General features: G+C 40.4%; 8 protein-coding genes and 1 non-coding gene across 12 annotated transcripts in view; 4 read left to right on the forward strand and 5 right to left on the reverse strand.

Moving 5' to 3' along the window:
• Positions 1-1,618: 1,618 nt before the first annotated feature.
• LOC121300927 (methionine-R-sulfoxide reductase B1-like) lies at positions 1,619-4,621 on the reverse strand. Its single transcript, XM_041229917.1, has 4 exons — positions 4,468-4,621; positions 3,590-3,732; positions 3,134-3,248; positions 1,619-2,955 (listed from the first exon to the last, which is right to left on the reverse strand). Exons 1-4 carry the CDS (start codon positions 4,520-4,522, stop codon positions 2,924-2,926), a joined length of 345 nt encoding a protein of 114 aa, XP_041085851.1. The 5' UTR covers positions 4,523-4,621; the 3' UTR covers positions 1,619-2,923.
• A 3,210-nt stretch (positions 4,622-7,831) lies between these two features.
• Positions 7,832-28,740, forward strand: LOC121300912 (testis-expressed protein 2-like). Of its 4 annotated transcripts, none has more exons than XM_041229893.1 (13): positions 7,832-7,987; positions 8,473-8,676; positions 16,175-17,585; positions 18,945-19,145; positions 19,249-19,576; positions 19,726-19,943; positions 20,856-21,005; positions 22,074-22,173; positions 22,668-22,800; positions 25,356-25,493; positions 25,788-26,000; positions 26,375-26,495; positions 27,807-28,740. In XM_041229893.1, exons 3-13 carry the CDS (start codon positions 16,206-16,208, stop codon positions 27,969-27,971), a joined length of 3,147 nt encoding a protein of 1,048 aa, XP_041085827.1. In that variant the 5' UTR covers positions 7,832-7,987; positions 8,473-8,676; positions 16,175-16,205; the 3' UTR covers positions 27,972-28,740. The 4 variants fall into 4 exon arrangements, with proteins under 4 accessions (XP_041085827.1, XP_041085830.1, XP_041085828.1 ...); XM_041229896.1 differs by having other exon boundaries at positions 26,362-26,495; positions 27,807-27,891; XM_041229895.1 differs by lacking the exon at positions 7,832-7,987 and adding an exon at positions 8,075-8,149.
• Positions 28,741-28,820: 80 nt separating this feature from the next.
• Positions 28,821-33,344, reverse strand: LOC121300917 (60S ribosomal protein L3-like). The gene is made up of 10 exons (XM_041229906.1): positions 33,238-33,344; positions 32,354-32,546; positions 31,824-31,992; positions 31,611-31,746; positions 30,389-30,575; positions 30,056-30,216; positions 29,582-29,683; positions 29,394-29,489; positions 29,183-29,302; positions 28,821-28,950 (listed from the first exon to the last, which is right to left on the reverse strand). The coding sequence occupies exons 1-10, from the start codon at positions 33,238-33,240 to the stop codon at positions 28,885-28,887; spliced, it is 1,233 nt and encodes a 410-aa protein (XP_041085840.1). The 5' UTR covers positions 33,241-33,344; the 3' UTR covers positions 28,821-28,884.
• Positions 33,345-34,301: 957 nt separating this feature from the next.
• On the forward strand, positions 34,302-36,458 carry ndufb10 (NADH:ubiquinone oxidoreductase subunit B10). Its single transcript, XM_041229914.1, has 4 exons — positions 34,302-34,543; positions 35,198-35,336; positions 35,886-36,025; positions 36,232-36,458. Exons 1-4 carry the CDS (start codon positions 34,396-34,398, stop codon positions 36,330-36,332), a joined length of 528 nt encoding a protein of 175 aa, XP_041085848.1. The 5' UTR covers positions 34,302-34,395; the 3' UTR covers positions 36,333-36,458.
• A 1,902-nt stretch (positions 36,459-38,360) lies between these two features.
• On the reverse strand, positions 38,361-40,413 carry LOC121300920 (40S ribosomal protein S2). Its single transcript, XM_041229910.1, has 7 exons — positions 40,279-40,413; positions 39,938-40,027; positions 39,581-39,688; positions 39,331-39,504; positions 39,068-39,227; positions 38,712-38,803; positions 38,361-38,474 (listed from the first exon to the last, which is right to left on the reverse strand). The coding sequence occupies exons 1-7, from the start codon at positions 40,408-40,410 to the stop codon at positions 38,394-38,396; spliced, it is 837 nt and encodes a 278-aa protein (XP_041085844.1). The 5' UTR covers positions 40,411-40,413; the 3' UTR covers positions 38,361-38,393.
• A 1,401-nt stretch (positions 40,414-41,814) lies between these two features.
• On the forward strand, positions 41,815-41,943 carry LOC121301108. The gene has a single exon (XR_005947593.1). It is a non-coding gene; the product is annotated as a small nucleolar RNA ACA64 (small nucleolar RNA).
• A 2,276-nt stretch (positions 41,944-44,219) lies between these two features.
• Positions 44,220-47,268, reverse strand: LOC121300961 (RING finger protein 151-like). Its single transcript, XM_041229998.1, has 4 exons — positions 46,741-47,268; positions 46,481-46,629; positions 46,129-46,249; positions 44,220-45,846 (listed from the first exon to the last, which is right to left on the reverse strand). The coding sequence occupies exons 1-4, from the start codon at positions 46,762-46,764 to the stop codon at positions 45,394-45,396; spliced, it is 747 nt and encodes a 248-aa protein (XP_041085932.1). The 5' UTR covers positions 46,765-47,268; the 3' UTR covers positions 44,220-45,393.
• Positions 47,269-48,845: 1,577 nt separating this feature from the next.
• Positions 48,846-60,354, forward strand: tbl3 (transducin beta like 3). Its single transcript, XM_041230020.1, has 23 exons — positions 48,846-49,011; positions 49,142-49,193; positions 49,476-49,571; positions 49,756-49,803; positions 50,099-50,240; positions 50,619-50,703; positions 50,833-51,003; positions 51,205-51,280; positions 51,384-51,480; positions 51,780-51,997; positions 52,306-52,447; positions 53,013-53,071; positions 53,270-53,376; positions 53,900-54,035; positions 54,126-54,356; positions 54,989-55,059; positions 55,234-55,390; positions 55,594-55,652; positions 56,424-56,527; positions 57,675-57,746; positions 58,189-58,347; positions 58,800-58,890; positions 59,300-60,354. Exons 1-23 carry the CDS (start codon positions 48,977-48,979, stop codon positions 59,766-59,768), a joined length of 2,877 nt encoding a protein of 958 aa, XP_041085954.1. The 5' UTR covers positions 48,846-48,976; the 3' UTR covers positions 59,769-60,354.
• Positions 60,355-65,053: 4,699 nt separating this feature from the next.
• LOC121300480 (SH3 and PX domain-containing protein 2A-like) overlaps positions 65,054-67,745 on the reverse strand; it is a 7,682-nt gene continuing 4,990 nt past the window's right edge. Inside the window, exons 4-7 of the mRNA XM_041229052.1 lie at positions 67,732-67,745; positions 67,176-67,289; positions 66,933-67,050; positions 65,054-66,837 (exon numbers count right to left, since the gene is read on the reverse strand). The exon at positions 67,732-67,745 is cut by the window's right edge and continues 195 nt beyond it. Of these exons, the coding sequence (XP_041084986.1) occupies positions 66,165-66,837; positions 66,933-67,050; positions 67,176-67,289; positions 67,732-67,745 (919 nt within the window). The 3' untranslated portion in view covers positions 65,054-66,164. The remainder of the gene's footprint in view (positions 66,838-66,932; positions 67,051-67,175; positions 67,290-67,731) is intronic.

The following is a 67,745-nucleotide window of genomic DNA, read 5'->3' on the forward strand; positions in this document are numbered from 1 at the left end:
CAAATCCTCAAAGTCCGGAGCGACTAATCTCAATCCATGCTAGCAGCCTAATAAGCACCAAGTGCCTTATAAGTGGAGCACGGAGCCAAGCACAGAAAATACTTTCCAGCTCAACTGTGGCTTGGACCCACGTGAGACTCCATTTTTAATTCCAAAAATTTCCTGTAGCTTCAAACACAGAGGCTGTCTGACCTGTGCTGATCAGGAAAAACGAGAGAGAGGGGCTAGGATAGTGTCACAGTGCTGTCTATAGAAAGAAGAGGAGGGCTGGGGTGAATTTATTTTACAAGAAACCTGTAGATAATATCTACTACTGTACTCAACCCACTGTAAACTGAATGAACGATCCATAGGTTTGAACTATAAACCAAACACGGTCCAATTGTTTGGTTTGTTTTAATACAGAAATAGCACTTTAGTGCTTTGGCACCACCTCTGCCTGCTTGCCCATTATCCCCAAATGCAAGGTGAATGATGCACTATAGTTATTTAAATGTGTCACAACACAGGCGGCACGTTGAAGCAACACCTATTTTTTCAGATTTCTTTGCATGACAACTATGGAACTGACCAGAGAGCAGCCAAAATCACAAAGGAAAAAAATAATACTAGCCGTTGAAACTTTATGAACTTTCAGAACTTTATCTTAACAATTGGAATGATCTTTATTGTAAAGATGAAAGATAATCGAGTATGTGTCACTTCAGGTGTGTGTGGTCATGTTGTTGCGAAAGTATCTTGTCACCTAATGAAAAATCGCACTGCATCTGGTGTGTAGCGGCCTTTTTTCTTACACCTGACACCCTTATTATTCCACACGTGGGTATCTCTTAAAAGCGTAGTGTACTATAAAAATGTGAAACTCTTCCTGTGATTATGCCCTCAAACAATTAAGTGAACTAATAAAGTGTTCCACCTAATTTCCATTTGGCACTGGTTCAAATTAATACACCAATGAGCCATGAAGCATCTGGAAACAGCAACACTGGTGGTTTTCCATCACCTCATTCAAAACTCTGCCATAAGTGGACTTACTGTCACTGACACGTTTGTTATTGCACTGGAGAGATCCAAGTAATAATGGTAGGTATGAACCTCCCACTGTCTGCAAGCACAGTCACTAAATCCCTAAGTGAAAGAAAATCTATACACAGGGTCAAGCCAGCAACATGCCATACTTAAGGGATAAAATCAGGACAGAATGTGCAATTATATCTGACATTCTAGAAAATGTCATCACTAATTAGAATCAAAGAATTGCTACATGCAAGGTTCAATTCAAACATGTTTTGTATATACTCTGTAAAGTTGTTTTCGTGTGGTACATGGGTTATGAACTACCCTATATTTTAACTCCAACTCATTGATATACTAGAGCCATTTTACAAGCAAAAGACAGACAATCTACCAGTTACTTGGAACTTGACTTGGGGAGAAGACTCGTAACTGCTGATAACACTGCCAACTAATGGACATATAGAGAACTGCAAGAAAGTGACAATTTACCAGAAACTGGAGATTAGCAGGTGCAAACACTATGTTAGGTGTTATACATTTACACACCCAGAGTAAACTACATCCCTACTACAGTGCACAACACATGGACCTACACAAATAGTAAGAACAAAACAGTCACTTGCTTTTATTAGAGGAGTTACATATGATATTGTAGTATTACATTTTTTATTCAAGTATTTCAGAATTAACACAACAGCAAAACTGAAAACAAGCCGGTTTTACATATTTAGTGTTGCATGATTTTCTTGAATACATTTGCTTTTTAGTAATACAAATGCATGGTTATAATGTAAACCTTTGTTCAATTTGCTCAAGTACCACATGGAGAAGATACGCTGTCTCAAGTTACGGTATGTGGATACACGCTCTATTAATACTAGTCTTAACCCATTAGGGCCTACTTGTCCTATGTATCTAACAATGCAACCACAATCTTGCGACTAGAAAAGTCCAAAAATGTGCACTTTCTAATACTATAATGATACGTGAAACATGAATGTGTTTTAAAAGGCATTTTAATTCTGTTACCAAATTGATTTTTTTGTTTTGTTTTGGTATCTAGTATCTAATCTGTATTTCTAACCTTTGCTAGCAGGAGGCACTATAAACCAATTTAAAAAATCTCTAAAAACAGGGACGGAAATAAGAGTCCTATTGCAAAGCTATTTCATACATTCCACGTTTTAATACAAGCTTGATTAGCCACAGTGTAAACTGTAGCTAACACACTCGGTGTATCTTATTGAACTCATAGTAAAACCAGGAATGGATCAAGCTGCTATGCAATCAGAGTCTTATTTCTTATCCCTGGAAAACAGGTTATGCTGTATTTTTCAAATTTGAAGACTGATTTTATATATATTAAAAAGTATGAAAACATGTATTAAATAATAATTTACATTATGCTGCAAGATAGAAATGCTGGCAAAAACACAACCTGTTCAGGACATATGCAGGACACTTCCAGATTTCCTCCCACTAAACTTGTAACAGCATGGTATACTTGTATTGTTACTATAACAGGTCATTGTTTATTAGTATATTTTATTATGCATAGCTACTGTTGCCCATTAGTGCCCATGATTTTAAAAGCCCAGAAAAGCAGTTTCCCAAGTTATTTCCTTATTGAATAGTTAAAAACAGCATGATAAAGGCGAGAACATCTCTACACTTTTCACATGTAGAGACTGTGCATTAAATTCAGGTTGGAAAATAATTGTAAGATCTGCATACCTTAGGTAAAGAACATCTTAAACTCATGGAGTGTAATCAACCCTTCATCCATACCATAGCTGTCCCAAATGGGGTTTACCCAGGGTACTTCATACACTGACTAAACACTTCCAAAGCACAAGACGTTCATGTTTTTATTGATGTTCTTCAAACGTGGGTACTAGCGCTCACCTTACTGTCCCACCAAAGCACCATCGACTTTGTCTAAAGAAGAGAAACAAAACAACCATGAAGGTCTTTCAATAACCCCCACAGTCCAAGAAAACAAAAGAAAAACATCACAATTGTGCTGGCATTACTGCAAGACTGGGCCTGCAAAGCTGACAGATCATTATCGTAATACTTGTGTAACATCTTACAAGTTTTTTTTATTTCTTGTTACCTTTGGGGACAAACTTCAGCGAGTGGCTGAATATTCAGAAACGCGACTGCCCGCGTTGGGGCCCATCATTTAGAAACTCGTGGCCCAGACCATTCCCACACTTTCCACAGGAAACCTGGAGAGCAGGAAAACAGAACAGAACACGTCAACATCACTTTTACAGAATCCCTACAGTCAATCTGTTTAATTGACTGCAGCAACTGGCAGTGGCCATAACATCCAGTGGTTTGTCAAATAGGGTGTTAATGTATAACCAAAGACAAAACGTTTAACATGAACAACACTTCATTAGTGATCGTTAAACTGCCCTTCGATACAGCACTGACTAGCAGCACTGCGTTATTATAACACAATACAGGTCAGCTGCTGTTCCCTGATAAAGTGCTTAAATACTGTGGCATGCTTCTCTATACTCATACAAAACACTGTGTAGAAGAAAAAAGGTTTTCCAGGTACCTTAAGCGCATCCTTTCTTTCTTCATACTTGGACAGGCTGTCTTTGTGGACGGTCTCAGAGAAGGCTGGCCACGGGGAGGAATGCTCGTATTTAGATGTACTGGAAAACAGCTCGTAGCCACATTTGGCACACACGTACATACCTGGAGAAAACAATAATGTATCAAGACATTTAAGTATTTTTAAGGCAAATGTTTATTGTTTTATTTAACAGGATTTGTTTGGCTGTCTGTAACAATAAAGTCTTGTAGTCCTAATCTGGTAAAGGCAGCATTTATACCGCTGACTATATCGTTTTAGTCAAGCACCACCACCAATCGATTACACGTGTTACATAAACTGTGTTTGCAAGTGATTTAATTGGTTGAATCTTCTGTAAAGTAACATTTCGTGCCACCCTCCTTCTGGGGTTATATTGGAAATAACGATGTTTTTACCGAAGGTAAAAAATAACCTTACAAAACAAATCTGCAGGTGATGACTGCTCGGTTACCGTGGAAAAGATTTAGCTGCAACAACATCGAAACAAACACTTCTGACTGACTTTCAACGTCGCTGTTTCACATGCAGGACAATATTTTAACAACCACAACTTAGAAAATATAATTTTAATAAAAAATAAAAAAAAACAGAGATTGACGGTCACTGTAGTCGAGTCACGCAGGAGTCCATTTGAGCAAAGTTTGACCTAATGCTAGAAGACTTGCAAACTAAACTATGTTATTCATTATATTAAATGCCAATATTTTGTTTTATTAGAGAACGAGACTAAAGATGAGAACTGAATGATTACGCCATTAATAAGAGCATTACACCAGACGGCACTGCACCACGACTCAAAATAAACCAAAAATATACACATAAACCCGTCTACTTACCAGGTTTAAAGTGATTTTTAAATACCTCACCTCCTTGAAAGCTACAGAATGACATCTTGTGTTATTAGACTGTAGAAAAAACTCAGGATTTTATCTAATGTTAAGTAAACTTTTTGAACACGTCTCTTTCCTCTGCCCTCCAGTCGACTTTTGAGCAAACAGCAGATCACGTGACAATACCTCTTAGCCGTTGTAATACACAAGTGTCCCGCTGGAGGGCAATAATGTCGCATATTTATTCTTACAGTGTGCAGAGAGTTATCTATTATTATTATTATTTAATTTATTACATTCTTATTTATTGTTTTGTCTTCTTTATATTATTGTTTGCACAGACAGATATATTTGAAACGTTTGTTAAACGTCTTAATCAGTGTGCTTTAAAATGCAATATACAGTAATACAGTTTGCAGATTTAGTTCAAATACAGTACAGTAATTTGTTAGCCAATAAATTCAGGAATTAAAGGATATATGGCCATACCAGTATATTCACAGTTCATGTTTATGTTAAAATCACCAGAGTGACAAGATTAGTTGTGTGCAAAGTGGACATTTTAGCCTCAATCTGGCCCACTGTCTTCCAGGATCTCAGTGTTCTGGAATATTTCAAGCCTCTGCTACAACAGACTTGCATGCACCCTGTAAAACTAAAGCAGCTAGAAGGAAATCCAAATCCAAGTTGCCAACTGTGTTTTCAGTAATCCCTGGCAGGGAATAAAAGTGTGTCAGACAGCAAAGGCCCAGGCAGCTGCTTGAACGCAATGATTTCCGCTGGCACAGGAATGAAACGAGGTTACCAAGATAGATCTTCTAATGATGCTGTCCTCATTAGTCCTGCTTGAGGCTTTGAGAAGCCCCTCAAGGGAAGCTGACAAGCTTTTCCTAAGAAAGATCCAGATAAAAGTGTATGGCAGTGTCTCTAGAAATCATTTCTCCTGATCTGTCTGAGTCGTGTAATATAATGTGTGTGTGTGTGTGTGTATATATATATGAGGTTTTGTTTTATATAAATAGCATGTGGAATGCAATTTCCATTTAAAATATACAGGTGATTCTATTACAAATCGATTCTATTAACCAGTGGCTCAAATTAACAGTAACACACTTCAATGCAAACCCACAGCTTTACACATTTAGGCTTATTAATGTACCAGTTATCTATAATCAGAGATCTATTAAATGCACATTATGGAAGGCCTCAGAGTATGTAAGAGAGCTATTCACACAACAGGCAGAACAGGCCAGACTGCTTCACATGCTGTATCTCAAAGATGAGTCAGAGACAGAAATAGGACTCCATATGCATTGCCACTTGACCAATTTCAGAGTTCATGTTATCTCCTTTAATTCTTGTAACCAGGGGTACAAAAACTCAAAGGCCGATGGAATGTATTTTTGATGGCCCCCTTCTACAATCTAACACTGTAAATGCTATGTCATAAAAAATACAGTCCTTGTGAGAGTAGGTCTGGACAGACTTATTAAAACACTTTTAAATATCTGGTCCGTACCCTTGTAAAATTGTAGGCCTAATTAGTCCCGCTGCGTTACTGTCACATTTTGTCCTGGAATTGTGTTCCTTCTTGCTACGGCAAAACATTTGCATGAGCAAATTTAAATAAAAGTTTCAATTATTAAAATGAATTTGGGAGTCCCTCTGGATCTTCCCTTTCCAGGATTTCAAATAATGTCCGCGAGATAGATCATTCCCACTCTTAATGTGTCTCTCCAAACAATTTGTTCTCACACAGTACAACTTGCCTCCCTATTATAAGGCTGCTGTGTTGTGCAAGGGAACACATTCACTTTGTCCCTTGCTTGCAGCTACCCCTGAGTGACAATTAAACAAAGTGACAAACACCAGAGTTCAAATTCCCCATGGATGTTCTGCGTCAAGTACAACTGAAGGAAAGTTTTAGCGCAATGAATATCATGTTCGCTTCTGACCTGAACAGGGGCTTATTAATTTGGCTGAGACTGGCACCCAGTCTTAGGGAGTATTGACTTGAAAATCTCCTCATGCAGTATCGCTGTATGACCTTCTCTTAACAGGGAGGATGATTTACCTGGATCTTAACAGGAATGTACTCTTTCGAAACTGCGGCGTGCTCAATGGCTTTTGTCTTTGGTGTCTTGGCATGGATTAACCGGTAATTGTATTTCTGTAGAAGTGCTGAGTTTTGCAGAAAATCATTTTTTCTCTGGCCCTTCCTGAGAGAATGTGCTGCCTTGTGTTTCTGACTGTAACATCAAACTGAGCTTGCCTTGTTAATCAATCCTTTCGTCATCTTGCCCATCCTTCTTTGTGGTTGTTTAAAGGAATGGTGCTATGAAATCCTTACCCTCCTAATTATAAATCTGTATTGCTTCCAAATTGAGCCCTGGAGCACATGTCTTTAATTTAACTTGTAGTGTATGAACCAGGATATCGTATGTTTAAATATACATTAAAATAAAATAGAATAAAAGAAGAGGTCTATGAATCTGTAAGCACTATTCTTTTTTGTGCTGTGCTGTTCTTATTGCTTAAAAGGGAGTCCTACATTTCTGCATTTCTCATTAAAGCTTCAAAGGTCACATTAATTGGTTCTTAACTCCTCAATTAAAATCCTGCAGTCCCCGCATATATCTGTGACTTACAAGTCATTATCTAGATGTTACAGTTATAGAGCAGCCCCCATTAACTCCTCAAAGCTTTGTTTCAATAAAAAAAACTTGTGCAGTTTTCTTGCTGGTTAGTGTTATTTTTTTGTTTCATTGGAAAAAAGCCATCTGAAATTACTTTTGTGGATTTGAGTTAGGAAGGCAGAAGACAGTCTTCAGTGATTTTCATCACATGTAAGAACTTGTGAATAAATATTATCAGACATGTCTCTTGCTCAGAAATGCCCATATCAAATGTCACAGCCACACCCAAGTTGCTTTTTCATCAAAGTGCCTGCAATTGTTTTGTTCTGCATGTGATATACGAGTTTAGTTCTTGGTGGAAATGATACAGGGTTGCTGCTTGCTGAGCTGTCTGTTTTGTCTGTGGTTTGATTGATCAGAGGCCCCTGATTATGCTCATGGAGGGAGTCTTAGTCCTGGAAGACAAGTAGCTGTCACTAAAATTGACACACCACCATACTCTAGTTCTTATTTGTTCTTGTATGAAAAAACATAACAAATAGACTGTGTGTCTTTAAGAGACATTAAAGGGATTGGTTTTGAGGGGAGGTGGTGAGTTGGGTTATCATTGTTAATCTGGATTAAGCAGGACGGCAGACTTCAACAGCCATCACAGGCTAGAATAATTAGAGTGGAGTAGAATGCAAGTGCAGCAGCTGCAGAGAGAGAGAGAGAGAGAGAGAGAGAGAGAGAGAGAGAGTGAGAGAGAGAGAGAGAGAGAGAGAGAGAGAGAGAGAGAGAATGCGATCTTCAGTCTCCTCGTTCAATGTTACACAAGTACCACATTCAGAAGGGAAAGAAGCAACGTGCTCTGCAGCTGTGATGAATCACTACAATACCAGCCAGTCTCTGTAAGTAGGAACTGACTCTTCTGATCTTACTCAACTGAATTTGCTGATGATCATTAAAACTAGAGTGAACTACAATGATTGTACAGAAGCAGTTTAACAAGATGGAAACAGACAAGTGCTGCTGCAGCTTCTGCATTTAGGAGTTGAAAGCCTGGAATGCAGGTGCTGTTAAATTGTTGGGGGGGGGGGGGGGGGGGGGGGGGGGGGGGGGGGGGGGGGGGGGGGGGGGGGGGGGTGGGGGGGGGGGGGGGGGGGGGGGGGGGGGGGGGGGGGGGGGGGGGGGGGGGGGGGGGGGGGGGGGGGGGGGGGGGGGGGGGGGGGGGGGGGGGGGGGGGGGGGGGGGGGGGGGGGGGGGGCAGGGGGGGGGGGGGGGCAGGGGGGGGGGAATGGGGGGGTGGGGGGGGGGGGGGGGGGGGCGTGGGGGGGGGGGCGGGGGGATAAACTCAGTTTGCTGCACTGCTTGTTGTTTTTTTTTTGATGAACAGTAGCCCCCAGCTGACTGGAATTAAGACCAGAGCCAGCTGTGCGTTTGTCAGTGGAGCAGGTTACATGGTAGATGGTGTTTGCAGAGAGCCGTTCTCAGTATAGCAGCAGGGATCCAAACAGAGTTCATGCACCTCACCTGTAACTGGGGAATCTACTGCAAAGTAAGGACAGAAGTGCACGCGCGCTGTGATGCTCATGTTCAGGTAAAGTTCACACAATTTATAACTAATTCTGAGCATAGAGTATGTATAACTTGTATTATAGATACACATTCTGTGCACACAGACCTACACATGGCAGATAATGAAAAATTATTTGATCATGTATACGTAGTAAACAATGATTAATTGTGCTTTAAAATCATCTCTCCTACAGGGGGCAGCATTATCTATTCCAGAAGTGTATCATCAAAAGCCCCTTGACCTGTTTCATGTAGTGTGAAGTAGCTGAAGGATGAAGGGGAAAAGGGGGTTCAATGTTTTTGTTTTTTGTTTCATAGGCAGGATGGGAGAGGTGGTTTTCAAGACTAGATACGCAGCGGACAGCATCGCTTAAAATAACACCTTTTTTGGCGTCGCCAGAGATTTGATCACAATACTGTTTTGTAACCTGATATCTCATCATCATCAAACTCAAATTCCAATGGTCCAATCATTGCCTCATTTTGTATTCTGATTTCCATGCGTGCACCTTATCGCTACAGTACAAAATGGCATGTTAACAAACGATGTTTCTCTTGCTACAAATAGTTGGAGACTGTTTTTGCTCCTGAAAAAAACTTGAATCAGACAAGCGTCACTGTGCAATTTTATGTTTCCCATTCTGGTGAATTTTACTCCTATACAGGTATTCATAATTCATCTAGAGCTGCTGCTGCATTTTTTGTGTGGGGGTACTGTGTTAATTTAATTTGACAGTTTATTAACATTAGTTTGTCTGTTACTTTATTATCATAGTTTATTAGCATACACTTGCTTATTGCTTTTTTCTTACTTATTCTGTTCACTTCATATGTTGATGCACATGAATCATGACAAGTAATACATATTTATTTATTTATTGATTCATAATGTGTCTGTGGTCAACTCCGTCTTAAGGAACACTTCAGCTAAGAGAACACTTTGTTTGCTTCCCAAGGGGTGTTCTCTTGGCCTGGAGTACTGTGCCATACTGATCTGTGTCATCATGTTTCTTAAAGCAATTAAATACACCTGCTATTCAGTATGTTTTGGGATTCAGGTTCTGACTTCGGGCATATTCCTAACAGAAGTATTTATTGTAGAAGCTCCAACAGGCTTTTAAATCACATAAGGCACTGATTACATTTTGAAAACCAATAACTTCCTTTAAAACATATCAACTAGCAAATGACTGTAAATACGTGTTTGAGTTTGTATCTTTTAAGTAAATCTCATTTCTTCACGTCGCTGAACTGTTCTACTCCTCTGGGATGTTGTCATTAGCACAGCCATCCCTGCTTATCAGTTATTATAAAGGCTACTTCTGGTAAGTGATTTGCCATTACACAGGGTGGATGTGAGCCACTGGCTTCTCTTTGTAGGAGTATGTCTGTGTGTGGGGGGGGGGGGGCGGGGTGTTTCAGAGGGCACTGAAATGCTCTTGCTTAGATACTGGTTTCTTATACTTCGAAGCCTGGGGCACAAGTAAACCAAGTTTTGGCACTAAAATAGCAGATCTTGTTGCATAACTGCATCTGTCACTGCTTCTATGCATATAATAATAATAATAATAATAATAATAATAATAATAATAATAATAATAATAATATTTGTGTAAAGTCAGGGATCATTAAAATGCAATATTAAAAAGGTATGTTTTAAAAGCATGTCTCCATTCATTTAGATATTGTATTTGAGTACAAGGGCAGCAGCAAATCTGCGGGTTATGTAACGAGCAACGCTCTGTAGAGCAGTCTCCCTGAAAGGCTGATGGTGACACACAGCCTAAGCTGTTTGTTATTATAAGAGATTGAGGCTTCCTGTGGCAAGTGCTTACAAGGACACTGCAAAGGATTTGGCTTCTTGTTTGTTGCTGTGAATGTTTACAATTCTCAGTACCCTGAGACAGCTTGTGCACACACACATATATATATATTTGCATTGCTGTCATTGACCCCAGTTATGCCCTTGGCGTTGGAGCACAGTACCACACCAAGGAACACCAATATTCATTAGGAAGGTCCGGTTTCTGCATCCCTGGGCACTAATCCGAGCGCTTCAGGATTTCAGGAATTAGTGTCCAATCAGGCAGAACATGACAATAAGGGAAAACAGTTGGAGGGGAGAACATCTATAAGGATTAAACAGGACTTAAACCAGAAAACAAGTGCTCTGGGACTTTGCAAACTAAGGCGGTAGAATCAGAGCTTTGGTATGATGATTTGGTATGATTATCACATAATTTTAATGGTTCATCTGGGGACTCCAACTTTCATCTATTTGGGACTGTTGCTGAGTTTGCATTAGTGTGGTTATCTATGTGGAGCAGCTGCAGTACGTGTTCCCTTTTGCATTGTGATTTTAAAATGTGCTTTCAGATAAATAATGTTTATTTATAGCAGTTTATTTTTGTCAATGCAGCATTATTTTGTGAGTTTATGTGTGTTTGGGAAATGTTTGATTAAATAGTGCTATTGATTAGGGAAATAATATGGGTCGTAAAACAAAGTTTGATTTTCAATTCAATCCTGTCACCTTTTCCTTGCTAAAATGGGCAGATTTGTTTATTGTGTTTGAAAGAATGCCATACTGTAACTGCAAATCCTTTGGTGGTGGCTTGACTTTGAATCTTGTCTTTATTTGAAGAGATTTCATTACTGCTGTGGTAGATATTGGTCTAAATTGACTGTGAAGTAAATTGAAAACAAAGCATCAGCAGGAGCTGAGCTGATTATTCCTGTAACAGGCTTGTTGACTCATCTTCATCCTAGCCAGTACATTCGGATCAGAGAGAAATTAGGACTAATCAGTCACTCCCAGCCTGGTCCTTGTGGGAGGCGGGTCCAATGTTATTGGAAGTGCCGGCATAGGGGCATTCAAGTTGGACTATGAGGAAGGCTGTGTGAAAGGCATGTTGTATCACAGCTTTAATATATCCACACAAAAGAGCGCTCGCAGGGATAAAGCAGTTTTATTGTTGATTACAGCAAATCCACTGCTGTTCCAAAAGTGGATTATATAACTGTGGAACCCTAGGAATCAAGCACACGTTGATGCACAAATTGAATGGAAACCTCATGCAGACAGACAGACAGACAGACATGAACATCAAGGCATGCAGTATCTTACACTAAGGTATTGGTTTGATACCATGTGTAATACACATAGGAGGCTGTGTGACCCAGTGGTTTAAAAAACGGGCTCATAACAGGGAGGTCCCTGGTTTAAATCCCAGCTCAGCCATTGACTCATTGTGTGACCCCAATGAAGTCACTTAACCTCCTTGTGCTCCATCTTTTGGGTGAGACGTTCTTGTAAGTGATTCTGCAGCTGATGCATGGTTCACACACCCTGGTCTCGTATCTTGTAAAGTGCTTTGTGATGGTGGTTCATTATGAAAGGCACGATATAAAAATAAGATTATTATTATTATTTATTATTATTATTATTATTATTATTATTATTATTATTATTATTAATATCATCTGATCTCTTAGATAACCCCTGTGTCAGAGTTGCAACAGATGGCAGCAGGCTGCACCAATGCTGTCATTGCAGATCCTTCCCTTTAACCAGAGTTGCAATAGTCACCTCTCTCTGCTTTGGGAAAACTTTGCCAGGTCTACCTTCTTCACGTCGATATAGTTTGTAGGATGCTTTCAGTGTTGGAAATTCAGTATTTCCCAATATGGGCATTAAATTTACAAATGAAAGGGAAATTACAATCCTTACCCATTAGCGGGTGTTGGGGCTAATTAAAGTAGCCAAATTGATAGAGACTGCCCCTTTACTTTAAATGCCTTGTATATTTCTATGCTGGAAAATTCTTATGACTGCTACCATTCCAGCAGTAAATGGTAAATATGATAGATGCAGTTTCTTGACATTTTTATAGGCATGGGAATCAATAGGCAGGCAATTTATTCTTGAGTTCTGAAGGTTCTGACTGCATATTGCCAACATTTATCAACTACCTCCCCTCGCTGATCGTTAACATTGCAACCACTTTTTAGAAATCATTTTTCATTTGTATTTGGCAGAACACCTTCCAAAGAAGAACATAAGCTCTGGACCTGAATGAGCCAAACTTTAAAAACTTTAATTACAGGTATTAGTCGGCAAAAATTGTTCTGAACATATTTGAAGAGGTATGGTTCCTTCTCGGACACAGTAACTGCTCAGCAAACACACTCGAAGCCCCTTTAGAGAGCGCAGGTATAGAGAAGTGCAGTTAAACAACACAAGAAGTCGGATTAGTCAATTAGCACAGCAGACAAAACACACGTGTGAACAAGTATTTAAAGCCAAAAAAAAAATCTCTAATTAAGTCTTACTTCAGTGCTGTAATTTTGTTTGCTATTAAAAAATATTTACATTACGTGTTGTCACACATTTACAGTGTGCTGTACTCCTCGTGTCCCAGGTTAAACTCAAAATCTTCCAGTGGTACCGGAGTTCATTCCAGACTCTCACCGCGGAGGACATCACTTTCTGGGAAAAGATCACTTGGTGATTCTGGTGCACTTTGTGTAAAGGGAACATTTCTTGGGCTTGCAGAGGTGGCTGCTGTGGCTTAGAAGAAGTCAGTGGTACTCTGCTGTTTTGCCTCTTGGACCGATTGTTGGTAGATTTCAATTTGGATAGCTAACAAGCGCTCCCAGCAGGACACCTGCCCTCTTTGCTGGCAACACACCATGGCTGTATGTAGCCCAGCCAGTGCCTCTGAGGTGGGCACACTGTGTACAATTTCATCCTGTCTGTCGTACAATGCATCGTCTGACATGTCTCCTCCTGCTGTCTTTGTAGCAGCGCTGATGACTTCAGCATCAGTGAGTTTGCCAACAGTGGGCTCATCCTGGTCCATGTCTACAAAAATGTTGAAAGCGGCTTTGTCCATACACAGTGGGAGCGGAACATTAACAAGGGCAGAGGCTGGTTGGATTTCTGGATTTGTTACATGTGTATCAACACCAAAAGTAACTCCTGCTTTCCTGTAGCAGTTAACAATTGTTGTGGGCTTCACATCTCCCCATGATTTACTGAGCATGTACAGATCATCTAGGAGATTAGCTTTCCTTGCAATTTCTGCTGCAAGTACACCTATGGGCTGCAAATGGCCCTTCAGATGTACATGGGGTGCAATAGGCTTGTTGTGTTGGGTGGGAAAAATTGTAACCTAATGTAGTTAAGCTTTCTTGCGAGCTCATGTAGATGCACAGTACAGTTATACACCAGCAGCAGAATCCTGCAGCAGCTACATCTAAGATCACTTTTCCATTCTAGCAACCACTCTTGAAAAATGAGAGATGTCATCCAAGCATTACAGGAGCTTGTGTAGGTGAACGGCAGGCAAGAAGGTCTTTTGCTCTTGCCTATAACAAGCATTTTTCTTTTCTCAGTGCTAGATGCATTGGCACAATAGTGAACCTAAATGTAGTCCTTTGCTTTTTTTCCACCAGTGATCTCCTGATCCCTCACAGCATGCCGACGATCAAGGTAGCCCCTATAGACCAGTCTCATCTACATTAAAAATGTTGTTTGCAGTGTAATTACTGATTAGACCTAGAAGGATTTCAGTTAACCAGTTCTGTGCTGCTGCTGAATCAGTATCCTGCTTTTATTCATGATGCTAACACTTAAACACTATCTGGTGTCTTTGCTTCTAGCGAGAAAGACATCCGTCATTGGTTTCAAACTCTGCGCTCCCCATCTGTACAACGATGAAACAAGCTTTTGATTTAAGCATTGGCCCTGATATAAGGCCCTGACATACACGCTCCTTTGATAACAGCCTGCTGAAACCAAATGAAAAATGCATATTCTACATTATATAAACACTTTCAGAAGATAAAAAAGCTTGGAGAGTGTATCTCTTTGATCCTTCAAGTGGGCTTCGGAACTCCAGGGAAAGCACTAGTTGAGTTAACTGTACAGGCTTTTATTTTAATCTGTCAGCACACTGGGCAATAGCCTAGCAGGCTGAATATCATTCCACTGCATCACAGGCACTGAATACTAATGGCCACTGATAAGAAAAGTAGAGCGACAACGTTTTTAAAAAGAATGGGTCACAATTACAAAGTTTTTTTTCATGAACTTGGTTCTGCATAACGTCTTACTTCACTGGTTTCAAGTAAGATAAAGGTTTGACTTCACAGATGTATTTCTCACCTGCAAGGGCTTGAAGGCTCATATTGTAAATAATCCTGGAGCTCTCTCCACACTTCCCAAGTGGTGCTCATCTGTCACAGAATATCAGGTAACTGGTGAATAATAGATATCCTAGTACAAAACATAATAGAGATTCAAACTCTGTTCAGTCTTTCAAAGCAAGCAAAAAAAAATTGAAATTAAAAATGCAAAACTACCACTATTCCCACTCATTTTGGTACTACTTTTCATCTAAGTTTGAAAAAAAACACAAATATTTATCATCACTGACTGCGAAGGAGTATTTAAAGCGTGCTTCATTTCACATGCGCCAATCAAAATGGCACAGATTTGAGGCAAGTGCTTCCATAAAGTCTTGTCTCCTCTTCAGCCCATAACCAGTTTTGACAAATCATTATTCCTCACTCTTGACATTGTATAGGACATGACATTTCTTCTTAAAGTTAGGTGTGTAGTTTTTATTTCCCAATGGAGGTCTGCAATGTATTGATGAAGACATGAACACCATTTCAATTCTTTGAGTTTTAATTGATTCCAGTATATGTAAATTAGGCGGGAACCACTTGATTCCTGACTGTTCTCAATTGAAATCTTCTGGAAAAATAGAAGAAAATAGAAACATGTTCAATCTTGCGCTGCCATCATCTTATTAGCAAGTGCTTGATTCACAATGCAAGGCCAGATGGTCTTGTCCTAGCAATTAGTAAAGACAAATAACTATGCTTTGGAAATTAGAGCATGGCACAAAAAGAACTAGCAATTATAATTAGGGTTTCAAATGCAACATACTGTATTTAGAAACTTTTTTTTTCAACCAATCAAACTGGTTCCTCTTAGCTTTCTCACTGTCCTATTTCATTTTAATTCTCTCCCCTTTGTTCTGCTGGCCTCTTGAGAACTGTGATCAGCTTCTGATCACAGGCATCTGCAGTCAAAATTAAATTAGGATCTGTTTCATTTCCAGGTCGTACCAGTTTGCTCATGCAGAATTCCATCAGTGGTTCTGGCTCATCAGAGTAGTGGCACACCAGGGTTAGCTGGTTTGGTTACTCTTTCTCTAATATAACCAAGTGAATAGAATCAGTTAAATAAAAAAGATTTGCGTGAAACTGGAACATACATGTATGGTTTAATTAATTCCTATTCATCTAAAGCAAAGAGGTGGTGTTAGCCATTTTCCCTCTGTTCCCAATCTTTTAATAATTGATGTACCGGAATATTTAATCTTATGAAAGTCACTTTTTGGGGCTTTAGAGATTATGAGCTTTAAATATAAGTTACAAGTGATTATGGTACTAACAACTGAAGAGCACATCTTACTGTCTCTTTTTTTTTTTTCGCTTTTTTTCAGGAGTAGCCATTGTGAAATGGGAATGTAACCAATGGCCGACTCTGCTGAAGACAAGCAAGTCTTAGGACTTCCCTTTGACAACCAGTCACTGCTCCCCACACTGCAAAAACCACCAGCTACCACCAACCAGGACATTGTCATCCAGCTGACCACAGCTGGCAATGAGGAAGACTGGGACAGCCTGGAGGACAATGAGCTTATCTTCTCACTGGACAAAGACGAGGATGGGGGGGCGGTCATCTTCACCACGGAAAAATCATCTTCAGAAAATGGAAAGAATGCTGAAGATGGCCTGCGCTCCACCTTCCACATGCCAACCTCTCCGCCCTCCCCTTCTGTTTCGGGGTCACTAGTGGACCTTTCCTGCTCCGCTGGCTTCTTTTTTCCACAAACTTCTCCCAGTAACACTGATAGTTCCTTGGTCCCTAAGCCATTCATGAACCTTGTCAAGTCTCTTTCCACAGAAATTGAGCCCAAGGAGGCCACCTCTCTCAAACCCCGGCCTCTGCTCAATCTTGTGAAGTCTATCTCCACAGAAATCTCACGACATGAGCCTGAAGTCACCCAGTCCAAGTCCGACTCCAAACTTAACCTCCACCTCTGGAGGCAGCTAACCCAGCCCAAGGGAAGGAATGGAGATTCAAAGACTGCTCCTCCTTCCCCCAGCATCTCGCCATCCGAGAGCAAAGGAGGATTCTTCAAGGTGCCGGAAGTCGAGGCCAAACTGGAAGACACCAAGAGGAAGTTCTCAGAGGCCATGCAGGAACCCTTCAGCATGCTGAGCAAGATCATTGGTGATGAGAATTCTGGTAGCCCAAAACAGAAGCAAGGTGCTAGCGATTCTCCTGGGCCCAGCAGTCAGACCAATGGGGATTTGGGAGGGGACATAGCTGGGAGCAAAAACTCCAGGAAAGGAGGCGAGTGCGACAGGCTGTCCATCTGTGAGACTCCTGTTAGGCATGCCAAAAGGAGCCCATCAAAGCCATGCTTGTCCCAAGAGCCAAAACGCAAACTGGGTAGCGATGGCAGCAGGTATGAGATTTGCACCTATGGAGACGTCATGCAGGTAGTAGAAATCGAACATAGTATTGAAAGCGCAAGGGTAGAAAGTGGAGAATTGTCTCCCGAATTGAGCAGAGAACTTGGTTCCTTACAGACTTCTCAACCTGTGCCAAGTAAATGTTTGTTCTGCATCGCCACGCTGGCCTACAGTTACTTCGTCCTGCCTTTGCCCTCTTACATATCGGGCCTCTGCCTGGGCCTGGCCTGCGGGGTTATGGTAGGCCTGGTGGTTATCTTGCTTCTTGCTCCTAGGAACTCAATGCACTTTGCCAGAAAGCTGCCATCAGCTCATGATTGTTTGCAGTCAGAGTTTCGTATAAAGGAGCACAAGGAGCCTGATGTACTGAAGGTAAGTTCATAGAACTGAGGGTTATATCAGTTTTAAGTAAGGTTGCCATTACACAATCATCTGTGATATCAATTTGCCATGAAGCATGGAGCATGGGCCCTTTGACTTGTTTATCTGTTAAATGGTTAAACCATTCTCTGTAACTGGTTTCTCCTTCGGATCTCACATGTCATTTCTGTTGATTTATGCCAGTACTAGGGGAAACAGTGTACCACTCTTGTTAGATTATAATTGCTAAAAAAAAAAAGATCCAAGGTCTTTTCCATGACAGACATACACACAGGAATAATGTCATTCAAACTGCTTTTTAGCTGTAATCTAGTAGCATATTTGTACCAGATATCAGCCTATTTCAGGAAGCCAGCTGCTCATTATTCTCTTTAGAAGAACTAGAGACAGGCCCTAATGTAATGCTGGCAGTAGAAGGTGATGATGGCATGCAGAAAATTAAGATAGCTTTTTTGTCAAGAATATTCTCTGTTATCCTGTAGAGTCATTTGATTATTTTTAGGTTTGTTTTTTTTTCACTTCACTTGCAACCCCACTGGAGTTGAAAGCAAGATTATATAGAGTAATGCTGTGCAAATCCAGCCCATTTGCAATTTATAACGTTAAATGATCCTTGTCTGTTATGTAACTGATCTCAGTCAGGATGCTGTGATTCTTTCTCCACAGGCTTTAAAGATTTAAAGCCCTTGTGTTCCCTATAATTATGTCATTTACATTTCAAACTGCCTGGGTCACTGTGCACACTCGTTGGGTGAGAACAGTAATTGGTAACATGTGTTAATATCTTATTTGTAGGCTTGACTCACAACCACTCTATCAATACTAGCAAGTGACCATTTCTCTTATTAAGCTGATAAGAGCTGGTAATTGTTTTCTAAAGGAAATGAGGCTGGATGGAGTCAGAAAAGTGTACCAAGTTAAAGTGCAAGGCAGTGGAGCCATTGTGGCGATAACTTTCTCTACTCTGTAAACCTTGCTTTAGCCTACCCTCAAGTGGTTCAGAAGATCACTTAGCTCAATTAGGGATGCTGCAAAGTCAGCTTGTTTTGTCATAATAAATAAGTTATTTTGACAACAGTACCTTGAATCCCAGCCAAATACACCAGCCTCGGCAGATTGTTGAAAGATGAACTCTCAACTCCAGCAGAATAAGCCAGATTGCAGGAGTGGTTGGGGGTTGGTGGCTAAGATGGCTTCAGAAACTGAATTCTGAGTTTCAAAAAGCAATGTGTGGTGTTTAACATGGGTTAGCCTGGCTCATTTAATGTGAAACTGTTATGTGATTAATGACAATGGGTGCTTTGTAAAAAAAAAATACACCCAAGTCCTCATTAAGACTTTGTGTTCCAGGGATGGATGAATGAGATGTATGTGTATGACCCAGAGACCTACCTACCCTCCCTGACTCACTCCGTCTTCATCACGCTGGAGGGTTCCACTCTCAGACTTTCCTACCCCAAGAACAACATCTCGAGGTGGGCCACCTTTGATGAGCCCCGGCATGACGCTGTGTTTGCCAGCCATCGCACAGTGAAGCTGGCCGAAAGCAAGGTTTGTCATTTACTACATGTCCTGTGCATTCTAGTCTCGTCAACACACTGCTGCATATATTAATCCATTTGTTTGCTTTCATTCTGCAATATACTTTTAACAGGTGTTTCTTGTACCCCCGGCACTGGCCCGCAAGAGAATATGGAACAAGAAGTACCCGATCTGCATTCTGTTGACTGAGCAGGAGGAGTCAAAGACAGGGAGCCAGGGTGAGAAGGAGGCAGAGGAGCAGAGAACCCAGTCTGACACCCCCAAGAGAGCCAGCCCCGAGCCATCTGCCAGACCCTCAACAGCGGAAGCCAGCCGTGGGATGCTCTACCTCTTTGGCCGCACAGGAAGGGACAAGGAGGAGTGGTTCCAACACTTCCAGACTGCCTCCAGATCTGTCTCCAAGGACAAGGAGAACTCCAGTAGATGTGGCTCCAAGTTTGGTAAGGTGCAGGAGGAATTCTTGCATAATATTTGCCTGTAGTTTTCCTCTTAACATTTGTTTTCCTCTCTATATAGAGTCAGATGTTGTTTGTGGTTTAGTCCACTTCTGTGATTCTCATTAATATGCAATACTGTGTGTGTATGTCAGGTGTGTCAGGCCAGGTGTTGTACAGCGGCGGCTCCAGCAGGGGGAGCACTGAGGACATAGCCTCCCTGTTCCGACTCAGGGACCTGGCTGGGAGTGTGCGGCAGAAGATCCTTCTGGACTACAATACCTACATGGCTCACTTCATCCTGTCAGAGAGCTCCAGTCCACTACTCAGCCCCTGTCACAGTGCAGCCAGCAGCCCCAACGTCAAGAGGAAGGTACTAAGCATGTTGTTGTTTTTTATTTTTTATTATGAACTGTTTTTTCAGACTTTTCACTAATGGGTTAGTCACTGTTAGTTTATCATTACCTGTGTTTTATGACACAGGTTGATGTCTACTTACTAGTATATCCTTAAAGTGCTACAATTTGACTTAGAATAAACTCTCAGGCTACTTGAGAAACCATTTTGAAACTCCATTTCGTTCTTTTCTATTTGTTTCTCGTACTTAGTTGAACTTGAAAAACTGAAAAACTGAGATGAAAATGCCGATCTGCATTTAGATTGCAGTATTTATATTTTAAGGATTTGCTTATTTCAATGAACCAGATAGAATTATTAGCAAAACACTGGGGTGATTTTTTTTTTATGATCAAGTATTCAAGGACAGGCTGTTCAGTCACTGCTCGGGAGAGTGGAGATAATTTAATAGTTCAATTTGAATGAAAACCTACAGCAGTCTGGAGTGCTGAATTTCAGCTGAAGATAATTTGCTGTCTGTCACGCTGGGTGGCTGCAGTTGAAGTGTGATAGACTAAAATTTGCTTCAACATCACCAGACTGTTAACTGGAAAACATGTATTGGATAGAATGCCAAAGGCTCCTGTAAAATAAAGTTTGGAGGTGACATCAAAGTTTGCTGAGGTGTTTCTCAGCTCTGACTGCATGTTTTTTGTTTTGTTTTTTTGTATTCAGAAGCAGGTTAACATGTTTTCTGGACAGTCTTTCAACTAAACAGACTTGCTCCTGGTGTTTCTGGCAAAGAGAGGACATGTAAACAATATCAACAACAAATCTGAACCCCTGCTCTTGTTATAGCAGGAGATGCATGTTTTGATTTTAACTACATGAAACTTATTGTACTTGTTCCCTGTAGAACCCTATGTACTCTGTTCATCTTTCCTTACAGTTCCCCAGAGACCAGCTAGGGGGCAGCAGCGAGGCTCAACCAGCTTGGATCAATGCTTTGATTGGACGTATCTTCTGGGACTTCCTGAGGGAGAAGTATTGGGCAGACCAAGTGGCATACAAGATCCAAAAGAAGCTGAGCAAAATTAAGGTGTGATCAGGAGCAGACCTCCCTATGCCTTATCCTCAGGCTTGTATAGGAATAAAATAGCTTCATTTTGTGCTGTAGCATATATTAGAAATATAGGCTGTAGTACTTTAGTACAGTATTCTCAGGAGTCTTTTTTATCATTTGTAAAATATATTTTACTCTTTTTTTTACTATTTCCACTAAAATATACACAGAGCAACAAAAATAAATCTATTGTGGTTGAAACAACTTTGTCTTTGATTTTACTTTTTGCCACACAGTGGCTGAATTGTGTTATTATTTCAGCATTAAAAATATAAAAAGCATTACAAAATACAAATTATTGTTTTTCAGAGTTGGTCTTTAACTAAATAAATCTGTGTTGTACCATGGTGTGACAGGATGGCTGGGTGGACAGAGACTCTGAGACAGTAAAACTGTAGTTAAAGCATTGCTGCGCTGTTTAATAAACAAAAGGCAATCAAAAAGTCAAACAAAACACTGCTCACAGAGCCAAAAATAAAAGATCAAACAAAAACAAAACAAACCCCAAAACACCTCCACCAAACAAACCCATTTTCCCTTTTTTATAGCATGTGGCTGGCGCCTAATTATCAATTATTCAATTATCTCCAGCCACATTCTCACATGTATTTAGAAATGGATAGGAAATTAACCCCATCCCTGCCAACCTACCCAAATCACCACACAACAATATTATTACAGACAAGGCCCTGCCCTGCCACACATGGCAATTCCGAATATCTAGTGCCTGCCTGTCTCATTAGATCAATCAGGCCCAAAACACATCCTTTTGTTTTAGCAGTTTCAGCCTTGTACAACTTGGCTCTCCATAGGCTGTTGTTAGAGAAACTGAACAAGCTGTTAACAGGTTTGCTCTAGGCTGTGATCTGCACTGACAACTTGTGAATGACTTGTAGACAGTGAAAGACACAAACCCAGGGAGTCTGTAGGGATAGTTTGGTCTTGTCAAACTCTGTATCTTATCTTTTTTTGTAAAATATTGTAAGGTATATAGTAATGTCATAATGACCTTGTATACTGTGTTTATTTTTTGTTGCCCTGCAGTTACCTTACTTTATGAATGAGCTGACCCTAACGGAACTGGACATGGGAACCTCTTTGCCTCAGATCCTGAGTACCTCGAAGCCCTCTGTCAACCACAGAGGTAAGGCTAGAAAAAATTTCAAAGAACATATAGAAAAAAAATCTGAGCGACACGGATCCAGCAGCTTTTACATTTTTCTGACATCCGATGAAAACTTATCATGCCAGCATGGCCCTCGTTGGGAGCTGTTTTGTGCTTTTATCTCCAGCCCGCTTCGTGCTTTCTATTCCTGTTCTGCTGTTCAGTGTAGTGTAATCATGTATGGATAACACATCTCAGGTCCTAAAACATTTTTAGTCATGTTTCAGTTTGATTGACTCGAATGTTCTCTATAATTCAATCTGACTTTTCTTCAAAAAGAAAATTTTATCAATATCAAACTGAATTTAGGTCATAAAAACAAGTAAACAGCTCATGAGCTAAATTCAAATGTAAGTTTCCTAAATGCACATACAATGCAGAGGAAGTGCATGCATCCTGTATTATGGTGTGCATATTTATTATTGTATGTTTTCTATTTAGTAATGATCCTAGATGACCTTCTTCTGTTTCAGGTCTGTGGATGAACCTTGAGGTGACCTATAACGGAATGCTGCAGATGACTCTGGAGACCAAGATGAACTTGTGCAAGCTAGGGAAAGAAGCCATGGAGGATGGAGACGGCATGCTGGAGCCTGGGAGGGAGAGGTAGGGATTGGGGCATTTCCATATCACACTACATACAGTATCCATTCCATCTGCAACCTCCATTTGTGAATGACGTCTGTGCTTTCCACACATATTACAGTTGGCCCATCTTTATCGTGACACCTCGGGAGATGTAAAAATATCCCAAATAAGCAGCTGCCCCAATTAAATGAGAGGCATTTGAGATGGCCTTAGTCACAAACTTTTGTTTCTAAATGAAAAGAAAAATATTTAAATCACGTTACATTATGATTAAACGTTAAATATATACTTTAAAAAATGTTTTGTTTTTAATTCCGAAACAAAACAAATCGCTGTTTTTTATTTCTACATGAAATGAAAAAGAATGAAATCACATCTTATCGCAAGGTGAGGCACCTGCGATGTTGACACGCCAACTTTCTTTGCAACAGCAGCCTGAGAAACCACAGGAGACTCCAGAGTTCAACGTGGTTTATGCAATTTACTCAACTCACAGTGTAATCACGTACTCACTGCACTGTGCTACGCGAGCTGTCTTGCTCTGAAAAGCAATCTCTGTTCATCATTTGCAAGTACTGTATCCCAATTAAACAAAGTGACGTTCCAATTAAATGACATACATAGCATTAAGAAAACACGTCTCCCAGAGTTGTATGCAGTTTAAGTCGAAATCCTAATTATCAGTATACCGATAATCAGCGCCGACTGTACCTCTGTGTTATTTACTTTGATATTTATATGGATAAGCCTGCCTCCAGTGCTTTCAGCATTCAAACTGGTTACTGAGATCCTTTTGAAAAAACATCTTGAGTTTAAGTGCAGCAGACGGGCATGGGGAGGCATGCTGCGTGTTCTAGAAATGTCAGCTGACTGTCTGCTTGGGTTAGCTTTGCCCAGAGCTCCCATAGCAGTCAGAACAGGGGCACCGTAGGCCAGTGTGGATCGTGGGTGGAGGCAAAAGCTATGTCAGTGTGCGTTAATCCCTCAGTGAGGTTTACAGACTTTGTTATTCAACAGTATTTAGCCATTGTCATACCATAGCACTTGTCCCCAACTTCGAATAGGTTTATGTAACATTTCTGATGACATGGCAAAAACAACAACAAACAAACATAAGCATTCTGGCACATTAGTTTCAACGTAAGGACCTGTACTTAAGTAGCTGCTTCCCCTTTGTACTGCCAAACTCCCTCCCTGTGATCAGGACGGTGCCACGCTCTATCCAATCGCTGTGTGCCCCACACTGATCACAATATATTTCTTTAGCAGTCTTGCAACCATGCCCTTTCTCCAAGATGGGTGACTTCCAGTTCTGTCCTACCATCGAGTCACCATCTCTGTGAAATTGTACCACCAAGGTTACTTAGCGCCCTTCCTGGTCGGGAAGTAGACTTACAGCTCACATTACCTCTCTCCTCATCACACTTCTATAAATTAGTTATGTGCTTTACAGATGGGGTTACGTGGCTTGCTAATCCTTTAATGCTCTTTACCGTTTGGGGTATTTGATAAGCAGTTTATAAAGCTTACTAATCATCTTATATGATTTATTACTTGAGATGCACTCTTTTGTTTGTAAATGTTTACTGTAGTTCATTACTTTCTATTTATGTTTCGTAGTACAGTATTGATAAATTCCACCCACAGTTCAACAATGGTTCTGTATAGATACAAATTATATAGGAAAATATTATAAATGAGATCAGATAGTACATTTTATTCTTAAATTGTGTTCCCATCAATTTACATGGGAATGGGTCAGATTGTAGTTGTGGTATTTTTTTTATTGTGAATTTCACTCTGTACAAACACCTTTATGTGGATCTTATTCTGTAAATGAGACTGATACACACTGTTTTGTGAATCCTTAATCCTGTCACAGTAATTATATAACATCAATAAATGAATAGACACTGGGGACTAGGTAGAATAAATCCCCCTGCAGTGCCCTGAATATATTAATCTAGCAGGAGCCAGTTTGAGTCCCTGGTACCTGTTTGTTATGCATTCAGGTCAGTTGGACCTTGGGGATGTAAGACTTGGTGTTGTGTGTTATCCAATAGTGCTGTCCTGTTCAGTAACAGTACAGCCAGCTGCTGGCATCACGGCAAACAGACAGGGGTATCATCAGCTGGGCTCCCACATGCTGATATTATTGAACTCTTACAGTCACAGCTGGGAACTTTTACTGTTTCTTCTTCATCGTTTCATAAGAAATTATGTACAACCAACTGCTTATGATAAAGATGTAATTCCATAAAGGGGTTTTCTGGTGACAAACCAAAAAGTTGCATAGCAATGTCACCTGAGCTTTGCCTGAACTCTCAATCGTTAAACCTGAGAAAAAATCCAACCAGACAACACTGTTTCATTAGCTTAACTCCAATTTATATTTCCATTGAAGCCACATAGCAAAGCCAAGCATAGACCACAACTGTGGAAAACTACGGAATCTTACATAAATCTTTGATTTATGTTTACAACAGTCCTTTGTTTCTGAAAAATATGATAGCTGATTTACTTAGGTTATTTTAGATTTTTCTGAGCTGTTCTATTGCGCTGTTGGTTCACAGGTCAAAACCGCGAGTCCTCCTATTGGCGGACAGTGATGAGGAATCTTCAAGCGCTGGCTCTTCTGACGAAGAAGAAGATCCACCCACCGAGCCGCAATGGATTCTAGGAGACAAGGCCACACCCACTGGCACTGAAAGGTAAAGAGTTTTACTAACTTTATAAAAAAAAAATTGCATTAATCAGCCACCAGGAGTTTTAGCAGAGCTTGATTAACCTGTATGCACATTTTATTCTTCCAATCCACATCGCAGTTCAACGAAAATAGAAATTTAGACCCACAAACAATTTCAGTCTGATATACACTGTTAAGGCAGCAGTACTGTCACAGATTTAAAAAAAATCAGTAAAAGCTGAGGATATCTAGAATGATTCAATATATTCTTCTGTGACTGAAATTCCAAACAAAATGTGCCTGTTTGTTCCTGGTTTAGCCACGTAGGCGGTAACAGTACAAGCCGGAAGATCCTCCGCTTTGTGGATAAAATAGCCAAGTCTAAATACTTCCAGAAGGCCACGGAGAACGAATTCATCAAGAAGAAGATCGAGGAGGTGTCCAACACTCCCTTGCTGCTCACCGTGGAGGTGCAGGAGCTGTCGGGGACGCTCGCTGTCAACATCCCACCCCCCCCTACTGACCGGTTATGGTACGTCCCGAAACGTAATCCCATCCCCTTAGCTCACAAGCTTGGGCTCCTGATTTGGGCTGTGCTGTTATGCCATGACCTCCAGCACTATGCAATCTCGATGCTGTTTTTCCAGCATTACAAACTATGTGAAGTAACTAACAGTAGTATACTACGGTTGTACCTGTTTTGGTGATGTTCCTTTTCTGAGTGGTAACACACTGCCAAGGTATGATGAGAGAACCTTATGGCTGGGCAAGTCGAGCTGCTCATTTAAGTCACCCAGTATCTTGTTCATGTCGGAAAAGAATGGTGCCTGTAAATCCTAGAGAGTCTTAACCAGGAAAGGATGGAATAAGGAGACTTTGTAACGAGGCGTTAGCTCTTTTCTCCAGGTACAGTTTCCAGATCCCCCCAAGACTGGACCTGAAGGTGAGGCCCAAGCTGGGCGAGAGGGAAGTGACCTTCTCCCATGTCACAGAGTGGATAGAGAAGAAACTCCAGCATGAATTTCAGGTGAGAATAACAATTACCTGCATGTTTGTTTAAGGCTAAATAAATAATTAACAAAGATATCAAGCAAGCGTGAAAGCACAACAGCACCCTCTGCTGTTATTATTGGATTTTTTTCTAACTCTGATTAAGCAGTAGCAGTATTAAAATAGAAATCGTTGGAGCTTAACTACATCTTTCTAAAAAAAAAGATATAGAAAGTCTCGAGTTATAGTTATAGCATTGGGTTTTATTGTGACACTACTCTAAAGAGCATTGCATTATTAAATAAATAACATGTGTTATACTTTATAAGAGAGATGATTGTCACCTCAGTTAAAGCAACTGTGGTGTGCAATCATTCCTCAAGCTGTTGAGATAAAGGAGTATAAACTACAGGGCTTACATGCCCAAGACCTGTGTTTGGCAGAGCTAGGATTGCCTGGCTGCATTTCTAACTGTGATTAAAGAGAACTCGATTGAAGCCTTTTGTTTAATAGGCACAGTATATAAAAGCTCCTAAAGCAACACTAAATCACTTGACAGCCACACACCTCTGCAAGGTTGGGTACACCCATTTCTCTCTCATGCTGTGTTTTTATTTTCCTAAAACCGGTTCTGGAAACCATTCCTATCTTTTCATAGCTAATGGAATCTGTACCGTCCCTCTCTGTGTACTGTACAGTGTGTTTACTGTATGTCAAGATTTCTTTGTAGCTGAAATGACGTACAGCATAGCACCATCATGGCCCATGAAGTTCCACAGGTGAATTACATGCAGTCCTAATAAAGTCTGGCTAAATATTGCCTTTGAAGAGTGTTTTTAATATGAAAACTCCATTTTAGACATGGTCTGAAAATTAGACATTATGTGTTATAATAAAAAGCAGTGTTTTTTTCAATGATAATCATTTGACTAGAAGTGTTACTTAATGTCTTCAGTTTTGTCAGCGTTACATTGAGGAGGACATTGAGAACCACTTCTTGTCAAAACCGCTGTTAGTGAATTTAATATGTTTGCTTTAGTATTTATAAATTTAGCTCTATTGAGTGTTTTAATAGTTATGGATGATTATTTCCAGAAACGTACTCCAACTAGAGGCCATTCATAAAAAGACCACACAGCGAATACTTCTAGTCTATTTTAATGTACATGTTTGAAGAATTAAATAAACCTCAACACAAGCTTACATTTATCCCACAGATCTAAAGAGAAGAACACATATAAACTCGTAAAACAGCAGGATTTATTTTAAGCAGTAATGTTGGTTTTAATTGTATTCGTTCTAATTGTAATTATTATCTATCTTTTTATCTACAAAAAAACAAAAACAGAAAGTGTTTGTGATGCCAAACATGGATGACCTATACCTTCCCATCATGCACTCTGGCATGGACAATCTGGTGCAGTCCTGGCAATCTCCAGCAGAGCCTTCAAGACAGCCTTCTGAAGAGTCTCTGGAGAAAACAGAACCCCTAGCATCATCTGCTGCTGAATAACATGCATGAGCTACCAAGACTTTTTATATACACAAGGCAGCTGTGGGTGTGGCACAAGAACCTACAAAGCACACTAAGAGTACTGTACAGAACTGAACTTAGCTTCTTGTTTCAGACTGATTTTAAATTCTGAAATACATTTCTGTAAAAAAAGAAAATTAAGAAATGTACGTGCCATAAAAATATATCGGACTGCTTGGATATTTTTACCAACTTGTTATATGCATCTTGTTAAGACTTATAGAATCTCCTTACCTTAGCAATGTACTGTTTCCTTGTAAAGTGCTCTTGCAAACACAATGGTAACCAACCATCTATTGCACAAAGCTATCAAAGGAAATTCCAATAGAAGCTTTTCTTGTACACTACTACCATATGCATCAACCCCACAGATTTCCCCACATGCAAATAAAATAGAGATTAGAGAAAATACAACCTAACTGGAATTATGAAATTGCAAAGCTATAGAAAAACTGGCTCCATTTTCAGAAAAGAATGACTGAGTTCTAGCAGCAGTTTTGGATATCAGTAGATTAGGCCTGTTGAAATCACTCTCCTAAAATAAACTTGTCAGTAGTAGGAATGGCTAGTCATGGACTATATTAAGATTATTTTTGATGTCTTATATAAATTGTGATGTTCCCGAAGACTGCAGCTTGCTGAAAATTGATGGGTAAGTGCATGTTTTTAACACTGACTTTATTCTGTGTTTTGTCTCCCAAATGTTAATAAACAGAACACATATTTGCTGTGCATTTTTTTTCCATCTCTGGTAAGCTGCCATGCTGTTGACTTTACACTCTTAAAACAACTGAGGCAATTATTTTGAAGCAAATGACCGCACAACACTGACGTTTATCATTGGTTTTATTGCCAAGCAATGCAGTAATAGCACAGTGCTGGGCTGCCCCTTCTAGGGACCCCCTGTCTCTTCATGAACCTCTGGGATCTTCTTCAGAAGGTCCTTCTTGAGAGGACCCTAGAAAAGTGGCAATGAACAAAGAGTTAGAAAAAGCATTGCATTCCAAAGGATCTCCATTGCGCATATAAACTTTTGATATGTCCCCCTATTTGTTCCTCTATCCTCATCACTCTCCCACCTGCTGTAACAGACAGCTGGTCCTGATTGGTTGTATCCAAAGTGAGCAAGGCTAACAGATACCTTAATGGTTAGTTGGTGTTTATAGGGAGCTGGTGTGATCTCCACTTACCATGAAGGCTCTCTTCTCCTGCGCTGTCTGGAAGCGCCCGTAGCCGAACTTGGAGGAGGTGTCGATGTACTTCAGCTCAATAGGCTCCAGGTCCTTGCGGCTGGTATGCACGAGGAGGGACTGGAAACAAGAGCAGATGAGGACAGTGAGTAATTCTGTGCACTGGAGGGTGCTGACCATAGGCTCATACCTATTGCAAGAGTCCACTTGCCTTCCGGAGTGTTAGGACACGCTTCTTGGTCCCCACGACGCAGCCCTTCAGCATGAGGAAATCATTGTTGACTTCCCCGTAATGGGGAAAGCCTCCCTGAAACAAAGAAAGAGGAGAAGAGAAGGCTGGGACAACGGCTGCCAGGAAATAGAGAGATATTGAGTCGAAATGAAAGAAGGGCCCCATACCATGGGGGTGATTGTCTTCTCTGTGGTGTCGTAGTTAGTGGAGGCGTTGTTCTTCACCACTTTGCCATCCTGTGTATGAGTACCTTTGCCGATGCGGTAAATCTGATAATCCAGGACAAAGAAAGGGAATGAGAGGGGGGGGGGGGGGGGCCTTAAAAATAATTACCGGTATTAATTTTCATAATTTAAATAGTATTATTATAATCAAATCTACTCTTCTTATTATTAGTTTTAATACTAGTAAGGTAGAGTTGGGTAGAACTGGAGATATGAGGATGAAGTACTGTTCAGGATGATCCTTACGGAATCCCCTGACAGAAACAGTAGGTTGTGAACGTATAGTGTACGCATCTACAGTATCTTGGTACATTGATGATTTGTGTATTCATCAATAGATGTCTGGCGGTGTGCATTCTGCAAAATTTAACACGGAGAATGAACTATAGGACAGTAATAAAGACATCTTCAGAATACCTTCTTGTTCAGCTCAGTGCGGTGGTGGTAGCCCTTCTGGCCAGCACGGGCGATGGTGTATGACACGCGGGCCGGGTGCCAGGCTCCAATGCACGCCACCTTCCTCAAGCCTTTGTGGGTCTTCCGGGGCAGCTTCTTAACGTGCCAGCGACTCGTCACCCCTGGGTGTGCAAGAACAAAGAACGTGAGCCCTTTCTAAACAGTGACGAAAGTATCTGTTGCAAAGAGCACATCTAATTGAAAACGCTTTCAGGTCGGCTGAACAAAAGTAATCAAAGCTGAAACGCTGAAATCTCGCTCTGCTGGTATGAGAGATGTCAATGCCGGGTCTACCTTTCATGCCCCGGCCCTTGGTGACCCCGATAACATCAATCATCTCATCCTGGGTGAAGACAGAGGACACGGGGACCTGCTTCTCCAGATGCTCGTAAGCCCAGTCCACTTTCTCCGCCACTGAGCCCCCATTCAGCTGGATCTCCATCACATGGGCCTTTTTCTGACGAAACGGCAGCAAGTGCATCTACAGCAAGGACAGAGTCAGGTAGCAGCGCGGAAGTTGCTTTCTTGCAACTTCCACCCCTCCCTGAAATGACTGTACAATTGAAACTATTGTTTGGGTTAGGGTTTTCAGTATGCAATGCCCCACAGCCATGTTAAATATTATTTGGGTGATTTGGATCACAATTACTTTTCTTCCATTCCACAATGGCTGGACACACTAGTTTAGAAGATCAACATTCTGCTAGTTTCTTATTTATGTAATCAATACTATGACCATATTAATGAGCTCACTGGTAACTATATCTACTGTATATAACAATGGTTTTGCATTTTGTATGTTTTTTTGTCTTAAGTATTAAACAGTGAGAATTGTTGTAAGCAGTTTTCTTTAACATTAAATGTTAATGTCATTTTTGGTTAACATCAAGAACAAGGGTCCAGGGTACAGGTTATTACATATGCTTCAGTATTTAGTGTACAGTGTACATAAATTATTTAATTAGCATTTCCCTGTTTCTCAGCGCAATGTTTTGCAACCATCACAGCTTTAACTGGATTATTTTTATTTTAACTTAAATTGGACCCAAGGCAGTTTCCGTAATATAACTTGCCAGATCCTCCTGCATATAACCTGTTCCAGTTTATTTTTAAACTGCCATTTGAAACCTCATGCTCATTACAGCTATCAGTTGCTGTCGAGATATTCATGTTTAAGGCAGACATGTTCTCTCAAGTACATTAAAACATTAAAAAAATAATAATAATGTAGTTCTAATACCGACTAGGCTCCCCATTCAATTTTGATCAGGTTTTTAGCCCTCATTTCTTGTAATGATGTTCATAGTGGTAGATCTGGAACATGAAGCAGTTTGCTTCATTTTGCTCTTGGATCATGGATTTTTTACTTTGGTGATGTCAAGGATACTGGAATGACAAGTCTATGTAAGAGTGAGTGAGCCTGTGTGAGACATCCATAACTTTAAAACACTCAACCAAAACTTAGAGGTTAAACTTTTCAGAAAAGAAGACTGAGGGTTCCGATCCAAAGTCTTACCTGGGTGTGAGTAATGACCCGGATCACTGCGCAGAATTTCTTCATGGAATCAAAATCCTTCTCCAGGTGTTTCTTCCCCATTTCATCCTGCCATTTCTTGCAGTACTTGCTAAAGGCCTTCTTCTTGCTCTTGTACCTGAAATACAGTTCAGTTTTAGAGGACTCATACAACACTACAGCATTGTGAAATCTAGTGAGCCCAGCTCTTCGCACCAGTTCCTGTAGAACCGACGCTTGCACTCGTCACTGATGTGCTCCGCGAAAATGGTCTTGAAATTCCGGAGTCCATGAGGAGTCTCAATGTATCCCACAATCCCAACAATCACCAAGGGGGGAGTCTCCAGGATGGTCACTGCTTCCACCGTCTCTCTCTTGGACACCTCTATGAAGCAAACAATAAAAGAGACAAATTCCCACAGAGTCAGGGTAGTCATGTAACTGCTAACGAGAGGTAGTGGGGGTCTATTATTTAGTCAACTTGCCAAAATGTACATTAAATAAAAAAATTAAAAAAAAACATTTAAAAAATGTCTCTCTGAAATAAACGTCTCATTTTAATGCATCTGTACACATGTTATGCTGTTTGCATTAAAACAGCTATTGTACCATTACTATACAATTTAAAACTTTTAAAAGAGAGGATTCAATAACATCGTCAGTCTACTTGATAACATTACATAGTGCAGAAATGTGACATCCTGTTAACAGTGAAACTCATCACATGTTTGGAAACAAACACACACTTAGCCCAGTCCTGTGCACTTCTCGAAGGGTGTGGGTCATCCCAGCCTTGTAGCCCAGGAAGGCAGTGAGGTGGACAGGCTTGCTGGGGTCATCCTTGGGCCAGCTGTGGACCTTGCCTCGGTGCCGACGGCTTCTCTTGTGGGGCAAGAAGCCCATGTGTCCATGACGGGGAGCTGAGAACTTGCGGTGTGACTGTATACGAGAGACAGAGACACAGGGATGGACAGTATTCAATTTATTAGACAAAACAATGGTTGTCTGACACCAGGAAACAAGAAAACAGTGCAATTAATGATCTGATTCAATTTCTCCTTTCAAAATCACCAAGCATAAATGAATATATCTTTAATTTAAAATTAATCCAATCTTTAATTTAAAATTACCCATTATACAATAGTTATAATGAATTTATATGTACATTTTCATTCTTGAAAAACAACGAGTTTACTGCACTGTGTTTATTTTATTTCTATGCAGCTGAAGAAGGGCAAAACAGACTGTGACACTTATTATATATATATATATATATCTATATATATATATATATATATATATATATATATATATATATATATATATATATATATATATATATATGTGATAAATCATCTCTTTAATTAAACTGAATGACTAATATCTATAAATAAATTATTATTATATAAAAAATTTCTTTTGCCGCAATAGCTGGAAAAGACCTTTTCAGTCTCACTCACACAGTAACACGTGTTGTGGATCATCGGCCTCAATCAATGACATATCATACATATTATATATCATACATGTTTGACGACATACAGAGGAACACTGTTGTAATCACATACTAAGACTGCATGAGTAAATAATTAAGGTATTGTTTTAATTAAATATATTAAGGAGTACTAACCATGGGACTTCACTGTGTCGAAGTTGATGGCAGAAAGCGGCAGGAATAAATGCTGATATAAATTCATACTTAAGATGTTGCTCAATCTGGAGACACTAATTTAGTCTCTGGCCTGCTTCTGATAGTATTAGTTACATGCCAGAGGGAATATTGCCCAGGTTTGACAGCACACAGGAGCAGATGGGAAAACGAGGCAGGTGCTCCCAACTAAATCAACGGAACAGGCAGAAACGTTAGCTGATTACAGTGTAATGAGGCACTGCATTGACATTGCTCAATACATGATATACTAGTATATTAGCTGCACAGTTATTAAAATGTGCCTGTTCCCGGAAACTATAATAATGATGTACTTTAGTTAGAGAGGTAGAGCATTGTTATTTATTTCATGGTGCTACATTTGCAGCTGTTAAGCAATATAACAATAAAACTTTTAATATTAACAATAACTAGGTATTATCTCTTACATCTCCTACATGTTGACACATGTAACCAATACAGCCATTTACAGCTGTATGTTTTCCTTTGGACAAATGTATCAATTACCAATATGCAACATCTGTACTGTTGTTTCTCTGGATTTTTAAAAAAAAAAATTATATAGCAAATAGTGCCACTCCCAGACAATGGCTAAAAAATGTAAGTGAAGAAAACATTCAAACACTACATCAAGCCTGAATTTATGGAGAGAGAGAAAAAAGGAATCTGTAACTGAACACACAAATCATGTGTGTGGTACACCTATATATATATATATATATATATATATATATATATATATATATATATATATATATATATATATATATATATATATAAAAATTTCCGCATATAGGTGTATACGCTACTATTATGCCATGTGTTCTTCTCGCTTACGTCAACGATAAACAAATTGGGGAATTTGAAATTGGAGATGCAAAAATTTATACTATGTTAATAATTACTTATCTTTGTTAACTCGCGTAGTACTAGACATTTAGACTTTTTTGTCTTTATGGCTCTATAAAATTTCACTCAAAAATGTATTTATCTTATGCGATCCAAGTGTTGTTTTTCATGACCTTTCTTCCGCCATGTTGTTTGAGTAGCGGGGCCGCTCAGTCTCTGTCTAGCAGGGAGAGAGCTTGAGGTCGAATTGGATTTGATTTCAAAGTTGAAATGCCGGACGGTTTTGATAAAGATGTCTATCCAGAACCACCTCGTCGGACCCCGGCGGTTGAGAAGCAGACTGGTCTCCCAAACCCGGCTGAAATTTTAATAAAACTGTTTCAATACACTGTTGACGTTCCTGTCACGACATTCAGAGGTACGGTATGTCTGTGCAGAAATAATACAATGTTGCACTGATGTCTTGATCATGTATAATTATTTGTTGGACATCATAATTCATAATGAACGAAATGTGCTATTTGTATTAATATTAACATTGTTATTTAACGTTTGAATGTGGAAAATAAATTGCTTAAAAAAAATATCAGTTTGTGTTGGTGTGCAACCATTTTCGGCTGGTGTTAATAAATCGCATCCTTATAAGTTATAAGAAATTAAAGGCATCTAATATTGTGTATTATTTATTATTACATTATTCCATGCGGTACAGATATTTAGCTATGTGTGTACAGATGTGTATCTGTAATTAAACTACCGTATTTGATCCAAAGTATGTTACTACCTCTTTAATTGTGCTCCTTGAGCAATATTTTAAACTGGTTTCCCTTCTTTCCTCCCCCCATTGAAAATCCCTTTACTAAACCTCTTAAGTCAACTGGTAGAAAATTCTGTAATGGATTTGATATACCTGCTGGGTGCCCAGTAAATATTTGCCAGCTCTATAATGGTCACAACAGGTAATAACTCACCTATTTGTGTAAATGTATTACTTTAACACCCTGCAGTCGGTTTTGCTTTCCTGTTAAAAATTCAAGTCACTGGTCTTTAACGTGTCTCTTTTTGATCACAGACTGGGTCGAACGCCAGCATGAGAGAAACAGGTTCTATTATTACCACCAGAAATTCCGCCGTGTCCCTGACTTGACAGAGTGCCAGCTGGGAGACCACCTGTGCAACTATGAAGCAGAGATGCAGTGGAGGAGAGACCAGTATGTATCAACAAGGGTTTCTCATTATTATCATCATTGTCTAGTGCTCAACGTTCACTCGTTGTCATCTTCTGCTGCAGTTCATATCAGTCTAAACCTCATATGCCCTTAACTACAGGTTTTTGTTTTAACAAGTGCCTAAAGTTTTGTTCTTAAATCTGCATTATTTTTGACATACAGCGACTTCTGTCAGTAGCTACAGTGATTGCTGTAGTCTGTGTACCAGACCAATACATTATGACCCAGTTTAAACCTGGAATGTTAGGGTGTTTGAAGGTACCCCAGATCTAGAGCAGATGCAAGGCCGGAACTAAAAATGAATAATCAAGCCCTTTGTTGTGTTAGTAAGCATGCTGTAATTCTGTCATTTTGGTCATATCCACTGTATAGACCGCTTGATCCCAAATCAGGCGGTTTAACTTGTCCATTATTGTAGTAGATTATCAGTGACATATGCCATTCACAGTGCCATTTAAAGTCTCAACCATTTGAAGTACAGCTCATACACCTTGCATGTGAGTTAACACTATTGTGTGTGTCATCCATAAGCAAAGTGGATCAGGAGATTGTGAAGGTGGTCAAGGAGCGGCTGGGGGCCTGTCAGCAGAGGGAGGGGAACAGCTATCTCCAGAACTGTGACAAGGAGATGAACCAGTTCAGACAGGTCTCCAAGGCATACCAGTCCAGATGTAAGTATTGTCTGTGAATGCAGAGGTACTCTCCAGCTAGAAAGCATGCACATTTTTCACAAGTACAATTGCCTTTTTTTGGCATATTGAGTATAAGCTTAAACCTGATGGGCTTTTGAAGCTAGATGATGAGCTCTCCTTGTTACAGTAGTGGAGCTGCTATGCACAACGATGAAATAGAAGTTTGCTTCTATCTTGCTTTTCAGACGGGGATCTCGGAGCTTATGGCAGTGCCCAGAAATGCTTGATGAAACAGAAGCACAGAATGATTGCAGAGAGGAAAGAAGCAACTGCTGCTGAAGCCTAACATGAACCAGCACTTCAAGACTAACAGGTGGATCTACAAGACAGTCCTTCAACATTCTGTTGTTCAAATATGGACAGTCCTGGCAACAGGATGTATTAATGTAAAATAAAAATTACTGGGGAAAAAGGTTCTTGTTTTGTCTTAAATATATTGAGCATCAAAAGAAACTTACCACTTCTATATGCGCATAAAAATAAACTTATCACTTATATTTGGATAAAATTCGCTAGATGTGATCAAAAAATGACATTCTGTTTTAGAGCAGGTGCAGTGACTTTTTATTGTGCTGATTAATAATTGACATCTTGAAGATGTTGCAAAATGATCTGATGATTTTGAGCAGGTATTGTGACTTTTTGGTCTCGCAGTTCTTGGTCTGTCATCGACAGTGTGTTTGGTTATACTGTCTCACCAGGTTTGAAATTGCTGGCTGTGAGCACCCAAGACGGTGAGCCACAGTACGCTGCCCTAGTCCAGCTTCCAACATGCCGATTGCACAAAGGCGCTGCTCTGTTGACTTTTTTGTTTTCCAGTGATTATTGTTTTTATTCAAGCTTGCAATTCAACAGCTGAAATCACTCCATATCCAGTGTCTAATCAACTGTCTTACTAATTAGGTGATTAAGTGCATATGCTTCAGTCACTCAAGCATACCATGGTCAAGGATGAATGACCAATTGATTAAAAAGAAACAAAAAACATTTAGTCAATGTCCATTTATATACCTTATTTTATTTTAAATATATTATAAATAGTAAGAAGTTAATTTTGATGCTCGGTATACTTGCCAATGTTTGAATTGGAGTGATGCAGATTGAAACATTTTAGCTGCCACACAATCTTGATTTAAGTATTAAATTACAAATTTCTTTTGAAGATAGTTTAGATTTTTTTCCCCATATATTAACCCTGGCATACTCAAGTCAAGATTTTGGAATCCCAGTTTATATTTTTACTTGGGCAAATTAAATTGTCAATACTGCATTTGTATGCATATTCTGATCACACACAATTAAAATTTGAGCATATGGGAGTTTAGGTGAGATTTTGATTTTTACAGGATGCCCAAACTAGAATAAGGCACTAGTTTTTAAAGCTAGCTTCTGCCAGTTTCAGTAGCACCAACATGGATGATTGGAGTGAATTCATGCAGCTAACTGCCAAACTAAGTTAAGCAGCAATAGGAGCAAATACATTAAAAAAAAAAATGTTATATATATTTACAAATGACATCCAAGATTGCACATTATAATATATTCTCAATTGATAAATATGCAAGTTGTAGCCATTTAACCTTTTGCGGTCCTATGTCGGACCAGGTCCAACATTATTTTTCCTTTCCAGTCCAATGTCGGACAGGTCTCTAGTCATGTTTTCTCCAGAAAATGCAGAGAAAACCTTTCAATGGCAGAGTGAGATTGATTGGAGCCAGGGAAAAAAAATTAAAAAGCTTATCTAATAGTCCCATGCACCACAGAAATAAGACAAAAGGATAGCGGCTACTGCATCCAGCACTCAAAAAATCACAGACATTTGCAGAGCATTTTGAGATGTTATAGTAATAATGACTTTGATTGCATTGAGGAGTTTGGTGATAAATACTCTCCTGATCACTTGTTTTATCAATATGCAGAGGTATGTGAAATATTGAACAAGGGGTGGGGCTTGGCTGGAGATTCAGTACTCTACTTTTGAGATCAAGTGCCTTTTAATCCTGTTTTACTCAGGGGGGAGGGGGGTGATTTTAAAACTAAAATAAACAGCACATGTGAAAATAAATTGGACCTGACAAGTGCTGAATAAATGGACCGCTACGGGTTAAACATGTAAAAAGATAATCTGTTCACGATTGCTCCAAGGAATGCATATTTATGTTACATATATTTAAGTTACTTGCACACAATTTAATCCAATTGAATGCTTGATGCTCGATGCACCAAATTTAAGTTAACGCTAGTAACATTTACAAATACTCTTATGGGCAAGTTGGAAGGTACAGTACAAAAGTAAATAGACAAGACTACAGTATCCATTGAAAATATTTATTTTCCTCAAATACATTTAAGAGGTTGGTGGAACAGCTTCCTGGGTCCTCTGCACAGAAACCCTGGAGTGGGTCTTGGCCAAGTGATCAGTGAACTCCTGGGGGAGACACACACACACACAAAAAAAAAACATTAGCACTACAGGTATCAAGTCTTGACATTTTACAACAAAAAGGGACTTAACAGATTAAATGGGGACAAACTAGGGGCTAGCTCAAAAAAAAAAAAAAATAAAGGTATATGCATATTAAGTGACATTAAATAGGTGTCTAACTCACCAACATGAACTTATCCCCACCTTTAATAAATAAGCTCATTTAAAAAAAAAACTCACTTGGTAGGGAGACTTGGCAAAGACAGTCTCCTTCCAGAGATCAGGGGTCAGGTAGCTGTAGGTCTTGGAGATGGCATCAAAGGTAGCCTTGGCTGTAGAAGACAGTACTTGGTTAAAGATCTAGCATACAGCATTTACAAAACAAGAAAACAGAGAGAACATGTAGAGCTCCGAAAACGGAACAGGAGAACCAAGAAGCGGTTAACCTGCCGTGCATAAGGATACTCACTTACTTTTGCTCCCGATTAACGACAGTTATACCATTGTAAAAGGTATATCTGAACAGAGCTGAGAGCTTTAAAACATCCATCATTAACAAAGTCAGACACTCTGATCTAAATAAAGCCCAAACTCACCAAAGTTGCCCAGCGTGGCTGTGCAGCCCCTGGCTGAAGTGTAGCAATCATCAATACCAGCCATTGTAAGCAGTTTCTTTGGTACAGGAGCAGATACAATGCCAGTACCACGGGGAGCAGGGATCAGACGCACCAGAACTGAACCGCAGCGACCAGTCACCTGACGGGGAAGATGACAAACAGGTTATTAAAACAGGAAAGGCTGGATCAATGGTCACACTGACAAATGTACTGATCATGTTAGATTAGGAACTGCTTCCTACCTTGCAAGGTACGGTGTGGGGTTTGCCAATCTTGTTACCCCAGTAACCTCTCCTTACAGGGACGATGGACAGCTTAGCCAAGATGATGGCTCCACGGATTGCAGTAGCAACTTCCTTAGAGCACTTGACACCCAGACCAACATGGCCGTTATAGTCCCCAATGGCAACAAAGGCCTAACAGGAAAAAATGTTATATCAAACACAAAAACCAAAAGCTTTCAACAGTATTGATGACAAAAACAGAACATACCTTGAACCTGGTTCGCTGACCGGCTCTGGTCTGTTTCTGGACAGGCATAATCTTAAGGACCTCATCTTTCAAAGAGGACCCCAGGAAAAAGTCAATAATCTCAGACTCCTACAAAGAAATTATAATTTAATCAATCTTTACAAAATTGACAGGTGGATTACAAATCTGCAACTTGTTACAACCACTTGCTACATTTAACATACCCAGGGCTTACCTTGCTTTAATAAAACTTTACAACCACCCATAACTGTCCAGATTTGTCCATTCATAGACACCTAATGTAGTAGTGAACATACCACCTGCTACCTCTGCTGGGTGTCAGTTCTACAACTTGTATAAGTCAAAGACCGCACATACCTTGATGGGAAGGGAGTACAGATAAATCTCCTCCAGAGACTTGATCTTCATGTCCTTGACAAGGCGACCCAGTTTGGTCACTGGCACCCACTGCAGAAAATAAAGTAAATGTAGCCATTAACTGAAATTAACAAAAATAGTTTAACACCTAAATGTGCCCATTCTATCTACAAACCTGCCATTCACCAACGATTAAAAAACTCAAGATCAATTGATTTGACAAGGCATCAAACTGTCAGTCATTCACAGAATTAAAAACACAAAACTGAATGTGGAACACTGAAATAATAAATCACACTTAAACTGAAACGTGCTGCACTGCTTGAACCCCCAGCACTCACCTCCTTGTCGTCGGCCTTGCCACGGGCACCACGGCCTCTCCCGCGACCCCTGCCACGGCCACGGCCGCGCCCCCGGCCCCCACTGCCAAAGCCACCTCGGAAACCTCCTCTAGCACCGGCGTCGTCCGCCATTTGCTACAGGAGACAGGATAATGCCAGGTAAACGCAAGCGCATTAAAGAGGTTTGTCATCGACTCAGTAGAATATTAGGCTTTCCTGGCTTTATCGAATAACTATAGCCGATGAAAGTAATGGTTACATTGCCGTAATTCGTATTTAAAAACACATCTTAAACAGAACACATTACAATTGTGTAGTATTGAGAGCGTTAATGTAACAAGACCAGCCACAAGAAGCTTGCACGGCGAACAGCGGTCAAACAGTATCCAGCTCTGGCGTACGGTACAGCTTCCATTCTCTTCTAAAATACTGATCCCGTCACATTAAAAGTGACAGCTGGAATTAGCGTCACATTTGTTTACTCATTAAAGTTATTACAAAAATTAAAACAGGGCGTAGAACCCGTTTTAATTCATTGTACTTAAAATAAATAAATAAAACACAGTGAGGCCTATATGGGCGTGCTCTCCGCGTAAAGAGGCGTCAATTTATTTATTTTTTTTAACAATTTAAAATATACCATCAGGGAGAACTGTAAACGTAATTACATAAGAACTGCACACACATATTCCTCAAAACAGTAAGGATGTTTGATATTTTTCAGAGGATCCACTTGCTGGAAATAGCAACGCTACTTACGTGATATCTTTAAGAAAGAAGGAGGAGCAGCAGCCGCACAGCGCTTTTAAAGGGCCCGCCAGCTCGCGAGATTTTGCTGAACCCTGTACTCTGAATATCCTATAATGAAACGCGGCCGCTAATAAACTCTCAAACTTTATTCAGATTTGGGGTGGCTAAAGCGTCTCATGAAGAAGGTGCGCACCCCTGACAAAGAATATTACATAACATCTATTGACTACTGTCGTATATTATTACATTAGACCGGTTCAGGGTTAAAGACCAGCGCCCTAGATTGAGTATAAAGACACACATTTACAGACAACACCCCTGAGATTATGTGCTATTCGTGTTTTGGGGACCATCACACAGAGGCTATAAAGTCTTTCTCTCAAATGAGGAAGGTACTTTTGGCAAAGCGTAAGGATGGCGAAGAGAAGTTTGTAGGTAAGTTACTGTCTAACTATACACAAGCAGCGCTTTTGTGTGTTTCGAGTAGATTTATTGATGTGCTGTATTTTATGTATTGCGCAGGTGTTATACATGGATTGTTGATTTGTGTTATATTAAGACAACTATAAAAACGAATTGAAATACGGATAAATATAGTGTTTAGCTCGATTTAGTGCTGTAAACATGTTGATTTTTAAGTCGGAACCAAGGCGACGTGTGGTGTGGTGTAGGGGTAGTTGATACCCTCGTTGCTGAGCACGTGGCTTGCACCTCGAACCGCGTTAGAAAACTCCAATTGCATTAACGTGTAATTTCTATTGTGTTTCTTGCATTACTTTTCTTGGCACATTCTGAAAATTGCCTTGGATGTTTCAGTTGTCCTTGGTAAGATAACGGTGCCTATATGAAAATGGTACATTAAGCTTATTGCCCACTTATATTTTGTGTGGTGATTAAACCCGTGTTCCTACAAGCATTTAACTGGCTTATTTGCAACGGGTAAAAATAAATAAATAAATAAATCAACAAATAAAAAGTACTGATTATATGTTTTTCTATCTGCAGGTGGTATGGACCAGTACTTCAAAATTGAGGATGTTTACTAGCACGTGTGTCTTGAATTTCTAAGGAAGAGCCACCCAGAAATTACACCATGTAACAATTTCTTTTTTTTTTTTTTTTTTTTTTTGTTCCTGGGTAGTAAGTGTTATTTCCTAATGGCTATTATTCCCCACAAACTTTGCTTTTGTGACCAGGACAGTGCTATTTTGAAATTTACCTATTTTCTAGAACATTCCAGATAGATTCAGTGCTGAGTAAACTTGGAGTAACTTCTAGAACTTTCCAGTAATATAAATAGTAGTATAAATACAGGGGCCTTAAGCCCACCAAGAGCAATAGCTGTAGTAAAATGCGCAGCGCACACTAACGCCACTGATTCTGTCTCCCTAGGTAATGCATGAGCTGATGCTGCGGCTAAGGCAGCAGCAACATGACGGTTCTCCCTCTGTTCAGCAATTATTAACCTCCCTTGTTGTAGATCAACCTTTTTCTTTGCAGGACATTCTTGACCTCCAGGCATCTGTGGACGACAGGGAGAAAAGCCAATGGAAAAAGAAACAGGGTGGCAAGACTGAATCTGGTCTGTGGTTGGACCCGAATGGCAAGCCCATCTTGCCCAGAGCCTGTTATCCTTTGATGTGTAAGTGGGCACATGGTCTTGACCATGTGTCCAAAGGAGGGGTGATGGACTATGCTTATCAGTTTTGGTTTTGCAAACGCCCAGATATTATTGTAATTTGTAAATAGTGTGTTGACAAAAGTATGGAGACATGTTGGCTCATTGATTGGGTTTGAGCGACTAACCAAAGCGAGGACATGTTTACACGAATATGCACAGTACTAGTAGATGGAAACCACGTGTTTCAAACAGGGCCCTTTAATTGTTTAAAGGTTCCAGAACCAGTTAGGTCACAGTTGGTGTGAATACAGCAATTGGTAGAAACATTAAGAAGGTACTTTGTTAGTTTTATTACTCAAATGAAATTTCATTGCTTGCTTATTAAGGAAGTTTCATAACTTGTAGCTTGAAAGGTAGGAATGCATACATATAGACACACACACACACCAGTCAAAAGTTTGAGTACACCTGCTTGAAACCAGGTTTTTCATGATTATCTATGCTTTTAACTGTATAAACACTTCATATATTGTGCATTATATGACACGTGTACTTATATACGCTGGTAATCATAAGTAAATTGCATTCAAAAATTAAATTTTTAAATGAAAATGTAAATCTTGTCAATTTCAATTAAATGGTCACCCAAAACAAGGGGATTTTAGTCAGTTAAAAGTCTGAAATGTGTATAACACGGTGTTAGAACACTGGCCTAAGTATAAGTATCTTTGCTAGATGTTCTCTGAGTTAACTAGCATGTTACCTAATTATTGTTAACAGGTAAGAGTCCATGATTACTATAAATACAGGTAGCATAGTGTGGCAAAGTGGCTAGTGGAGTGGAACAGGTGTAGCGGTGATGCGATGCAGGAGTGACAGGCAGACAATAGTTTCCAGTGAAAAAGGTGCTTTTATTTATAATCCAGGTCTGGTGACCGTTAAATTCAGAAGATTCATCACCAGAACTCATCTTTCCGTCACACATAGGTACAAGTTTGTCATTCCTGAATGTAAGGGAGCAGAAAATGGCAAAATACGCTCAGTTAAGCAAAGAAAAGACTGTCTGTAATAACTTAAAGATTGACCTTCATTTCTTAAAGACAAATTGCAAGAACTTTGCAAGTGTCTGTAACTGTGGTGGCCAAGACCATTAAACGATTTGATGAAACTGGCACTCTTGAGGACCAAACAAGGTCAGGCAGGCCAAGGGTGACCTCAGAATCAGAGAACAAGTTCATTCGAGTCACAAGTCTGCAAAACCGGCGAATAACTGCCCCTGAAATACAAGAGCAGCTAAATGCTACTAGAAGTACAGATGTTTCAACATCAGCTGTTCAGATGAGATTGTGTGAAGCTGGCCTGACCATTGTTAAGAGTGCAGAATAAGAGGAAGAGACTTACCTGGGCCAAAAAACACAGAAACTGGATGTTTGAGGAGTGGAAGTCGGTCTTATGGACCGATGAGTCAAAATTTGAAATATTTGGGTCCAACGGCAGAGTATTTGTAAGACGCAGAGAGGGTGAGCGCATGAGTTCTGCATGTGTGGTTCCCACTGTCAAGCATGGAAGAGACTGTCATGGTCTGGGGTTGCTTTGCTGGTGACAGAGTTGGTGATCTTTACCAAGTCCATGGCAAGCTCAACCGGCATGGCTATCGTAGCATACTTCAGAGTCATGCCATTCCATCAGGATTACGGCTAGTTGGGCAGTCCTTCATTCTTCAGGAAGATATATATGGGGGAGCCTCCAATGTCTTCCTCTCAAGTTGGTGGTTGTTACCTTCATAAGGAAACTTAATTTCAAATATAAAGGTGATTTTCATAACCTACTAAGTGCAGTCACAAGTCTGTGTTGAGGGTTAGAATATGCATGACAAATACCCATACCCTGACTTGCCAATTTTGTAAATTAATATATTTGTGAATTGATAACTTATCCATTTTGCAATTGTTTTGATCTTGTTGTGTATGGTGCAGGCTTATTTTTAATAAAATAAAAAACTTTTTTAAATGTGTTTTTTTTTTTTTTTTTTTTTTTGTCATATATACATAAGCTTGTTCAGTCCTCCTGCCTGTTTATCCAAGGGGCTAGAGTTAAGGGTTTTGCTTTGCATATGTAGCTTGGATTATTTAGGTATTGCAGTTACAATACTGAGGTAAGACCACAGACCTGCAACAGGCAGAACATGCCCTACACAAGTGCAAATTAATTACATTTGTGGACAGATGTGCATTCTACATTCACATGAAACTTGTGTGTAGCATACCAATATCCAAACAACTTTATTTTGAATGAAACCTGTTGAAGGAAACTTAGTGAAATATTGTAAAGTTATGGAACTTTAATAAACCCGTGTGACAGTATTATGATAAAGAAAATGTGTACACCTTTTGATAGTTTCAAAAATAAATATGTATAATAGCATTTCAATACACAGTTAATGCTTAATCTTCTCATCAACACACAGAAAAAAAAAATCATTTTCCAACTTTGGGGGTGATTCTAGTAGTGGTTACACTTATCAGTAGTTTAGAGATGTATTTGTAGCTCTGTATGAACAAACATTTCATATTTACTTATTCCTACCAAACCCTTTGATTTTTCTCATCACTGCTTATAAAAGGAAGACTAAGCTAATATTGTTTTGATTATGTGAATATTTTAATACAAGCTAATGGACTACAAATTTGTTAGAACCCTACAATTTCAGGGACACAGAGAAGCAGGTTATTTTACAGGGTCACTCAGACATCGGCAGAGGACTCTGCATTGCTGCTGCCAGCATGTTCATCTTCCTCCTCATCGTCTTCATCATCCATTACCTCCAGACTGTCACAGATCAGACTGACCTGCCTCCTCATCTGCAACATGGTGCTCTGCATCTTGGACAGCTTCTTCTTGAGCTTTACAGCAATGGCTTTGTGGGTACTCTGCTGAGCCTCAAACTCCCTCTTCAGCTCCCTGTAGCAGTTGTGCTGCGCGTGGGTCTGATGTGTCAGCACAGTCCCGCATCCCATCATGCACGGCTCCCTCCAGAAGTCGCAGCTTTGCAGATGCCTCGCCAGCTCCTTCCTCAGAACCTCCACCTTGCAGCCTTCATTAGGACAGCTGATCACTTTGAAGTCACACGCTGTGGAGTGACTGTACTGATCCGAGAGGGGGAAGGTGGCACAGCAGCCGTGTATTTCATTCTTACACTGGAAAGGAAAAATAGTTCTGTTACCCTAGCTGTTCTGGTCATCCAAAAATGCCCCTGGGAAATGCTTGCTTTGTAGATTGCAAAGAAAGGGTTTACCACCTGAAAATGTATATGCCAAAGCTGTACACTGTCCTAGTTATAGAGTATTTCAATACATTTGCAAAAACGGGGGGGGGGCGGTTAGCTTTGACACATTTAATCTACAACCAGATATCAATAAATGGGATTAATGAGCTAGGATCACACACTGTCATTTAAAAGCTTGCCATAGTTTCCTTACCTTTATCTTTAAACGGCTGATGGATTTGCTGAGTTTGTACACCACAAACATCAACTGCCGATGCACCACCTTTCTGCAGCAGGGACACGTTTCCTGCCTGGAGGGAGAAAGGTGTTTCACACTTATCCCAGTAGATGTCGCTATAACCCCAGCAATGTAAACTTAAATGCATTAATAGAACAATACTGCAGGCCCACTATATTTTGAAACAGCATCACATACAAAAAAAATTATATATATATATATATATATATATATATATATATATATATATATATATATATATATATATATATATATTAGAAACAGGGTATGACTAGGGCATCCATTGTATTGCACGTTCTAACAGCACGAAATATGGCTGCATTTTACGATTGGAGATGTCTTAACATTATGGCTGCATGCGATTCTGACCGGGCATCTCAGAACCCCATGGCAGATGCTGCAGACAAGATCTTGGTCTGGCACCTCAACAAACTGCTCAAGATCATAACCACCGCTCTGTTAAAGAACAAGTCATATAATTACACATAGGTTCATATGGGTGCTTAGCCCATTCCAATGTGTTTAAAACAAGCCAGTGGGTTTTTGTTTTGACAAGGATATACCTACCGTTGAGGGATCATTTACTGTCATTTAAACCAAGTTGAAAGGCTCAGTCCAGGGCTCAATTAAATAAGATTACATGTAGGTTATTATAGTGCCAGTTACAACTCAGAACACATGAGTTATGCACTAAACGCAAGCTGAATGAGACACGGAGCGAGGTTTGTCATGTGAACGATTCCCATTACTTCTGGAACAATAAAAAGCTACCATATGACAACAAAACACTCGCTTTTCAAACGTTACGTTTCTAAGGTAGGCCATCCGGGTCAAAAACGCATACCTTGTACACGTTTTCATTTGAACCATACCAATCAGACTGCATAAAGTAGTAGGCGTTTTAAAGAAATGTAAATTAAATCCGCATTCTCCAGGTTGAAGCTGGACATTTTACAGTAACACCAAGTGATGCGGACGTATTTATAGCGTAATTACAAGAGTAGCCAATCACATTCGGGATAACTGCAAAAAGGACCTGCAAAATACCACGGCGAGAGATTGTCTTCTAACGGGCAAATACAGATTTGCTAAGTGCTGTCCATTTAATATTACACGTCTCCGGAAAAATGGGATTTCAGCTCAGATTCCCCCCCCCCGGTTGGAAACATGCAATAGTAAAATGTTCCCCGTTTTGCAATTGTACTCTTTTTTTTATACCGTACAAAAATAGCAGTGCGATTGCCATTCAAAAATAAAATAAACAATTTTATGTGTTTCACAATCTGTTTAATTTCCTGGACCATGTCCTTTGTTTGACAATAAAAAGAAAACAATGGCTATGTGCCATAATTACACCCGATGTTTAGCTTTTAACTAAAGATTAGGTACACTTATTTTGACTGCTTCGCCCATGTCATAGAATTGAAAAGAAAAAAAGTCCAAATTTTTCAACCTGGAAATCTGTTAACTCAATGCCGACTTCTTGAGACTGACAATGTTGACTGTGACACGATTCAGTTTATATTACCAAGAAGTGTTTTTTTTTTTTTGGACTTGTTTTTCAATTTCAAATGTAAGGCGACTTTTAATTGGCCAATTTATTACACATACTATTTTCTTTAAATTCACCGGCTCTAATTTAATTTTCATGGATCTGATTGGCCAAATTAGTACGTGTAATTAGAATTACAACACGTACTAATTAAACCCAGAAGTGATGCTGTTACATTGCAAGTAAAACCCGTTTCGATAAATAACTCACCATCTTTCCAAAACCACGGGCATCTGGATACTAGCACTGCTATCATTCCTAAAGCATTTGATGTGTTTGTTTATGGTGGGCTTTTTAGCAGCTCTGTTCTCATGAGCGCATCCTTCCAGCAAAACAACGGATCATGCGTAACCCTGTCCAACAATGGCGTGAATACAACGAGGCTGTTTGTTAGATTATGCTTGCAAAGTGTTCGATGCATGCATGCAACAGTTTCAACCCTTTGTTTAGGTTCTAGTCGTGGTTACCACAGACCAATTGATTGATTTACCTGGAAAAGCCTCCTCTAATGAGATGCACCATAACTAAAATGAAAAATACCATGAAACGAGTATACTGATTTGTAGAGGGCAAATTGAGAGTTTATTCTATATGTAATTGACTTACATGACTATTTACATGTGTTTCGCTTGATTAATTATAGAGTAAATATGTAATATGTTACAGGAACCAATACGTAAACAAACGCGCATTTAATGAAATGTAGTAGCAGAACATGTTGCAACCGTGTTTTATTTATAATATATATATATATATTATATATATATATATATATATATATATAATTTATATTATATAATATATTATTCGATATATATGATATAGATATATTAATATATTACTATATATATATCTATATATATATGCATATAATATTATATATATATATAATATATATATATATATATATATATATATATATATATATATATATATATATATATATATGATGAACTTATGTAATCCATGCTTTCTTCAGTTATCCAAATGGAGATTTACAAATGGAAAAGTATATTAAAACACAGAACAGTTAATTCCCTAATAAGCAAAACCACTATCAATTAGAAAACTGCAAGTTCCCTAACCACGTGCCAGTTTGGCATGTGATGACGTACAATGCGTGCGCAGGCCAAGGAACTGTTGCTGGAAACACATGGCAGATAGCGAGCTTGGCTTGGTTTTGCTGGTCCAGAATTAATTAGAAGCATTTTAATATCTCATAGACTGCTGAGGACCACGGGAAATACAACCATGGCAAGCAAAAACACCCTGCAGTTCAAAACAAAGTAAGTGGGTCAAGATAGTGAGGTGTCTGTGATTGTAGTAAAGAAGCAGCACACATGCTGTTCTCACTAAATATGAAAGCGTGATGGAAAACACTATCCTGATGTTAAATTGTGCCTTTTTCTGTTTTAGCTACGCTGTTTCCGGCAAAATCGAACCATTTTACAAAGGAGGGAAGGTTCAGGTAAGAATCACAATAAAAACGCGGGGTTATATTCTGCTGCGGAATAGTAAACCTATACCCTAGTGTTAATGTTGCACATGTACATATGCCTGTTAAGTTTACTGAAGCAGCACGAGTAAGTCGCTGTTAACAGCTGTATACTACGTATCTAAATAGTACACAATTCCAAAATGTTCTTGCCATAATATGGTAATGCATTTAATATAATTATGCAGGTTTTATTAAGAGATGTTACCAACCCACCTATCTATACAAATGCAATTTTGTTCTCTTATGCTTTAGATCAGTAAAGATGGAAAATACATTTTCTGTACCTGTGGTACAAAAGTCAATGTCCTGGATATCGCAACAGGACGAGTCTCTCACAGAGTTGAACAGGTAGGGGTGCTATTCATTCATCTAGTTTAAGGTTGATGGCAGATTACTTTATTATTAAAGTTAAATCCTTTTTTTCTAATAGCCTTTTTTTTAATCAATTCTGTTGCTATTTACACATGTCCCGTAACCCAAAATTACAACCCCTCTTCACCTCTCCCAGTAATCCTAATGTATGTATTCACAGGATGATCAAGAAGACATTACGTCATTTACTGTCAGCCCAGATGACGAGGTAAGCTACGAAAGCAATTGAAGCAATAGTTAAATTCAATACGACATAGAACAAAGCAGAGATAAAATGACGAAAATGTGAATCATCTAAAAATATTTATCCAGTAAGGCACTGTCGTGTGGTGTTCAGAGTGAGTCGTGATCAGGAGTTTGCTGGTTCAAATCCTGGTCATGCCAAGTTTAGGGCCTTGGCTGCATTGGCTTGTGTGCTCCCATGAACTCCACAGTTATTGACCCAGTTGTACATACTGTACTTGCGATGTTTTGTTAAAAGCCATGTCCTTTACCTGCTTCAGATCCTGGTGACCAGTAGCCGTGCCCTGCTGCTGAAGCAGTGGGACTGGAGAGAGAACAAGTGCACTCGCACCTGGAAAGCTATCCACATAGCACCAGTTGCAAGCATGACCTTTGACCCCACCTCTACTCTCTTGGCTACAGGTACTGTTTTTAATTTAATTTTTTTTTTAAGTTCTTAGTGTCTTGTGCTGAAGCAGTAGTGAGTATTCTGGAAAAAGGCTCAATGTACATAGCTCCCTTTATAAGCCCATATAGAAAATTGTGTTTCTGTAACAAAAAAAAGTGTAGAATGTGTTTTCTATTCCTCCTAACTTCCTATGCTGTCAGTGCAAGTAGTTTATGCTTATTTGTTAGGTTTAAAAGTGGGCAAATAAAACCTAAACAGGTTGCTTGTGATAAAGTGTGCACAGTCAAGGCTACACTGTGCAAGAATATAGTGAATATGTTTGTGTAATGATGCTTGCAGGTTGTTGTCCAATGTCCCACCTTGTAACTGTTGAATTTGCGGTGTGTTTGTAGGAGGCTGTGACAGCACCATCAAGGTCTGGGATGTGGTGAAACAGTACTGCACTCACAACCTCAAAGGATCCTCTGGAGTCGTTCAGTAAGACATTTATATTCAATGCCTGGAACTTTTGTATGTGTTTTACTAGCCTATGTGCAATGTATATGAACGTTCAGACCAGGGTTGTGAATGACCATCTGTAATGAAATCCTTTTGAAACCTCCCCAGTGTTGTGGAATTCCACCCCAGTATCTCCCAGCTGCAGCTCTTCTCCTCCTCGATGGATTGTAAGATCCGTATCTGGGACCTGAAGTCCAGCAAGTGTGTGTCTGTCCTGGAGAGCCACTACAGTGCTGTGACCTCGCTGTCGTTCACTCCTGACGGCAACACGCTTGTCAGGTACTGCTCTTCTGTCTGATTGGTTACAGTTGCGTGTGTGCACTTCCGAAAAGAAAGGGTGATTGTCAGCTGTTTGACCTTGTGTTCTAGCCAAAATAAAATATGCCAGATCTGTCAAGGTCTGGACTCCGTAGGGCAATTATTACTGAATATCACTAGCTTTCTTTGGTAGTATTATTTAACATTTGAATCTATTTCCAGTTCCGGACGGGATAAAATCTGCACAGTTTGGGATCTGAAAACAAAGACACCTACGAGGACTGTACCTGTTTTTGAGGTAAGGAGGATGCTGTATAGACCATAGTCCGCACAATGGAAACACACTCTGTTTATCTGTACCTGTGTTTTCAAATTTCATTTCTCCCGACCCCCCCTCCCAGACTGTGGAAGCTGTCGTTCTACTGCCTAAGGAAGGGGACTTCTCTAAATTGGGAGTGAAGAGTGAAGCGCTCCACTTCATCACTGCCGGCAGCAAGGGTGAGTGCAGTCACTGAACCATTCAGGTTTTAGTTTTGCACTGTGGAAGAAGGGAGAAAGAACAAAACGCGTATTTGACCTTTGTCTCAATATCAAAATCTTTATATCTTGCATGGTACAATCAGCCATAAGGAGCCCAAATGTCTTGTTTTCAGCAAGAACCCTAATAGGAGAGTCAAGCATCCTCTCAATACTTTAATCTAGATAGACCTGCAAGTATAGAAGTTAAGATTTTATTTGTAGCTTCCAGGATGTAAATGTTGTTTTAATACTGTGATTCTGCCTCCTCCCCCCCCCAGGTGTGCTGCGGGTGTGGGAGGCTAGCTCTGCTCGCTGTGTCTTCACCCAGACTGTGCCTGCCAGGCCCCAGCCAGTAGAGGTGGGAAGCGGGGAGGAGCCAGATGAGCACAGCCTCACCCACTGCTTGCTGTTGCCCGCTACCAATCGGATTGCCACGGTGACCGCCGAGCACAACTTCCTGCTGTCCGACCTGCACACGCTCGTTCTGGAGCAGCAGGTGAGGAGCACTGATTGATGCTGCTGTCATAGATTTAGGGATATAGGGCTGTCTTCTGCCTTTTCAAGCTAGTGTACTAGGTCAAAATTCATTTATAATCGCTGTATGTTTTAATTAAAGGTATGAATGTTTAACAAGGAATACAATGGGGGGGTTGTAGTTTTTATTTTATTATTCCTATTTAGCGTGACTGTTGAATGCTGAAAAATTGAATGTCATTGCGGGGTGCTGCGGCTCTGTCTCTGTAAAGTGTACAGCTCTGGACAAGAATAAATGGTAATGCTGTTGTCTGATGACGTCTTTACCAGTTTGTGGGCTACAATGATGAGGTTTTGGATGTGAAGTTCCTGGGCCCAGCTGACTCTCATATTGTCGTGGCGACGAACAGCTCTCAGCTGAAGGTCTTTGACTTGGCCACGTCAAATTGTCAGATCCTGCACGGGCATTCTGGTAAGAATTCTTCCAGGGCAGTTGGTAAATGAAACATGTAGGAACGTATATGATTCATATTGAAGCAGATTTTAGTACCGAAGACTTTTGGGGACATTTGCCAAAGGTGATTTGATGTATGTGCAACCAGGAATCACTGTGGAGAAACAATCTGGCACTGTCTGAACACTAGGTGGCACAAGTGATCAGAGTTTTAAGTGTATGTTTGGTTTGAGAACTTGGTCATCTCTTCACCTTTTGCCCAGTCACGTTTAATGTTAAGACATTCGTTTTCGAATATTATTAAAACGATGGTGGTGGGGGGTAAGCTGTACATTTTATCAGAAGCATTTTAATGTAAAAAACATTCTCTCCTAGCAACATCATGTAAATGATCTAAAACCGCACACGTGATGTCTGAAACCATTTAAATGAATCAATTTATATCAGAACTCCTTCAAAACCTTTTAATTCTTTTGTAATGGGCACTACCACACAACCTGAAATATCACATTAGAGTGTCCTGTAGAAGGTACATTGCTTGCTTTTGTTCACAGAACTACTAATTTATTATAATTCTTTGCAGAGACTGTTCTGGCATTGGATGTGTTCAGAACTGGTTCCATGTTTGCAAGCTGTGCAAAGGTAACGTATCAAAACGTATGCTAGTCCTGCTCCATAGCGCTGACTCGGAGTCCGTTTCACAAGATGACACTAGTTTAAAAGCAAACCCTCTGAAAATATTCTCAGCAAATCAATTAACAAATACACTTTTACAAATTGCTTACATAGGATTTTACCTTTTGCAATTAAAAAACAATTTGTAATCTTTTATTTATCCAGGACAAGACCATCCGTGTGTGGCAGATGAATACAGAAACGGGGGTGGTGTGCTGTGTGGCACAGGGATCTGGTCATGCAAATGCCATTGGAAGTATTTCCTGCTCCAGGTGTGGTCTGTCTCTTGGTACAGTTATGTACTCCTAGCTCCCTACATGACACTTATATTATCCATTAAGGGATGAGTATCCTTGGTAACAGGGACAATCTGTATGCACAGATTCATACAGTATATTCATATTTCTTGGGAATTGCTCTATTTGGGATGAAACTTAGTTGGGTTATCAGAAGTTTATGGTGACCTACTCTTGCATTAATTTATGTATAGTCTGTGGTTTCAAAATAAATAAGTAAGGAAGTTTTTAGATCTGACGGTAAAGGCCAGAGCTGTCTTAACCAAATTTGAGTAATTGGTAATTTGCCATCCTCTCAATGTTGCCTTTATCCAACACTACGTTCAATAGGTGTGTAACACACCTGTGCTACATACACAGTCTTCAGGCTTTCTGTATGGGTTCCATTGCATTGCATGTACACACATTCATGGAACAGTTCAAATTGACAGTTTTATTCCTTGAGATGCTAATATATAGGGCTCAAGCAGAAACTCTTGTTCGGTTTTGGTCTTCTCAGAATAAAGCAGAGCTTCGTGGTGAGTGGCAGTCAGGACTGCACAATTAAGGTCTGGGATCTCCCAGCATCCCTGGCAACAACAGGAGGCAGCCTTGAAGTCCTGCATGCACGTGTCACTGAGAAAGGGCACGACAAAGTAAGACAACAGTTGGTTACCTTTTATAACAAAGCTTTTTTTAAAGTGTTCCATTCTCATCCTTTCTTTGCTTTCTCTCATTCTCTCCAGGACATCAATAGCATTGCAATTTCACCCAATGACAAGCTGCTGGCAACGGGTTCCCAGGACCGGACAGCGAAGCTCTGGTCCTCTTCTGACCTCTCCCTTCTGGGGGTGTTCAAGGGGCACAAGCGGGGGATATGGTGCCTGCAGTTCTCTCCCATGGACCAGATCCTGGCCTCTTCCTCTGCCGACGGCACTGTCAAGCTGTGGGGGCTGCAGGACTTCAGCTGCCTCAAGGTAGACTTTCTTTAACAATGCAGTATGTTCAGATCCAGTGTAGGTGTAATTTGCACCTGGAATAATAATGACTGCTTGAATAAGAAATCCTCGTGGAAATGAATTTATTAATTTTGAACCAGGAATGCCCCATATTGGAACGAACATAATTACTAATAAACAACCAGTTACTGAGTACGTCAGAATCGCGATTACACCCTTTGCATTGTGTTATCTGCATTTGTGCAATCCTAATTGTATTAACAAAATATGTGCAGTAGAGTTTAGCTACAAGGATTAAATCCTTAATGTAATGTACAACCACAAATGCAACTTTGAAAAATATGGTTTACCCTAATTTTTATAAAAAGTTTAGACTGCCTGTAGGCAAACTGTTCTTAATTTCAATCCAGTAATTGTAAAAAGGCACCCTGTGCAGAATAACAAGATTTCTCTGCAAGGTCATCCTTTGTTCGGTGAGAGCTGCTAACAGTTCCTGTACATGGGAGAGCATTGTCAGTAAGACTATGCATGCTATTTATTTGTGTTGTACAGTTGTGAATTGTTTTTGGGGGTGGGGGGTTGCAGTGTAGAATTATTGCATAGAATCATGGAGGTGTCTTTCTGATGATGATGATTATCTTCTGTTGTAGACTTTTGAAGGTCACGATGCCTCTGTGCTGAAGGTTATTTTTGTGAGCAGTGGAACACAGTTGTTGACAAGGTAACCTTTTTTTTTTTTTTTTTGTGGTACTAAAACTGGAGCTCTCTTGTAAATGTCTCACAGGTAACATATGTCTGCTAACGGAATGTAAAAAACAATCGCATAAAATAGTGTCAAGCTCGCTCTCTCTCTCTCTCTCTCTCTCTCTCTCTCTCTCTGTTTCGCTTTGATCAGCGGGTCTGATGGGCTCTTGAAGCTGTGGACAATCAAGACAAACGAGTGTGTGAAGACGGTTGACGCACACGAAGACAAAATCTGGGGGCTCCACAGCAACAAGAAGGATGAGCTGGTGGCTACTGGCTCGGCTGACTCCTGCATCACTCTGTGGAAGGTTAGAGCTGCATTGCAGGAGGACCCTGCTAATTCTGGAACAGTGGGGCATGGATAGGGTTTGGGTTACCTCCCTATGCACCTTTTTTTTGGGGGGGGGGGGGGGGGTGGTTTTGTTTGCACAGCCACAATGTCTGTTTTGTATTATACTGTGTACTTTCAAGTAGATCTTAAAGATGAAATTTCTTCTTTTCTTTTACAAAGGATGTCACTGAAATTGAACTTGCAGAGGAACAAGCCAAGCAGGAAGACCAGGTCATGAAGTAAGCATCTGGATACTGCAGATCATGAAAATTAACTTTCTTTTGAGACTTGCACTGCCGGCTAACTTTCTGCAAAACTATCCTATAGCACTGCTCTAACATGCTTTTTGAAGTTGTGCTTTTTTTTTTTCTTGCAGAACTCTATCAAAACATATCTTGCTGACATACACTCCTTATCTGCCCTTTCTCTTTCTCATTATTTATTTTTTGAGAAACACAGCTGCTTTTGTCTCAAACAAAGGAGCACTCGGATAAGAAAAGTCTTCAGATGTTGCTGCCAGAACTCTTGTGTCAAGTTTATGATTTAACCATTTACACATGCAGTGATCTGGATAGACAAACACAACTGTCACGTATACAGTAATTTGCACATTACATTTGAACACCCAGTGCTTCTGTTTTGATTTGTTGTGCATATAAAAATTAAAACACTAACTGAAAAGTTTGAATAAAGGCAAATTAGTGATTATGTAATTTTATTGATGATCTTAATAGCACACACAAGCAAGCAATTTAAAATAGTAAGAGAAAAGGAACACAGCCGCAGTTAATGTATACTTTTTATAAGTTCTCTTACAGCCACAGTACAGTACTTTTAAATGTATAATATTTGTGATTGTTGTGTAATTGAAATTTTTTTTTTGGTGTTGTAACTTCAATAAATACTGACGGCATGCTTTAGGCACCTCATAACAAAAGTTACTGATCAGATGACTTTTTTGCTGGCCCCTTGAAATTTGAATTAATAAGTATTTTTTATTTTTATTTCAGACAGCAAGAGCTCTCCAACCTCTTGCATGAAAAAAAGTATTTAAAGGCTATGGGCTTGGCAATCTCCTTAAATCAACCTCACACCGTGCTCATGGTCATCAAAGGTATGCTTTGAACTTGGGTCCGATAGTATCTTTCATTCTGAAAGCAAGAAACAACAAAGCAATAATACAAAATACACTCCTCGGAAATATAGCAGACAGAAATGTACCCCCCAGAGGATACCTAACTATCTGGTGTGTCTGTAACATTGAACTTGAACTCTGCTTTCACAAAGCCAGATTAAAAAAAAAAAAAAAAAAAAAAAACCTCCATTGCAGCACAAACATTACAGTAATCCGTCACATATCTGCCCACAGTTTGTCCCCCATGATCAACCTGTTCAGCAACAACAGTTTATTATTGAAAAGAGAAGATTAGTTCAGAGATTGTAGATCCTATCAAAGTTTTCATGCACCTTGTTGTATGTGCTCCTTGCGCTGCCCTTGCTGGAAGTGTCACACGAGCTGTTCAGTGTGTTGACTTGGCATGTAAATAAATCCTGTTCGTCTGCGGGATGTATCAACTCCACCTCCATCTCGCTCTACTGCCTGTCACTCTGCAGCAAATGCACACACGGCAGACGGCTACTCTGTCACAAGCATTAACACCCTGTATCTTTCTAAACAAGGGATTTAAAGGAGCTACCTAATAAAAACTGAATCTCAAAAAAATAATTGTGTGGATATAATAATTGTACAACTATATATAGTGGTATTTAAAACAGGATCCATTCATCCGATCTTTTACGTACCCGCCCTTACTCTGGTCCCACCGCAGTCAGATATGCGACGGACTACTATATAGAAACTGAAATGATTGTTTTGCAAAACAGATCACAGACATGCTTTTAGTGATTCATTGCCAAAGTTGAAAATGGCAAACAATGCATGCTGCAGGAATGCTAGTAGTCTTCAAGTATTTATAATGTGAAAAAATAGGCATCATTAGCGTCTAGTGTTTTCTTTGACTTGGCAAGCTTCTATGGGGATATAAATGAGCCAAGATTTGAAGATGCCTTCCATGAATGATGACTTTGTCAGTTGTGAGCAAGAGGTTATTAGATGTAAAAACTGCACATTATGCCAAGTAAACAGATTAAATGCATCTTGCCATTCGACCTTGTTAAGCTTGTCTGTCTACTATTAATCTCTTTATGGTTTTAACAAGGTTTTGTCTTATATTTTTTTATATGTATTTATTTGTTTGCAGGAATTCTTACAAATGACGATGGTGCAGAGCAGCTTGAAAAAACGATTTTAAAATTACGACGGGATCAAAAAGGTCTGTACACCTTTTTATTTCTTATCTGTATCTGTTACTGTGGGTAGTTATGTTTTGGTTGTGCTTTTTGTGCCAGTATATTAATGTTATGCCTAGCAGGTGCAGCTCAAATCCCTTCCTCCTGAAGCACAGGAGTTTTATTGTGTTCTGCTGCTTTTCAGAGATGTTATGCTACAAAACAGCCTGAACCATCACTTGCATTGCAAAAAGTCTCACTCCTTGTTCTACAAAAAAAAAAGTCCATCTTTTTTTATTTATACTTTTATTTAATATTGTATTTAAATAATTCTGTGCTATTAAACCCTCCTCAGTACCGAATCTGTGCGCTAAGCCAAGGTTTAGTATGTGCACTGGTTTGGGTGCAGCAGGGAGACCGGTGTATGAGAGAAGGGAGAATGGAGAATGGCCACGTAATCCCCAATGTTGTGTTTCTGGGTTGCAGAGGCTGTGCTGCGGTTCTGTGGGGTGTGGAACACCAACGCCAGGAACTGCCAGGAGGCCCAGGCGGTGGTGCAGGTCCTACTTCAGCACGAGAGCCCAGAGGAGCTGTTGCAGTACAGCGGGGTCAGGGCAGCACTGGAGGGGCTCATTCCATACACCGGTGAGCAATCGGGCTGTTAGTCATGTCAACCACTCGGCAATCAGTAACAGAACTATGTAGTTAAGTGTAAAAGGTTGTGAAACGATTATAAAGTTGATACATATAAGGAACCTGGGTCTGATTTACTTATCTATTGTTTTTTATTGTATTAAACGTTTGTTCAGCCTTGCTCAGTTGGGAAGGAAAGGGTTAATAGTGTGATCCGCATGAATTCAATGCTAACAGTACCATAACTTCAGACACTCACTCATAGATTCTGGGTTAAAAGTAATTGAATCAAGGTGATTACTGGGCTGCTGTTATTGGTTAGAAGCCACAAGAAGCACTGCATTAGCCTTGGTGGTCCGGTAGGTTAGGGAGGAAAATCAACTCCAGGATAGTTCACTTCATCAAGCAGAATAAAGTTTAATCTAATACTTTGTAATTTTTAATTCTTCATTTGCCATCTGCAGAGCGACACTTCCAAAGGATCAGCAGGCTGCTTCAAGCCTCAATGTTTGTAGATTACATGTGGGAGAACATGAGGCTTACCGGCAATGCCAGGTAAGCTCAAGGGAATACATTTTCAGATGAATAACAATTGATTAAACATGCCAGGCATTTGTTTGCATTATGTGATAGCTATGTACACGATAGGCACTTGACTATACTTGATGCAATTAAGAACAAATGCCTGTAATCTTCAAAACTAACTTGGCACGTATATGTAGTGTGTGAGCATGGGTGGGCGTGTGTGCATGCAAAATTGATTTAAAAGAAATGCATAATGCCTCATGAAGGAAGTAAAGCATTTTCAGAAAGTAACCCTGACTCATTGCACATTGATTACAGACCTGCCATATTGTCTTGTTCATAAATTACAGTCAAATGCTTGACATCCCTAACAACTATTTCTGTTTCTTTATTGTGTAAATACAAATGCGTCTTCTCATCTGGTCCTGTGTATTTTCAGCTGTAGGGAAAACCAGGATGAGGAAATGGAGTCCTGTTCTTCTCTGGGTGGACTGGCACCATTGTTCACGATCGATCCAAATCCTAGCAAGGGCCTTGATTCAGAGGGTGAGGACTCTACAAGACTAGAGGAACCTGAGAGACTGGGGCGAGGCAAGGTAGAGGAGGAGGAGGAGGAGGACGATGAGAGCTCTCAACCAGAAGAGAGTGATGATGATGTAGGCGCTGCCAACAAAGGTGTGAAGAGCAGGCAGACTGGGTCGCCAGAGGAGGGTAAAGAGAACATCGAGCCGGAGTCCGGCAGCGAGGGGGATTCGGATTGTGAAGAACAGATGGAATGGAGGGAGAACGAGGAACAGCAACTTCTTAGAAGAGAAATGGAAGAAAGGCCGGGGACGATGACCACCAGGAGCCAAGCAGAAATGCAACCGGCAACCCCCCGCACCAGGGCAATGAGACTGAGAAGGTGATGGACCAAGGAAAGGACTGACTGACTGGAGACCTGGTTTGAGCTTGTCATTCATTGCCACATTAGAGCAAACCAAAATGTACTAAACTGGTGAACAGCAGCACATCGTTTGAGATGGTGTCACGAGGTAGGAGGTCCGTTGTAGTCTGAAATGACTGAATATTGTACTGTAAGATCAACCCCCACCCCACCAGTGCTTTAATATTAGCATAAGTCTGACACCTCTCTCTCCCACAGATATCCATCGCAAAACTCCTCCACTGTTTTTAGTTTTTTACAGTGGCTAATGATCCTTGGAACCATAGAACTTACTACACTCGTATCACACAATATTGTATATTTCATGGATATACAAGACTGTTCCTGCTGACTGTCTAGTTGAATTACTTTTGATGGCAAATATTTTGTAATCAGTACATTTCCTTAATGTATTATTTTTAGTTTATCAAGTTTATACATCTCAAGTTTGCACACTGAGTCATCTATGAATCTGTAATTATTGTATGAACAGTGCATGTTTTAATAAACTTTTGGAACCAGTTTGAACAATAAAAACGTTTTGCTCCTCTCTACTAGTGTGTGTAATATGTAGCTTTTGTTTGCCCTAAGGTTTTGGTTTTGGTTTGTTGGATATCAAAAGACTTGTCAGGTTATGTCATTGCCTACTGTGACCGGGGGTTCCTAGGGGGCTGCTCACAATTGGCAGAGTGCTGCCTGAGTAGAGAGGGCTTAGGTTGGCAGGGTAATTGATCCTGTGGCTGATAGGGCGCCAGGGCGTGGAGCCATTCAGATTTGTGTTGTCCTCCGGAACTGTGGCTCTGGTAGTTTCGCTGTGGATCCACAGTGCGAAAAATGACAGATTGGCAGGAACACATTTCAGAGGACGTGCGTTTCAGCCTCTGTTCCCTGAGTTGCCGGGGGGTTGCAGTGGTGAACCGGGATAAAAATAATAATTGGGCATTCCAAATTGGGGAGAAAACCACGGTAAAAAACATTTGCGACGACTAAATAAAAAAGAAAAAAAAAGATAATTGCCAACAAAAAAAGAAACAAGGCAGAAATACTAGTTAGGAATATCATTTTTGCAAACCGGTTTGGGGGAAAATCTATAAGGAAACGTTATAGTTTAGCTATGGGAATATCAAAAATAAGAGTTTTATCAGTTATATGCAGTCATACGTGGTTAACTCATACAACGAGTAAAACTGACTAAAATCGCAAAGCAGTAATAAAACATGACTGGTTGATGGCTTCTTCACAATGTGAGGGGTAACGTGTTTTGGTATATTGCTGTGTACAAGTGAAGGTCATATCTGCTGTAGTGAATAAACAAGCTGTTGACTGTACAGCACATGGTTTTAAACTCCTTTTAGCAGGAGGTGTGTGCTGTAACTAGGAGAAAATGCTTGTGAGTGCTTCAAAGTACAGTGCTACATGTGTTGCTGGGCACAAGACAAAGCTGAGTGGTTTAATCACATACAGTAGCTACGTGGTTACTTGACCACAACGCACACCTTAAAGTGTCTTATTATGATTATAACATCGAGTCTTGAGTTTTAGAACTAAATATATTATTTAAATAAGTAGGAGCCCAGAGTTTAAGCAACCTCATCCTGTTAAATTAATTGTATTTCCCTTAGCTGCTGTTCGAAGCATCCAACAGTAAAACGATAGGTTACGCATGTTAACCCCGGTTCCCTGAAAAAAGAAGATGACCGCCAAAACAATGTGTTTGGGATATGCCTGCTTTGTCAGGTATTTGCTGAGCGTTTGATATCAAACCTGCCGATAGGCCCCTCCATGGAGTGATGTCCTCGGTCCCGCTTCCTGAGGTAATAAAAAGTCACGGCACGGAGACTCAAGTCTCTTTTGCATTGAACCCACGAATGCAAGTGATGCGACCTCGTAAGGTTGGCAGTAATCTCTTTCAGGGAACTGGGGTTACATCTGTAACCTATCGTTCCCTTTCAATTCGAAGGTGACAGCCAAAATAATACTTTTGGGAAAGTATATCAAAGCCGTCGCGAGGGAGAATGAGCAGACAGCATATGAGGGACATCACGCTACAGCCTTCTAGTGTTGGTGGTATAAGCATGCAACCTCAAGGACCCTGGTGCCTATTGAAGGCATAGAGGCATCTTATACATTAAGTTGGTAGAACCTGGTAAATGTATGCTGGGTAGTCTAGCTAGCTGCAGTTCAAATATCGGTCAACGGGGCACCTCTAAAGAGGGCCCATGACTTAACCACATCTCTAGTAGAGTGCGCAGCCAGCCTTACAGCTGGGGGTAGGCCGGCATTAGTATACACAGTCGAAACCGTGTCCACAGTCCAATGGGACAGTCGCTGCTTAGAGAGAGCTTGACCTCGGGTCCTTTCACCATGACAGACGAAGAGCTGGTCAGACTGACGCAGCGTTCTCGTTCTACCCACATAGCATCTCAATGCCAGAACCGGGCTGAGGGAATTTAATCTCCTATCGGACTCTTCTGCAAAGGGAGGGGGATGGAAAGCCTCTAGTTCCAATGACTGATTCAGTTGAAAAGCTGTAATCACCTAAGGGAGGAAAGCAGGGTTCGTGCGCAACGACAGCCTGTTACCATTGTCCCAAACACGCATACAAGAACTGTGCACGGTCAGTGCCTGTAGCTCACTGACCCGCTTAGCGGAGGTAATAGCTAATAGAAAGAGGACGTAACTGCCGAACACCCTTTAGAAAACAGGTTGCCAGTATATGAGCGCCTGGGGATACTGAGTCAATGGGAACATGACATGCAGATATGGCTGCTAGGTACGCTTTCAATGTAGAGGGGGATTTACCCACCTCTAACAGATCTTACAAAAACTGTTAAATAATCACTATAGGGAAATAAATGGGATCGTGGCCTCCGACCATGCACCAATTTTGAAAATAGTTCCACTTGTAAGAGTACAACACTCTTGTGGAAGAAGCCATAGCGTTCTGCAGCGCACCAATTACTGCATCTGAGAGCCCTAAGCCACAGATGGTCCCTTTCAGGGGTCAGACCCACAGCTGGAGTCTGCCCTGTTCTGGGTGCCAGAGGGTGCCTTTTGCCTGGCTTGGGGCCACCAGGAGAACTGTCGCCTCGTCTCTCCTGGCCTTCTCCAGGAAGGGAAAGCATATAAAAGCATTTTGGGCCATTTGTGTATTGGGGAGTCGATGCCTAGTGGACCGACACAACTATTGACACATTGTCCGTGCGGACAAGGACATGTTTGTTTTTGAGCACCGGGAGGAAATGTTGCAGCGAGAGGTGAACCGCTTTCAGCTCTAGCGTGCTTATGTGCAGGGATGTTCAGCAACCCGAACAGGATCTGCGGACTCCTCTGCCTGCTCAGACTGCCCCTCAACCGGAGTTGGATGCGCCCTTCATCACCATTTGGCAATTGAAAATCACTCCCATTCTTACACCTTCGCTCAGGCAAGGGGCTTGTCTCCACCAGTGTAGCGCTTCCCAACATAGGTGAGACACTGTCAGCCGACGGTGTCTGTCGTGCTTGGGGTGTAGTCGAAAGGCATTGAGCTACGCTTGAAGTGGGCGCATGTGAAGCAACCCCAGTTGGATGGCTGATGAAGCTATGGCCATCAGACACAGTAATTTATGGCACAACACCAATTGCACTGCGGACCCTAGTTGAAACAGGGCCAGAAAGTTGCGAATGGCAGCTACTCAGTCATCCGACAGGTAGGCTTGCATCATAAGAAATCCAGCTGGTGACCCAACTAGACAGTACTCTACACCGGTATTAATTGGCTTTTCGCTTCGTTGAGGGTGAGACCCAGCCTCAACAGATGCTCCATCACAATCACTGTGTGGGTCACTGCCCCCTCCTGGGACTGGGAACATATCAACCAGTTGTCCAGGTAGTTTATCACCCTGATCCTTCACAGCCGCAAGGGAGCTAGGATGGCATCCATGCACTTTTAAAATGTGCAAAGGGCTAAGTAGAGGCCGAGATCTGCATAATGCAATGTCCCTTGCCTGATCCGCATTCCTCACTCTCTTTCTACCGCTCTAGGGGGATCTAGAGCGGTTGTGGGACGAAAGGGCTGGAGCCTGAGCGCAAGGTATACTGTACGCCAGGCTCGAAGGCTGGCGGAGAGGGAAGGCCAGGGGTTCCGAGGCCGAAGACGGCTCTCCCGGGCAAGGGTGCCTGTGAACTATGCCATTCTGTTTTACAAGGTTTTCTCCTTGGACCTGGTGCAAATAGTGCAGGACATCTTGTCTGCCAAGGTAGCAGAGGCGTGATCTATGCCCAGGCACTTGACACACAGGGTGTGTTTGTCCTGCGGGGGTAGATTTGGCCTGCAGAACATGTACGGGTGAAAATTTGACATGGCTTGGACTGAGGGTGTTGATGCACCGAGGCATTGAGGCCCTGGGGCATCGAGGGTGACGAAGCACCGAGGCTCCAGGGTACTGGGGTTGAGGGTGCTAAAACCCACTAAAGACACTGTTGCAGGGAGCTGTGGAGCGCTCCAGGCATCAAGCATCGAGGCGAGGAGTCCTCAAGGCACCGAGGGTGTTAACGAAACACAGTTTGTCGAGGATGTCACTCCACAGAGGGGCCTATTGGTAGCTTTGTTATAAAATGCTCAGCAAATACCTGACAAACAGGCAAATCACAAAAGTATTGTTTTGGTGGTCCTCTTCGAATTGAAAGGGAACTGTAAAGACACAGATGAGTCTCTTGCTCTCATAAGTGTGACCATTTTAGGAAGGATCTGATGTTATCTAGATAACAGTAATCCGGATTTTGTGATCGAGATTAGTTTTATATGCATCGTTTTGATTATTTTTTTTTTAAAATAGGACATTATTTATGATAATAAATAATGGCCTATTAAATAATGATGATCCTCCATTGACTATTTAAATTAAAGACAGGTCATTTTCAGCAGATCTTTATTTCTACACAGCACACACACATGTAAAAAATCACACACACCTAAAATGTGTTGGACATAGTGTAAATACAGGGTGCAATTTGTCAAATTTCCAAGAGAGGAGGGGGGATTTAAAATAGACCAACAACAAGACCTTATGGCAAGCCTTGATACATCTGTAGTACACAATTAAAGCACAATTAAATACATAATTTAACTGCTTAATCTGCTATGAATATTTCACAGAGAGAGAGAGAGAGAGAGAGAGAGAGAGATACAAGACCGGATCCCAAGATATATAAAGCCACCAAGAAGACCTCCAGGAAGATGACAAGATGAAATTAGGAAACATGCAGAAGCAACGTGGATGAGGGATGCAGCAGACAGAATCTTGGAAGAATTTTTTTTTGGGGGGGCTTCATCCAGCATTGGATTGAAAAAGGCTGAAGAGGACAATGATGGATGACAATGGGGTTGTACATGTTCTCAAATGCATTCTGAGCCATTTTGGACCACTTTCAGAAGAACATTTGAACTTAACTTTGTAGAAAAGGAAATTCACATGAGGATAGTTACAGACATAGTTTTTGAAATGCACGCAACCTGTATTGTTAGCATGTTAAGTAACGTTTAGAAAAATAATTAGCGTTAAATAAATAAATAAAATGTCACATATCATACATATCGACATACATTGTTCATATAAAAGTAAACAAAGTTTTAAAAAAAGTGTTTTTGAAATGAATGAGCTGGACATGTGGTTTTCGTTTCACAACTTTTAACTGCACTTTAATTGTAAGTATACACTTCAAACTAAATAACAAATAGTACGCGTTTCTCACATTGTCTCGCTCTGTCACTCTCTCTCATGTTCAAAACTAATCCATAACCACTTGACAGTTAAGGCATAACCAATCAGACAGGCAGAACTGTTTTGGTCTAGCAAACAGATTACGTTTACAATATGTCGTACTGTGTTTCATTGCCCAGTGGAGCATTCTCAAGAACAGCATTTTGTTCCAAGGGACATTCGTTTGGACACCCGACTGTGGCAACACATGTTGAAAATAGTGCTTGCATTAATCACAGCACAAGCCAATTTACTGCTTTGGAAGTGTGAGTGACGCTGGGAAATCTTAATAGCCTAGCTCCTGTGTCATAAACCAGATGCATGTTGATAGATGGACTTCACTGATCTAAAAATAGTTAAATCAGTGATGAAGCCTTGAATATAGGAGGACTCGCTCAGTGTCGGCACTTTGCACTATACAGATAAAGAATTTTATATTTTAAAAATAAAAATATTTGATATTACCTGTTGAAAAAAAATTCAACTTACAATGCAATGTATTACATTCATTCTCATATTACTGCTAAGAATGAAGTTACTTGGGGTTAAAGCCAAGAAGGATGTCTTGTGTACCTTACAAGTTTAAATATAAAGTAGATACAATTATACTACTTTTACTTACAGTTTGTGCTGCATATTTAAATAAAATTCCCGAAAAGTCTCTCTTCACGACCTTGCGCCACAGCGGGTTTGGAACCCGGACGCATTCTCATTGCTGCCCTCTTGGTAAGTGTCGTGCATCGTGACAGTATTTCCTGGGCATTAGGTCGTGGAGGCATCTTGGGAACAGAAGAGCTCTTGAACAGGTTTGGATTGGAGTTGCTGCTGGGTAACTGTTCCGCTAAACCCAAACCGTGCCTGTGTGTGGTTATTACAGGTATGTTCCTGCTTCTCTGGGGCTGCTCTTCCATGTCTGTTTGACTCACGCTGAGAAAATCACTCTCTGGTGACACTGAGGAATCTCTAGAGGAACTGAATCTGTCTTCAGTCCCCTCGCTGATGCTGTCCATCCTGCTTTGAAGCTTTGCCGAGCTACTTGCATCAATGTCGTTGACGGTGATCACAGGGGGCGAAAGGAAGCTCAGAGACCTTGACTTCTGTCGGTCCAAAGGCTGAAGCTTCCCTTTGACAACTGGGCAAGGCTCGAGTGATGTTTGGGAGCTGTTGAGATGAAGATTTTTAACAGCGAGAAGGTTTCCTGGGGGACTTATAGTACGGTATAGAGTCATAGATTGAATCTGGAATTTCTGGTGAGGGTTTTTGTATGGTTGGAGACACATGGAAGGCACGTATCCAGCTTTCCCATTGTACCTGTGGGAGATAAGACATGGTCAGTTCCCAGCACAGCAGGTATTTATCCTTTATACAATACTTGTATACACCTCTACAATTCATTGAACTCTTACCTAATTAACCACCAGCCATTGTCAGACTTTTGTAGGACTTCCACAACAACCCTGATGTTAAGTGACAGTTCGTCCACGTCTTTGGCTTCATAAGCTCTGGCTGCATAGTACTGAATTCCTATAACCATATAGAACACAATAAAATCAGCAACAGAAAACAGAAGCATCAGCCACAAGATCCAGTGCAGTTCATTTTATTTTGTTTAACCAATCGGTTCAAAATCAAATAAGGGCAGCACTCACCTTCTTCTGGAATGCCGTCGGTCGTATCATCATACTCTGGGTGACAGCATTTCTCCAGATATGGAGCTGGGAACCAGGCAATATGCTTTTCCTCATTCTCCACCAGCCACCATCCTTTAAAGGAAATGCACATTTGTTTTAAACATTCTGTATTATATACGCTGATTTTTTTTTTTTTTTTTTTTTTTACGCTGCAGTGATGTATTGCTCTTTACGACAAGTTTCTATGAATCAGAAGATGCCATTAAAAATGTTGATGTTAAATGACACCGGCAAAAACCGTAAATCAATCAGAACAGAACATGTCTAAATTGGATATGGACTTACTTGTATTATTTTTTTAATTACCAGGAAAGAAGGATTGTTATCTAGCAAAATAGATCTTTCTATAGCTTTCAGAATATATTGAAAAGAATCTCGCTGCATAGCCATTTCAGGATTTTTTTTTTTTTTTTATGTGCTTCAGCTCGACTACATAATCATCACTTCCCACGAGGTCGTAAGTTCAATACAGTCTGGCTCAACAGTCTGTGCTAATCGTATATTAAATATCTACCTGCTGGGTCTTTG

This window comes from Polyodon spathula, chromosome 26 (genome assembly GCF_017654505.1).
Source record: "Polyodon spathula isolate WHYD16114869_AA chromosome 26, ASM1765450v1, whole genome shotgun sequence".
In the NCBI taxonomy this organism is placed as follows: domain Eukaryota; kingdom Metazoa; phylum Chordata; class Actinopteri; order Acipenseriformes; family Polyodontidae; genus Polyodon; species Polyodon spathula.

Excerpts from the sequence above, each read along its gene's own strand:
- LOC121300912 (XM_041229893.1), top strand. The coding sequence starts at position 16,206 with ATGGCCGACTCTGCTGAAGACAAGCAAGTCTTAGGACTTCCCTTTGAC. Across the intron at positions 21,006-22,073 it reads AGAAGCTGAGCAAAATTAAG|TTACCTTACTTTATGAATGA; the intron begins GTGTGATCAGGA and ends GTTGCCCTGCAG. Across the intron at positions 25,494-25,787 it reads ACACCCACTGGCACTGAAAG|CCACGTAGGCGGTAACAGTA; the intron begins GTAAAGAGTTTT and ends TTCCTGGTTTAG.
- LOC121300917 (XM_041229906.1), bottom strand. Across the intron at positions 29,490-29,581 it reads AGAAGACAATCACCCCCATG|GGAGGCTTTCCCCATTACGG; the intron begins GTATGGGGCCCT and ends TCTTTGTTTCAG. Across the intron at positions 29,303-29,393 it reads GTGTCCTAACACTCCGGAAG|TCCCTCCTCGTGCATACCAG; the intron begins GCAAGTGGACTC and ends TCTTGTTTCCAG.
- ndufb10 (XM_041229914.1), top strand. The coding sequence starts at position 34,396 with ATGCCGGACGGTTTTGATAAAGATGTCTATCCAGAACCACCTCGTCGG. Across the intron at positions 34,544-35,197 it reads TCCTGTCACGACATTCAGAG|ACTGGGTCGAACGCCAGCAT; the intron begins GTACGGTATGTC and ends TTTTGATCACAG. Across the intron at positions 35,337-35,885 it reads ATGCAGTGGAGGAGAGACCA|CAAAGTGGATCAGGAGATTG; the intron begins GTATGTATCAAC and ends GTCATCCATAAG.
- LOC121300920 (XM_041229910.1), bottom strand. The coding sequence starts at position 40,410 with ATGGCGGACGACGCCGGTGCTAGAGGAGGTTTCCGAGGTGGCTTTGGC. Across the intron at positions 40,028-40,278 it reads GCAAGGCCGACGACAAGGAG|TGGGTGCCAGTGACCAAACT; the intron begins GTGAGTGCTGGG and ends TATTTTCTGCAG. Across the intron at positions 39,505-39,580 it reads GTCAGCGAACCAGGTTCAAG|GCCTTTGTTGCCATTGGGGA; the intron begins GTATGTTCTGTT and ends TTTTCCTGTTAG.
- LOC121300961 (XM_041229998.1), bottom strand. The coding sequence starts at position 46,764 with ATGACAGTAAATGATCCCTCAACG. Across the intron at positions 46,250-46,480 it reads GTAAAATGCAGCCATATTTC|TGTGAAACACCTTTCTCCCT; the intron begins GTGCTGTTAGAA and ends TACTGGGATAAG. Across the intron at positions 45,847-46,128 it reads TCAGCCGTTTAAAGATAAAG|TGTAAGAATGAAATACACGG; the intron begins GTAAGGAAACTA and ends TTTCCTTTCCAG.
- tbl3 (XM_041230020.1), top strand. The coding sequence starts at position 48,977 with ATGGCAAGCAAAAACACCCTGCAGTTCAAAACAAA. Across the intron at positions 51,998-52,305 it reads CGCTCGTTCTGGAGCAGCAG|TTTGTGGGCTACAATGATGA; the intron begins GTGAGGAGCACT and ends CGTCTTTACCAG. Across the intron at positions 55,653-56,423 it reads CAGGAAGACCAGGTCATGAA|ACAGCAAGAGCTCTCCAACC; the intron begins GTAAGCATCTGG and ends TTTTTATTTCAG.